This window comes from Polyodon spathula, chromosome 8 (genome assembly GCF_017654505.1).
Source record: "Polyodon spathula isolate WHYD16114869_AA chromosome 8, ASM1765450v1, whole genome shotgun sequence".
In the NCBI taxonomy this organism is placed as follows: domain Eukaryota; kingdom Metazoa; phylum Chordata; class Actinopteri; order Acipenseriformes; family Polyodontidae; genus Polyodon; species Polyodon spathula.
Genome location: NC_054541.1, coordinates 35443020 through 35500333, shown reverse-complemented (window position 1 = coordinate 35500333; position 57314 = coordinate 35443020). Strand labels below are relative to the sequence as shown.

The 57314-nt window shown below is 34.8% G+C and overlaps 1 protein-coding gene and 1 long non-coding RNA gene across 4 annotated transcripts; one reads left to right on the top strand and one right to left on the bottom strand.

The window, feature by feature from the left end:
• Positions 1-20923: 20923 nt before the first annotated feature.
• LOC121319861 (protein kinase C theta type-like) lies at positions 20924-41071 on the bottom strand. Of its 2 annotated transcripts, none has more exons than XM_041257759.1 (19): positions 40462-41071; positions 36080-36213; positions 35831-35973; positions 32444-32643; positions 31937-31997; positions 30605-30767; positions 30091-30122; positions 29925-30010; positions 29325-29454; positions 29093-29202; positions 27602-27722; positions 26785-26936; positions 25763-25936; positions 25309-25400; positions 24692-24754; positions 24325-24463; positions 23963-24151; positions 23262-23390; positions 20924-21275 (listed from the first exon to the last, which is right to left on the bottom strand). In XM_041257759.1, the coding sequence occupies exons 3-19, from the start codon at positions 35946-35948 to the stop codon at positions 21096-21098; spliced, it is 2139 nt and encodes a 712-aa protein (XP_041113693.1). In that variant the 5' UTR covers positions 35949-35973; positions 36080-36213; positions 40462-41071; the 3' UTR covers positions 20924-21095. The 2 variants fall into 2 exon arrangements, with proteins under 2 accessions (XP_041113693.1, XP_041113692.1); XM_041257758.1 differs by lacking the exon at positions 40462-41071 and adding an exon at positions 38938-39352.
• LOC121319862 lies at positions 35942-42753 on the top strand. 2 transcript variants are annotated; one of them, XR_005950757.1, is made up of 5 exons: positions 35942-35995; positions 37912-37943; positions 38868-38963; positions 39397-39538; positions 41092-42753. It is a non-coding gene; the product is annotated as an uncharacterized LOC121319862 (long non-coding RNA). The 2 variants fall into 2 exon arrangements; XR_005950756.1 differs by having other exon boundaries at positions 35960-35995; positions 38842-38963.
• Positions 42754-57314: the final 14561 nt, after the last annotated feature.

Here is a 57314-nt window from a genome sequence, read left to right as displayed (position 1 = left end):
GGATTTACATTGCCCACTAACCTAATTACAGTGAGTGTATTTCAGAATGTTAATAACCAACAGGTGAATACTGACCTCAAGAGATTTGAGAGGTTTGCAGATAAGGTTTTGTAAAAGTCTGAAAATGTAATTGATTAGTCTTTTTTTAGTTTTGAACTGAACTAGACCCATTGTTGCTATTAAAAAAATAATAATTAGGTTTTATTTCAGGCTGTTCCCTTAGCCTACTGATTATGGTTTTATATTAGCTGTGGCTAAACTGTGACTGTGCCCAAACAGACACCCTGTGCTACTTGGTAATGAAACAGAAATGTTTGTTTCCACACAACCCAAATTTCCCAGCTGTGTTTGATGTCTGAGTCAGTGGTTTCAGTGTTGGTTTTGACTAAGGCTCTGAAATGTGCCTATGTGACCAAACTCAGGTCCTCCAAAGCTGCTCTTCACTAGTGTCACATGACTTCCTGCTCCAATTCCAGCAGCAGCAGCACACTGCTGCTCACAGACTCAGCGGGAGACCCTGTCACTCAGATGATGTCACAGCTAGGATGTGAGACAAGGAAAGTTCAAACAAGGTAAACCAGCTACCAGGCAAAGTGCCAGAGAAACTTTTCAGACTAAATCTTTGATTTTGGGCCCTATTCAGTACATTGCAACTCACAAGTTATCAAAATTATGTTTTTTAAAGTCTGTGTTTGCATAAATAAAATAAGACTGTCATAGAAAACTGCTGCTTTAACAATGTCATTTGACAGTTTTATTAACATCATACTTTACTTGATACATCAAACAGGTCTTTTCATATTTTTATTATCTGTTTCCTTTCAGGGATATTTGATTCACTTCAATGGAACTGCATAAATCTTGTCTAAGAAAGAGATTCCCTGCCATAGATCATTTAGCTGAGGACAAGCATTAGCCCTCGCAGTGTTTGTGAACTTACCGTAAGGTTATATATTATTTCAATAAAAAGTTTAACCTCTAAGGCCTGCAGGCATTTGATGCATGCATAGTGGCAGTATTTCTGTGCAGCTGTCCTGCACACACCATTTGCATATGCTAAACTATTTACCTTTCAAATACTTTAACATGACATGACAGAACAAGGAGTTGTATAAAGCTACATGTTCTAAAGAACACTGCATATAAATAATTGCAGTCCTACTCATACACTGTCATATTCATAAAACTTTAATTTGCACTTCATTCATTTTTTCTAAAGCTTGTTTTGGTTAAATAAATACATTGTTTTAAATATATTCAAATCTTGTCAATTGTTTCTGAAGAGGTTTTCAAGTTCTGCACTTGATTTGAATTTGACTGAGGGCACAAGTGAAATGAATTTGTCTGGCAAGTATAAAGGGGTTTCAGTGTAATATTTTTACATATAAGCTAAGACAAAGAAAGGATAAGTTGGCATAGGATTCATTGGAAAAAGCTGATGAAAGCAGTGTCATTTTCATATAATCTTTCCTCCTCCCTTACAGTTGCTTAAAAATATATTATGAAATCAAGAACATCACACTTATCTCGGGGCATGTGAATGATACTCATGAAAACCAAACATTTGTGCAGCTTGGATATTTTTGGCAAGGTCACAGGATTTGTGATAATGTCCCTGAAAGGAAGTGTAGACATTCAAATCACTTCCAGGAACCTCACAAAAGTGGAGTGGAACAAAAGGTAAGGTTAATCACAAACTGTGTTTGCATTTCACCTGAATACGTAGATTAGAATAAAGGTCACATTACTGTGATCAATAACTATTATTACCTGTGACGTCTGTGCTGAGTTAAACTCATTAGGTAATGTTTTTTTAATCTTTATAAGGGAAATGACATTCAGCCAATGGGGGTGAGTAAATCATGCATCTACAAACATCTAGAAATGATATCCCCACTGTAATGTAATTTTAAACTGTTTTCCTTAGCCACACCATACAGTATGTATCTCCTATTCCGTACTGCTGCTTAAAAGTGAAAGCAAAGCTTAATATATAAACTGCAATACATTTGCTCCATATGCATTAGGATGGAATAATGAATAGCTAATTCTTATGTAATATTTTGAAGTTATCAAATGCAGTACTGGCAACAGCACCCCACACACAAGGGTTCAACCACAATGTTTTCTTTATTGGTCTCAGCCTCACAGTACACACTTTAGTAGAGCGTTCCCCTCAGTAAAATGTCCCACTGTCACAAACAGTGTCCTGAACAGCTCCACTATTATATCAAATTGATATTAACATATTCTATAATACTGAACATTTCAATCACTACTCAATACAAAAACGCTGGTAACACTTTACATTAAATGTGTCCTACTTACATATAATTACAGTCATTATAGTACTGTGTAGTAACAATGCAACTGCATGTGTAACAATCAATTTCACACATATTTTTTTACAGTTGCTGAGGTATTTTGTAATTACAATGTATTTAAACATGCATATTTAAAAAAGTAATTACTATGTAAGTAGAATTACAATAAAATTAAAGCATAGCATAGAAGCGGTAACAAAATAAGTGTTACTAGAAACAGTTTTAAATAGTTGACGAGTAAGAGGATTGGGATATGTAGTCCTTCAATATTGTGTCCGTTGGTGGTCGTGTGAAATAAGTTCTCAGTATATTTCTACTAAACTATTATCCATTATCTTTGAAGACATTCAGGTGTACTGTATGGTTTCACTAGTTTCCCCCAGAATTATAAAAATACCTACAATGCAGGAATATGAGACAGCCAGCAATTTGGAGCCAGCATTGCTGACTGATGTGTCCCCTTAGCCAAGATTAATTTGCGATTAACCGACACATTGTGCAGCGACCAGAGGTTGGACAGCTGAATGTTCATTACATGCCTGCCTCTGCTGAATGAGACAAGGGGATTTAGTAGATATCCAGCGTTTATACACTTTGTTTCACACTAGATTAACTCACTGTAACAGTGTGGCATGGGTGAAAAAGCCTTGGGCTGTCATGTGCAGTAAATCAGTAAGGTGAATGGGGTTACAGTTACAGTTGACGTGTCTCTTTTTGGTATCTTGTTTTCTTTTCCCATTTCTTTCCAGGTAATTTGTTTTGCATTAGTTGGAGTACATTGGAAACATTTGCATTGCCACAACACGTATTGCTAATCAGAAAACTTTGGACTGTCATCTGACAATCAGGAAACTTCATACAGCATAGATGATCCTACAACACTCAGATAGACGCTTTAAACAAATGCATTTCCCCTATCATGGTTCTATTGCTTAAATCAAAGATTTCCAAATTGTAAGGGAGACTGGATCTGTGTGCAGAATGTGTTTCATTCTGTACATGGTAAAAGACACAAAAGAGCTGCACACTCCTAGTGGTCATTAATAAGTCGGCTCACTTAACTTCTTAAGTAGCTGAAATAGAACAAAGCAGTGATTGTTACTCAAAGGGAAGCCAATGCTTCAGGATTATGGGAGTGTGAGTTCTTTTAAAGAAAACATTTAAAATATTGAGCTGTTGTTTCTTTAAATTACATAGTTTTTTTGACTAAGATAAATTACGAAATATTTGTTTTTCCTACAAAGACTCAAACTCCAAGAGGAACTCCCAGGTGTCAGATGTGTTCCTTCAAGGGGAAGTACAGCACGGAAAAGAGCGTGAAAGACAGTCAACGGTTTTAGTGTTTACAAATGCTGTGAAAACAAAAAATACCATAAAAAAATAAAAAAAAATAATCAAACACACGTTTAACATGTGCATCTTTCATTTAGGAAAATGTGGTAATACACATAACAATTACTGGTATTATTTTGTTAGCACTGTGTACTTTAATATCTCTTTAATTTTGAGGGAAAGAAGAAGCCTGACCCCTGGTGGTGAGATGAGATGAAAAGCTTTAGATTACATTATTTGAACAAAATGGGTGTCTATTGCTCAGTTTCAAGGTGAGTTGCCTATCAACAGTTTATTTTAGCACGAAATGTAATCTATGCTCTTGTATTGATACACACTGGAAACATGCTCTTACTCTCCTCCTATCCTCCATGTCACCTTTAGACACTTTTACATTTCATATCTTTCTCTCCAGCCAACAAACAAGACACCCCACTGGTTGACTCTGCATTAAACTGTTTAGTGTTTCTTACATAACAGCTTTAGTCTCTGGCATTTTTTGCAAATGTATTACTGAAGCTCTTTATAATTCCCATCAATAGCTCACCTGGATAAAAAAGGGAAAGAAAAACTTAAAACTGTAAATGCATCACCCTGTCCTGCAAACAGACTGTACCAGCTGGTCAGCTGAGGATTCCTACACCACGGAATACACTGTGGACTCAATGTAAATTAAAATCAGAAGCATGCATGCTTTAGTGCTCCTGCGATTGGCTCTTTTTTGTAGTATTGCATATAAACGAATGTTATTCAAAGGGTGATTTGTTCTTTAAAATAAATGTGAAGTTTCAACCTCTGTAATATGGGTTCCTTACAACCATCCTACTGAAAAGTTTTGCCTGGGGATAGGTACAGTACTGAGGTACAATGGGATAGATATAGTACTGAAGTACAATGGGATAGGTACAGTATTGAGGTACAATAGGATAGGTACAGTACTGAGGTACAATGGGATAGATATAGTACTGAAGTACAATAGGATAGGTACAGTACTGAGGTACAATGGGATAGATATAGTACTGAAGTACAATAGGATAGGTACAGTACTGAAGTACAATGGGATAGGTACAGTACTGAGGTACAATGGGATAGGTACAGTACTGAAGTACAATGGGATAGGTACAGTACTGAGGTACAGTGGGATTGATACAGTACTGAAGTACAATGGGATAGGTACAGTACTGAGGTACAATGGGATAGATACTGTACTGAAGTAGGTTTCACTCCTATCCATTTCACTACTATCATTATAAATGAATATTTCTTTACTTTTGAAATCCTCACAGAGACATACAGGTTATCGTTGCTATTTAAATTTGTGTATGTATAGAGTATAGAAATATAACACAATACCAGAATATAAAACATTCTGTAAAAAGTGCAAAATAAAAAAAAATGTAAATAAATATTATTTATATTTTTAAATTATTTATCTATCTATCTATCACAAGAAATACAAATATTAATAAAACTGTATGAAAGAATACAAAACAACACTGAAGGGTTTTCTATGCTAGTTTTGCAACACTGGAAATTGAAATTGTTGCAGTGCTTTCGTAATTACTGCTGCATTGGTTAAAAGGTGAATCCTCCATTTAGACTGTGCTCTTACTCACGTTGTATTTATGCATTGCCTAAAGGGAGGGGGCTGGCTGAAGTTTCTGCAGCAGCAGGCAAGCATTCTAAGTCACTAAGTACTCCCAGACCCGACGTGCACTGTTCAGACTCCATTATTGATTATGGAATGTGGAGCACCAGTGTTGCCATGGGAGCCTGTCCTGGACCACGTGCATAGTGGCTCTGTCTATTCAATGACTTCACGCAGTGCAGTTTGATTTATTTTTTTAATCTGAACCGTGCAATGGGGTTTGTGCACTTCTTAAACAGATGTATATTTCAGTGGGTTTTACTCATATTTGGATAGGATTAACAGGGAGAGCTCAGAGCCCAGGTGATGCAGTTAATACGTTATGATTATGGGGCTTGTTAAGTCTGTCTCCCTTTTATAAAAAAACAAAACAAAACAAAAAACCAATAGTAATAATTATAATAACAGTAATAATAATAATAATAATAATAATAATAATAATAATAATAATAATAATAACAAACATAGAGGCTTTAACCCTGTTCTTTAATGTAAAACATGTTAAATCAATGTCTATCAAATGCCTACAATCCTTCATTGCAACTGCAGATTTATAAATGGCTGTACTAGTTAGTGTTGTATTAGTTAGCTATGTTTTTTTATTGATCATTTGTTTTTAATTCTCTTGTGGATGTGTATGATGTACCTTTTTTCTCTGAAACTTAATGACACTGAACTGATTAATATTTTTTTTATGAGGCTTATGAAGACTTCTTAAGAACAGGCCTATATTATACAGTATGGCAGTATTGTTTTCACCTTTTAGTAAATAGAACCTTAGCCAGAATATTGTACCATGTTTTCAATTTAGATCTGACATGTAGTTATATTATATAGAATTGGAACATCACATTGTAAGACAAATTAACACAGAAACCAGAAGCCGTCCCTTATTAAAGTTTCCCACAGCAAAGGCGTGGCAAAGTGTAATAAAGCATAGGGAAAGCATGGTAAAGCCCAGAGGTATGGTAGAACATACTAAAAAAAAAAAAAAGCACAGCAAAACCATAATAAACTATGGTAAGTGCATAGTATAGCTTACCTTGAGAAAAGCATAGGAAAACTTTTATAAGGGATTGTACATTATAAACTATGAATTCACCAAATGTACATGCATATTTGAATGCTGCACTGATAAGTTATTTATTCTAATATGTGTTTGTCTGCTTGCGTGTTAAAAGATGCAAATGATGAAAGCACCTGTATCTGTGATACTTGTTTTATTGAACCACTGCTACAGTATATCATGATTGTGTTATAGTGCTACAGTATGACATCATGATTGTATTTCTGTGATAATCTTAGTGCTGGCTTGTGCATTCAATTGTATAGAATACTGCCTTCTTTTATTGCACCTTTTTATTTCCTTTTTGCAAGGTGTAATCCTTAGTAATCCTTTTGTGACACAAGATAAAACACAACTGAACAGAAGACAAATTATTAAAGATCTTTTAAATTGATACAAAACGTAGAAGTAATTAATTAAACATGTAAACACTGGTCATTCATTTTTATAACAAGGAAGTCATCTTGCTCTACGAAGTCAAGTGACCTAGCTTTTAAAAGATAAACTGCTATCCAACTGTTACACACATCAGTGCTCGTGCCAGTTCCTGCCACTCACCAGACTACCAGTTTTGCTCTGAAAGAGAATTTTTAGGTGTACGTGAGTTTCCTCACATTGCAATTGAAGGTTCTCGGTGTCAAGCTCAGATGATGCTGGAGCAGATTAATTCCCCTTCCCTTAAAGGCACAGTAGCTCTCTGCTTTCCTGCATCGTCACTGTGGGATTCTCACAAGGGGAGCATTGATAGGAAGTAGCAGGAAACTTTAGCTTGTATTCCACTGCCCAGCTCGTGCTGGTGGCAATCTGCCTTTGTGGGTGATTTCAGCAGGTTTAGTGTGTCATTGACCAGATCACCCACTGTGCATGTTAACATAAGTCAAAGTCATATCCTGGGACATAATTGACTTAGAGACCTGCTGTGAAAAATAGAATATAAAGTAATCTTTTTGGTTTTTGTTTTTTTTTCCCCCCACAGGGCTTTGTTGTGTACTAGCACATGTCTAGGTGTAAGAAACAGTGGATAGCATAAAAGAGATTCAGGAAATACAATTCTGGTTAAAAAGATAGTGGGATAACATGGGACAAGTACAGTGAATATGAATCAACAAATACATTCCTTTATGAAGTAATTATACCAGGCTTTGTTATATAAAGATAACATGTTATGAATAGATAGATACCATTACATATCTTTTATTGGATATATAAGGTATAACCACGACAGGCCGTCCGGTTCCCATGATATATATCACATTCTACGTGTATCATCAGAACACAGCTATCTGTCATTTGGTTGGATGAAAAATAATTAAAACACATTTTAAATTAAGACAAAACCAGGAACTTTTATTGTGTATATATCCACAGTGTAATATAGTATCATACTGAATTGAATTGAATTTATTGTTTGCTTATTAAAAATAAATTGCACATGTCTGTCTATTGGAAATTTTTGGATTAAAAGTGGCATCTCACTAGAAATTAGGACTGTCTTTACCTGATTTTCTGAAAGTTTTCATGACTGACAGGAATATATTCTTATTGGTTTTAAACTCGCTGTCAGCAGAGATGTTACAACTTCTACTGTTAAAATGTTAAGATTTTTTTTTTTTTTTACTTATTTCCTTAAAATGAATTTCAATATTTTTCTTTAAACCAGACTTTAAGTACATTAACAGTCCATGCTGTAGTTTTTGTTTTTTTTTTGTGTTTTTTCACGTACACCTTTGATTTTACAATGACCTTTATTCACTTAACTGTTTAAAAATGCTACATTGTTAGTGAAGACTTATAACAATCCGACATGAGTCGTACCCTTGTCAACGACCACGTGAATACAATAACATATCTTTTCAGGTGGAACTTTTGTCCATTAGCCTACTCACTCAGAATTGGTGTTGTACACAAAGTGGTCAATAGATATTTTTCGTCCACAGTCCTTAGATATACTGGAAATAGGAGGAATGTCACAAATTTTTTGGCAGTGGTTTTTGTAACCACACCAAAAATTGTGTACAGCTTTCGTCATGGAAATTTAAATGCAGTGGTGTCATATCGATTTATTTAGTGTGAAGCTTCTCATATTAATCATGCAAGCCATGGTATACCTTTAAGGGAAGGGGAATTAATCTGCTCCAGCATCATCTGAGCTTGACACCGAGAACCTTCAATTGCAATGTGAGGAAACTCACGTACACCTAAAAATTCTCTTTCAGAGCAAAACTGGTAGTCTGGTGAGTGGCAGGAACTGGCACGAGCACTGATGTGTGTAACAGTTGGATAGCAGTTTATCTTTTAAAAGCTAGGTCACTTGACTTCGTAGAGCAAGATGACTTCCTTGTTATAAAAATGAATGACCAGTGTTTACATGTTTAATTAATTACTTCTACGTTTTGTATCAATTTAAAAGATCTTTAATAATTTGTCTTCTGTTCAGTTGTGTTTTATCTTGTGTCACAAAAGGATTACTAAGGATTACACCTTGCAAAAAGGAAATAAAAAGGTGCAATAAAAGAAGGCAGTATTCTATACAATTGAATGCACAAGCCAGCACTAAGATTATCACAGAAATACAATCATGATGTCATACTGTAGCACTATAACACAATCATGATATACTGTAGCAGTGGTTCAATAAAACAAGTATCACAGATACAGTGTGCTGAGGTAGATCATATATATACAGTGGCTTGCAAAAGTTAATTCAAACCCCTGACCAGTTTTCTCATTTTATTGAATTACAAATTTTGCTCCATCCTGATCATTGAATTTTCAAGATCCCACATTCTGTTCGATATTTTATTTTAAAACACATTCCACTCAGGGATTTTAATTTTTGAAACTCAATTATTGTAAAGTGACATTGGTTTTATGTTGGGAAATATTTTTAAGAAAAATAAAAAACTGAAATATCTTGCTTGCATAAGTATTCAACCCCCACACATTAATATTTGGTAGAGCCACCTTTCTGCAATAACAGCTTTAAGTCTTTTGGTGTAAGTATGTACCAGCTTTGCACACAGTGTCGGAGTGATTTTGGCCCCTTCTTCTTGGCAGATTTGCTCCAGGTTGTTCAGGTTGGTGGTTGGACGACGCTTGTGGACCGCAATTTCCAAATAGTGCCACAGATTCTCAATGGGATTGAGATCAGGACTTTTTTGGGCCACTGTAGGACATTCACGAGTTTTTTATTTGTGTGAGCACTCCAGTTGTTGCTTTGGCCTTGTGCTTGGGATCATTGTCCTGTGAAAGGTTCCATTTCCTGATTATTGATCCAGTTGTTTCACTGGGATGCAGGATTCTCTTGCAGTATATTTTGCTCCATCCATTCTTCCTTCAATTAACAAGATGCCTTTGGTCCCTGCTGTTATCCCCTAGCATGAAACCACCATACTTCACCAGGGAATGTGTGACTTGAGGCATGGGCAGTGTTAGGTTTGCGCCACACATAGCGCTTTGAGTTTTGGCCAAAAAGCTCCTATCTTGGTCTCATCTGACCACAAAACCTTTTCCCACATCGCAGCTGGGTCACTCATGCTTTCTGGCAAACTCCAGATTTTTCAGTTATTGTACAGGCTTCTTTCTTGCTCCTCAGGTGCAAGAATGACTGGTGAAAGCCAGTAACTCGGATATCTCTGTGGTTACCCTCAGATACACTGAGCGGTGTGATGCAGCTTCGTGTTTTATCCAACTGTGCTCTTGATATTAAGAATAAAATGCATTTGTATTACATTACTCCAATAGAATGAATTTTCCTTCGTAGCTCCTTACCAAGTGACAGGCTAGTGCGGTTTTTCCCATGATGTGATACCACGTTTGAGCGTGGGGTGGTGATAAGGCCCGAGGCGTCTCATGGTGTAAACTGGGAGCTTCCACTTCCAGTGGTTATATATGCTCACTGGGATATTCAAACACTTTTTTATTATTTTGTTTTTTAATCTACCAACATAAAACCATGTATCACCTTACTCTAACTGATGTAGAGTGGTTTTTAAAATCAGATATAACTTACCAATGATCCTTCAACAGTACCTGACCTGGTCATTTGGAGGCCCAATGGTAAGATAAAAATAATATTACAAATAATTAAACACACACACACAAACAAGGGGGACAATACAGCACCAGATTCTGTTTAACCAATCAGAGGTTATTTTTCCAAGCTGTGTTACAACCAGTATGCAGGTGAATAGAACAATTGATCTGTTACTTAAACCATGAACCAGGTTTGACTTTACCAAATACTCTTGTCAATATGAAATATGAAGCTAATCATTTCTAGTTATTGTAGCTCCTCAGGTAAGAATGAGAAAGCCAGTAATCGGATATCCGTTCAGATTTATTGTGTTTTTCTGCATCGTAAAGTAATATCATCTCACATCACACAACCCACTAGAGGTGGTGATAAGCCCGACTTTATGTACTACAGAATTCTGGATCTTACATATCCCAATAAAAAGGCCCGCTTTCACAATGTTGGTCAATACTTCCACATGACAGTACCCTTCTTTTTATTACTCGAAGAAAATAATTTGGTACTTGGTCCAAACTGGATTGCAATGGTTTATGAGAACAGTATATAGACGGCCTTATACTTGATTAGTAAAGATTAATAACATGCAGAGTCCATTTACCCCATTTAATTTAATTTATTGATGAATCGCGTATTAAAAATAAATTGCACATGTTCATTTATTGTGAATTTCTGCATCGAAAGTGTCATCTCACTAGAAACTAGAGGGCTGAGCACAAACTGGATGGATGATGGGCTGAGTTTCAAATTACACTAAGTAAGGAGAGCAGCTGTGATAGGGACTGAAGCCGGATCTTGAAGTGAGTTTGTTAACTCGTTATATGCAAGCATGTACTGTAAAGTTTAAACATACGCTTTCATTCTTATGAATCTCAAAATGTGTTTTGGTTATTTGTCAGACACCCTCGCGTCCAAGTCGTGCCAGATTAAGCTGACGATAGAACCAGACTTTACGTGTCCACAGTCGTCTCTTTTGGCAAGTGATATTTTCAGAATCATATCGTTCTGAATTAAAATACTTCTTCTGTTGAAAATATAATACTGTACCAACAAAACCAACTATAGTACATCTAAATGACAGACTACTTATTTTAAAACACAGTTATTTCAGCTATATATTTTTGACATTTTATTATTTTTGTGTTCCCTGAAAAAACAAGGATTGGAACAGGCAAAATGAAATAATCAGATATGCGTCACATTTACTTAACCGTCACTGAAGTCCTAAATCTATAAGGTTGGATATGTGAGAGCTGACTTGTACATCTTAAATTGCTGCTATCTTAAAGCTTTTAATCATGCTGTTACATTTCAAGTACAGTAACTAATTAAAAAAAAAGTTTGTTTTTTTTTTAGTAAAAAGTCTGGAATCAATGTTTTTAGCAAACCAGAAATAAACAACTCAGACATTTAATCTGGAATAAATAGATTTCTTCTAATTTGTTTAATTGTATTACACAATCTTACTATATATTTTTAATGTTTAATGAATATGTATTGCTTGTCAAAAGGTGAACGTTACCTTACGCACACATCTTTCGCAAAAACATTGCAATATTTACACGCAGTACAGCACAGCACTTACTAGATCCTACTTTCTGTGCTGTGCTTTAAATATATCCCAGCACAGTACAAAATACTTACTTAGTCTTTGAGACTAAGTCATTGACACCTAAAAATATCGGTTAAACCCAGATTACATTCTAATTTATCAAACCGCTCTTACAAAATCCTCCACAGAGTCAGCATGGAATTTACCTAGTCATCGGAGTTCTCTTTCATACTGTATTGTATTGCATAAAAAAGCAGGATATGTAATAACCGGGGCAGCTTACAGTATATACAACATATATGGTAATATGTATATATTATGTATCTATATATTGTCGTAAGTAATCTAACAAGAAACAAATGAATGTGGACAATGCCAAGCAGTTTGTACCTACCAAATCATTTCAGAAAGAATTATGGTATGCTTACATTTTAATATTATAGAAAGTATTGCATATGCATTTGCACAACATGGATTTTAAATAGAATGTGTTTAATAAATCAGTGTTTATGATTGGTTTTATTTTGTGTTTTACTTCACTTGGATTGAAATAATGTATCATATACAATTTTGTTTTGCAGGTACAGTATTTGCATCCAATTGCTGTTTATCTGTATGACTGAAAATATGCCATTAATATGAAAATATGAATATGAAAAATGACAGTATTCTATATGGCAATACTGTATATGACAATAATATATCGCTGCATCGTGAGAATCAATCAAAACACATTACCTACCGTAATGGTGAGGGTTCGTTGGCATGGCCCGCATTGTGTTTTACAGTGCTCTGTGCTCGATTGTAAATTCACATTCCAAGTTCTTTAGCAACTGGTGGTGCTTGCAGGATAACAGTTAAAATTAGAAAGGTAATACAAGGCTGTTATAGCACTCAAAACATGTAGGTCAAGATGACAGGGATCAAAAATAATCATTTTGCTTTCAAATCAGACTGAACATATTGGGCCCTATTCACAAAAGCAATTCTTTGTTAAGGTTCTGTATTTCAAAGCCCGTTTTGATTAATTTGATCAAGTTTGCAGTTCATGAAACCTGTGAGTGAGTGAGTGAGTTTTCCATATGCAATACATAAATAAATAATCCAAAGCACATTTTTAATTAAAACACACACACAGGTCTCTTCAGCGGTGATGTTTGCTTTATTACAGTTACGTAATCCAAAGCAAGACCTCGTGGTTTCCACCATTTACCAGGAAATGTCGTCATGATTATAACACACAGGCCATGGAAGCAGCTGACATCTTTCCTAGTGAAATCAGTAGTAATAAAGTTCACTAGTGCAAACCCTGTGTGGAAATACTGTAACAGTACACTTACAGTAAACTTCCCCTATTGGACTAGTTCTCCATTAGTACCACTCTCTTGCTGGTCCTTTCATTTTGAAGACAATCTGACCATTATGCAGACCATGCAGTCCCTTAGATAAGAAATAATGAAACCGATAAAACAATGTTAGTTTGTCGACTATATAAGTTTATTGGTACAGCATAGAATAGACAATTGTATTGAACAGAGTATCGTCACTGGGCTGCAGTGTGATTGACAGAACTGAGCACCAGAGAATGCATTCACTACAGTTTTGTAGATTCCAAAACACACCCTTTTAATGATGTCATTGATGACCCCTACTCACTATACCTGTGTACCTGGCAAGTTTCCAAGCGTCACAAACATTCCTTTACTCCAACACCACAGGCAGGCAAGCAATTCCTTTGCATCTGTTATCTCTGAGATTCTCCTGTCCCACCAAGCAGAGAGAGCAGAGGATCCTTATCTCCTTACATTCCTGAGCTCAAAAACCCCAAATACCACTCTCAGCTTCCTTGATACATTTGTAACAGAAAATAACATATTATAAAAGAATAACACTATGTAACACTATTTTTGTTCCTGGGTAGTAAGTGTTATTTCCTAATTGCTTATGCCTCAAAAGTATAGAAAATGGCTATTATTCCCCACAAACTTTGCTTTTGTGACCAGGACAGTGATATTTCAAAATATCACTATTTCCATTGGGAAAACGGGCAAATGTGTGTCTTTTCGTTCACATAAAGTCAGAAAAAAACAACATATGAATCCAAATTAACATGTATTTATACTAAAGTAATACAAAAATGACTACAAAAGATTTAGAAGTGAGTAGTTTTTCAAGATTTACGATTATACTGTAAATTTACAGTATAATCTTAAATCTCGAAAAATAGTAATGGGAGAGTTCCACTGTACACTGGTTCCCCTCCCCCACCCCCTACAAAATAAGCATTGTAAACATTGATTTAGAAAGGTATGTGTGTTCCCAGGGAAGAGTTGCCAGGGGGCATTCAATTACAGCACTGTGGCCAGAACCAACTGCTATTTATTCTACAGTTATTGGTAAAAAAAAATAACCATATCTTTGTTAGTTTTGCTTAAATGCATTAATTCAAGTGTTTAAAATCAGGAAACAAGTCTAAGTAATCCTTTTGCAGCTAAAAGTCATACAATTAACAGCTGACAACTTAATTGCTGTAGTTTTAATGTTGTATTTTTTAAAATTAAAATTACAGAAAATAATCCTGCTGACAGCAAGTTTATGGACATATGAATCCCCAAGAAGTTTGTTTGGGCTATAAATTTCTTACTTATGTCATGCAGACTTCCAAAGAAATGAATGTTTCCAAATTGAGCAATTGTGGAATTTCTTAATTCAACACCATTGCTTACATAAGGTTTTGTCCTGGAACAGTTTTTTTTTTTAATGGCCCAGCTTAACCCAGCTCAGATATATTTTGTCCCCAGTGGTTCCTTCTGCCTACTTAAAATAGTTATTTTAGGATACTGCTCCCACAGCACACAAATCAGTTGCCTTCCTTAGTAAGTGGTGTTTGTTTTGCTCTAAGTCAAGGGTATTTTCAGGACAGGGCTCAGATACGCTAGCAGGGTGTGGGAGATTCAGGGTTTATGCTCAGTTTCATTCCACCTAAAACTTTCACTTCTTTATTCTGATAAAGTCCAGAAAAGGATGACATTGGGGGGGGGAAAAAAAAAAAAAAAACCCAATATTGTAAAAAATATATATATATATATATATATATATTATATATATATATATATATATATATATATATATATATATATATAATATGCTTATGCAATCATCCTCAGAGGTTTACCAACACCTTTGTACTGTACTAAAGTATCAGGGACGCTTGTCCAGCATCCTAAATTCAAACCTAAGTATTTATGACAATGTAATGAACTGCTCTTCACTTGATATGCATTATTTCGTTGATCCCATGCAAGGGGAAAACATTGATGAGTCATCATCTCAATTACAATCTGCCAGGAAAGAGCTCCCTCTTGTGGTTAAAGTCTGTAAATCCGATTGAGCAGGGTTTACCATCTTTAGTAGCCCATTCAGTCCTCTGTGTGGAACAAATTCATTAGAATGCTAATCCACTTAGCTCCTTCCTGCGGTGTCATTCACAAGGTTAGAATGAACCAGTCATCACATGAAAGGATGCAGACGGTTCCGGGGCTTAAAATGGGATTATCAGCATGAATAATAATTATTACTATTTACACATTTACAATAGACTCTTGCAATGTGTATGCTAATACAAACCAAGCAAACAATCATAATTGTGTAAAACATTTAAAGCAATCTCACTATTTGTTATTCAAAGGTTTATTACACATTTTTGATGAAATGTATCAGGAATATAAAGAAAAACTAGACCATACATTTTTGGTATGGCACAGATTAGGATCAATACTCTGAAAAAATCAATAATTTATGGCAATTTGGGATTTCAGGCATAATCCACTGCCCTTGTCCAATGCTGACGTTGGATGATACATGGTCTGCATCATTTTACGAAATGCATCAAGAAAACGTGTATCTCCAGTGACCGATTCATGTACATAAAGCTGAATTATTGCATTATAAATAGGTTGACAGAATAGCCATTGTTTTTATTTTTTTTGTTTATTTTATTTATTTATTTATTTTTTTTATAAATTACCGTCCAATATAGCTGTTGATGATTTAACTAAGAGTACATGCTGAACAGTAACTACTATGAAAAAGGTTCTCCAAGATAATTTCATCCATGAGATTCAGTCCAGAAGACACACAGATTTGTAAATGAAACAATACATTCTAAAGATGTTTAAGCCCAAAATGGCAGTTTTTGCCATTTGTGGGTAAGAATAAATCCTGCATGACAACTACAATTGTGCAGGTACTATATCGGTTTCAATTAGTTCTCAACAAAGTTTCTAATTCAATGCAAACTTGAGGCAATGTATCATACAATGTGAACATTGGACTGAGGCAATTATCCACTGTCAGCATTAGATGCTGCCCCAAGTCCCAAGACATTAAGACAGCTTTGTACAGGGAGCTATCCAGTGCTGACAGTAAACTTCAACCAATATCAGCATTGGATGGCTATCCATCAATATCTCAAATGTGTGAATGTAATTATGTTCACAAGCACAGTCATGTGTACTTGGAGAATGTGCAAATCCTAAATGAGAAAAGGTTACTGTGTGTAATCTTCACACAACAAACCATTTTATAACTGTAATCCTAGACTGTGATGAAAAACAATATGCTACCTACCATGGTGGAACCGATTACTGGTGGTGTGCTGCAGCTACAAAGAAACCGTTTCCATGGCAACAACAACCCAGACTTCAAGAATGATCCTTTTTCTCTGAGCTATCCTAACATCACCAAAAGTGGAAAAATTCAATTTTGGAAAAAAGCTGTATTTTTATCCTGCACAATTCTGAAAATAGTAAAATTCAAAGCATTTATGTTCTAGTGCCCTTCTGAAAATGATGTAATACATTGTACTTCACCAACAGTCCCCTACGTTTTTTGCATATAAAGTTTATTGTACTGAAAACTGGGATGACTGCCTCAAATGTACATGTAACACATCAATCAAGGTGCAGTAAAAAAATAAACAGTTTGAAGAATTTAAGGATAATGAAGATGCAAGATACAATTTAATATTGAACTGAAATAACCCTGTATGTTTAGTATAGCTAGTAACCACTTGGGGGCACTAGAATGTAGGAAATGGTAACAGACTACAGTGTTATAACTAACATTTTAATTAGCGTCAATACAATTCCCTGATGTTATTTTATAACTGTATCCAAAAAGTTATTAAAGCCTTTGAAAAATGTAGTTCGTTGACACATGTTATAGATCATTGTACTTTTGTAGTAATGTTTAAAAGATTATACAAATATGTAATGACTATCCTCCCTTCATAATGTTAATGACAATAGGCCTGCATACACAATGTGTCTTTAAGAGACCAATCATTTGGCATAACTTGTCTTTTTAACACATTAGTGAACATTTTTAGTTAAAATGCACTACTACTAATTGTATATGTCATTTCCAGAAAACCTTACTGTGTGATTTTCATTTTGGCTACTACTTTTAACAATACCTTTGAAGGCAGAAGAGGCATGTGTGTAAGAGACAGCAGTCCACTCTACTTAGAGATCCCTAAACAACATTCAGTAACTGTTTGGGAACTAACGCAAGTTATTTTGCGAGGCAGCAAAGTAAAGGTAGTGGAAAATAATAATTGTGTCATATTATGTAGCACCACCTGTATTTTTAACTCATTTCCAGCCTCTCCCCTTGATAAGGGGTTTACCACAGGAAAAGCAGTTCACGCTTATGACATCACATCCAGTATACCACAAGAGGCTCTTGTGACCAAGGTAACCTTCATTTGAGAAAGTAATCTGAGTGATGCTTCCTTAAACAATAATACCCAAAGATAGAAAATCAAGAAGTATGTGTTATTTCCCTTTTGAAATATATAAATACAGTATTAGTTTATTTTTTTAATTCAGTTACTGATATTCAAATGAGAGTTGGAATCAAGAATTATGTCTTCTCTGAAATATGAACACTGAGTCTAAGAGAACAGCCTTGTGTGGATAAAATGTATGGTGCATCTGCTTTTTATGTCATTAAGGCATGTTTATAGTTCAGAGGCAGCATTTATCAAAGATGCAGAATTACCAGGCTCAAAGCAGCAGCATTCAAATGTTAGGCCCAAAGTAGTAGACCCAAAATAGAGCCCCAGAGAACATGAGAGGAAATCAGTGTTAGTGGTAGATAAGCAGCCTCCAAAAAGAATAAACTGAGACCTCTGATAGAGGTATTATGTAAAATTTAGAGGGCAACATACATCTCCAGTCGTTTCTGCAGGATGCTGTGGTCAATAGTGTTGACAGTTTAAACAGCATCTTAGAGCACACACACAACCAGCTATTCGTATATCCTCCTTAATTTGGTGAGTGTATAATATATTCAGCAATCTATTCACCTGACCAGTCTGAACATGGAATTCAATGATGGGGTTTTAACTCCATCCCTGCCAAACCTATTTCCATTTTCATTTGCAGGGGGGCTGCACTGTCACAAACAGCATCAGAAAGTAGGCAGCGTTATCTTTGTACTGTGGCATGGTTTAAACCCAGGCCAACTCTTTGCTAGCAACTTCCTCTAGCTCATGTGCCTTTATAGTAAAGGCAGTTAAGATAGAGCTCTAGTCTTTAGATATCTTATCCTAGAGTGGGATGATCTTTTAGTGATGAGAGGAGCACAGCCAGTTGATAAGGAGTTGCTGAGGATCTCAGTTTATGTGCATTGCAGTTGAATTGACCTACGATCAGGACAATTATATTACCTACGATCATAATTATCATTACTGCCATCAGAATAAACTGTTCTTTGCGGTTCATGGACGCATCCTGGCTTCAATATTCTCAACTTTGTTTTAAGAAAAACATTTAGTTCTGCAGGTATAGCATATTATGAATTCTTTCCATTATCTCTCATTTTTTGTTTTGTTTTAGCAATCTTGGGAAATGAATATAGGACTTATAGGATTTATATCTTTATAACTAAACAATGAATCTCAACCTATATTTATTTGCTGTATTGTTTGGATAATTGAAGTGTACGTTGAACCTGGATATTCATTACTCTTCCCTGCTCTTAAAAATGTGTCCTTATTGAAAAGAAATTCTGAAGCGTGACTAAAAATGTATGTGTACCAAAGAGGTAAACATTCTTTATAAATGCAGTCCTACAGCATGGTAATAACCCAAGAACATGTTTTACAATATAGACACGTGATACATTTAGTTTATATTTTGTGAGAACACGTAAGACATGACTGGTGGGACTGGTAGTACCAATTAGACTGAGGGGTGTTACATATACCATGTACAAAGCTGCTAAATATATACTAGTACAACAAAACTACATTAATATTCCATTCCATACAAATAATGTTTTTAATGATCTGTGTTTCTAGTTTATCATTAACAGCATCAGCAATGAAAGAGGACTAGTTTCATGAGAATATTTTTAAGATTCAAGAAAATGAAAAACAGTGCTGAACGTTTAAACTTTTGTGGGACAGTTCAGTGATAAATTAGATTGAAGATAAAGACTAGTTACCATAGTGATGCCATAAAAACAGCTCCTTTGTCTTTGAGTTTAGCCTGTATGATCTTTGTTTAATTTTTCAAGTGATAGAAAAAAGATTCAGTATTTGATGTTTACCACACGTTTGAGGATGACCTGACATAAAAAACAAAACAAACAAAAAAAAAAAACCTGTCACTTGTGTGTTATTAGGCCATCGTCACTGCTATCACAAACCAAACCACATATTACCTGAAACTGTAAATATATCCATTCTTAATCCATAAACTATAAACAGGTTTCAGTGTTACCCCACGTGCCTCAAAATGAAGGAAGTATAGTGTATAGAAATTCTGTAAGAGGTTAGATTTACAGGAGAATGTCAATAATATATAATGTGCCTTTCACATGCATTACAGTTTCAGCTTCATATATTATAAATATGCATTTTTTTTCAGTTTTCCACACAGAAATAATGGCATAACTATGACTTAAAACGCTTGCAGAATCTCAGTTATTATTTTGTTTGTCATTCATTTGGATTCAGCAGCATTAAGACAACTGTTGTTGATATTGTTATTATATATGAAGGATTTGATATTGTCAAACTGCATGTAGCATTGCCTTTTGAAGACAGTAGAATGCTTTATGATATTTGGTATTTTACTAACGACACATATTACATATTATGATGTCACAATGTATTCAGTTACAATGCAAATAAAAACTAGTAACTACTGCATTATCTTTTAACACAATGGACATCATTTTAAAAACATTTCAGGTGTAGATGGTGTGGGGTTTTCCTTCTTGTTTACCATTGGAAGGCTCCTTATCCTTTTCAAGGCTACAACAGAGAGCAACCTACAAAAAAATAAGTGTGGTCTCTTTAAGAAAAAAAAAAACACAACTAAATGCCTAAAACAATATGTGTCAAATCATCTTTTTTACAATGTCATTTGTTATATACAAGTGTACAGGCGATTGGTATTTGACAGCGCTGTTTCTAAAACTGCCAACACACGCAGGTATTAACTCCTCAGCTGCTACAGATATCTCATTTCCCGTCCAAATCTATACATGTTGTAATTGAGTGCTTTCTCTCGATGTTGTGTGTTTGTAAAATGTTCTAACAAAGATTTTAATAGAACCATGTAAAAGTGCAATCTCTACTGCGACACGGCAGGGACATAAAAATTCTATCTACAGTGTTTGTTCATTTCAGGATATTCCCTTTCCTGGAATAAGATTCTCAAGCAGTTCTCTACTTAACAATGATGTATTCTTCAACTGTTGAGCTGTAAACATCAAGCAACCTCACTTAAGCAAAATAGCTCCCTGTCCAGATATGGCCTTGCGATATATGGGTTCTCAGCAAACACAACATACTTAATTAGCAAGGCAATATATTATGAAATACAAAGTATGCTCAGTCCATCACAATGCCAAATAAGAATGATTTAAACATATCATTCAGCCCCCCCCCCCCCCCCCCCCCCCCCTTTTATTTTTACCACAATGACAAATAGTTTATGTTACATAATGGCATATACATATAACACTCTGCAATGGTAAAATGAAAAAAAAAAAGAAGTCTAAAGCTGTACCCTTTTATTCCATCTCAGTAAGTATCAAATATTGCATCTGCGGTCAGAAATGTCTTATTCTGATGATCCAGGGATACACTGAACCTTAAGCCTATCCATCCTGGGGTTTACAAAGGAGAAGTTGCTGAACATGGTTTGATCCACACTGTTGATGAGGGTTCTATCTGCACAAGAGAGCTTCGGCTTCTCATTTAAGAATTCTGTATCAAAATTACTGCAGTCATCTGGGGATCTCTGAAAACCAAGCGCAACAAGAGTCAGCAATCTCAGCCAATCCACACAAACCTCTGGCGCCTCTATGCCATGTGGAATCTGCATATCAAACACGTTCTCAGCTACATGTTAAACAAAATCTACAGCATGACCCAGATTCAATGTAGATTTGTTTTAGTATTTTTTAGTGATCACCTGCATGTCCCCTACACCTTTAAAGAATTAAGATGTCACCCCCCCCTAAAAAAAAAAAAAAAAAAAAAAAAAAGATTGTAATCTTTGGATTACAGAAATGTGACCCTAGGTTGTGACTATGTGTGTCTATTTGTAATGTGCGGATAGGGGTGATAATTGTTAAACAAAATCCCAAATTGTTAGTTCACAGATTACAGTTCTCAACTGAATGTTGCATTTAAATAAATGGGATTTTACGCTTGAGAAAACAAAGCATGCAACTATCTACAATTCTGCAGGATCTGAAAATGTGAGTGAACACTCATTAACATGACGTGCTGTGCCTTGCCTGTGTTTTTCTTTTCTTAGAGTTCTAAATATAATTGCTTCAGATTTTAAACTATTCCAAGCATCTAGAACTCTTGTCGGTGCATGGTATCTACATTTTGTACTACATTTTTTTTTTCTAGGCTGAAGAGAGTCATGTCTCAGTAAAATAAGAATAAAATGAAAATAAATAAAACACAAGCACTTGCCACACTCCTTGATATTTTGTAGAGAAACAATTTTCAGACAGTAACTGGGCAGAAGCCAAAGATGTTCTACAAGGCAATACAAGTGGTGAAGAAGTGAAATTATATATTGACCCAGGAAAAGGGAATACCAGTTACAAAACAAGCAAGAAAACCAAAACTAAAATGCCAGTGGTACAAAAAAACTGTGGGGCAGCTTTTTTTTTCTCACCACTCACCACCCTATGTGTTAGTGAAGATTCTAAAAGTTATACTGTACACAGACAGGGCTGAAATATCTGACCACCTGTTCTAGAGGAAAATTCATTACCTGCTGAGAAAGCACCTCTTTACAGAAGTAAATAATTAATTCAATGCACACTGAACATAGTCTATGTCCTGCTGGGTCTGCAATGAGCTTATCCTGATAAATGTCACAGACTGCTTTTAAAGACCAGGGTTTTAAATATAAATGGTGTTCAGGCAAACCCTTTTGATTATAACACAGACACCTACCAGAGTACATTAATGTCCATTTTCACATGACCACACAAACATCTAGCATGCATTATAGAGCCCTATTCATAGAACTTTAAGTGTTTTTTTTTAAGCTGAGTTTCACTAAATAAATCAAGCTTGCAGTTTATGTGGCATTTTCAAATGTTTTGTTTTAGTTTTATTTTCAGAAAATTGTACGATAAATAATCTTACAATATCTCTGTATGCTATTGAGCTAATCAGCCTTAACCAGCCCAGGGTCTGCTTGTGGTGCTTGGGAGTGGGACACCTCTGCTTGTTGACTAATAATCACGGTATCCCTGAATAGATAAATCATGTTAATGAATGTTCACTCACGTTTTCAGATACTGTAGAACTAAAGACACCAAACTGATTACATGAGCTCCTGTACTGACTTTGGCAAAAGTATTCATTTGATATTTTACTTCAGAGACCTGGGTACCCTATTGATGACAAATGTAAACACAGGATCTGGCCTTTCCTAAACTGTAAGCCATATTGGTTGACACACCTTGGGCCTTATTTTCAAAATGTTTCCTCCATTCTTTAATTAACTCCTATTCTTTTGGAAAGGAGAACACATGTTACAAAAAGGTGATACAAAACACACTGAGAGTGCTTAAGAGAACTGGAAATACATAACATTGTTGTTTGGGTTTAGTTTTATAGGAGTTAATTAAAGCATGGTGGAAATGCATTGGAGATATGTGTAGCCCTTGTTTCTCATGAGTTGTACCATGCATACTGCTAAATCAGAAACAATTAATTTTTGTAATGTTTGTGGAAATATTTAGAAGCTTACCACTCTGGGTTTGAAAAGAGGTTTGATTTCCCTGTTTTCAAGTGCTTGCCAGTTGATTTCTTTGAAAAACGCATGCTGGCGAATGGATCCCTTCACACCCAGTCTCTGCTCAGGCTCTCTCACAAATAACTGCAAACAGGGAGAGTTTGTCAATGTGTCTTCATTATGCAAATACAACACAGCAGACAAATTACAATATGACTGAATACAAAATAAGGGTGGGCAAGTACATTTATTATTATTTTTTTAGTAAATCTGCTCAAGGACACTGTTTTAGATTATTAATATTAATCTTTATATAGAGCCTTTCATAGTGGTCCACTATCACAAAGTGCTTCACAAGAAACAAGACTACAGTGTGTGAACTATGCATCAGCTGCAGAGTCACTTACAACAACATCCCACCTGAAAGACAGAACACAAGGAGGGTCACACCAGTGGCTGAGATAGGATTTGAACTGGGCACCTCCTGGTTACAACTCTGTTTCTTTAACCACTGGACCACACAGCCTCCTTGGCTAAAAGTTAATAGCTAGCTCACTAACATGTTAATCTTATTGGTTAAGATATGGCAAATTAATTCTAAAACAAATGAGACCAAGTTTTATTTCAATATACCTTTGTATTCATTTATAAATATGTTACTATATATTAATTAACCAGTAACACAACAAAACACTTGGTATCCCCTCATTTTGTACCTTGATTAGAATCTCTCTGGCATCCTTAGGGAGCCATCGTGGGTAGAAAGGGTTGTCAGTGCGGATTGACTGAAACAGTTCTTCCTCATCGTTGCCATGGAAAGGTGACTGACCAATCAACATTTCATACAGCAGGACTCCAAATGACCACCAGTCTACTGAGCTCCCATATTTCTGTCCTAAAAGAATCTACACGAAACAGGCAAAACACAACAAGCAAAGCACAAAAGTGTTATACAATGTCTTTGACAGACATACATACAAACAAAAAATCTAAACTTAGAGAATCAAACAGTAAGTCCACTTGTTTCATGACTACCACAAACCATGACTGGCCTGGTAGTCACCCTGTAAAGTTTTACCTCAGGGGCAATGTAGTCTGGGGTTCCACAGAAGGTGCAGGTCCGTGCTTCTTCATACATGTTTTCTTTACACATCCCGAAGTCAGCTATCTTTATGTGTCCATCCTTGTCTAAAAGCACATTGTCTAACTTCAGGTCCCTGAATAACAGCGAGAAGGAGTATTTTATGACAGCCATCACCGAAGCACATTGAAGCGCTAGGTACCTTTAATGACTGCGGTGCTACAGTGCTACCCTTAAATCTGCAAGTCGTAACTATATGTGTACCACACTGAATCATATACTTACCGTTTTCCAATTCGATAGTTGCCTATACTCTGCTTTCAGAGTCAAAGAATGCAAGTTGTATACAAATAGACTACTGTACCTGTATACTATGCCTTTCGAATGGAGAAATTGGAGACCACAAACAATTTCTGCAGCATAAAATCTGAAAAATAAGGTAAAATGTTAGGACAGAAATGAGAAAGCCAGAAACTCAGATAAACAATGTTGCCCACAGTGGCTGCCTCCTGTGTTCAACAAGTTATTTTTTACAATTTTCAATTATCTGGGCGATTACTCATGAAGTAGTTCCCACACAAAACTATTGTGTTTTCCGCCAGCACGCTTGTGTCTAACCCTAGAACTTTTGGTTGAAGCACCTTATTTAGAGAGAAACAAATGTGATATTTAAATAAAACCTGTAGATTTTCTCTGGAAGCAGTAAAGTAGTGAAACTAAGTCAGCAGCAATATTCCAGTTGATTAGTGAACCAGGACTAAACTGCAGCGGATCTTTATACAATTTAAATCATTGAAGCTTTTTCTTCAGTTTTTTCTTTTTAAATGTTTAACAGACATAATCTAACAAACTTACACTCTTTAATTTTTAAAGACAAGTGATATTTCGATCCTCTGCCATTTAGACTAATTGAACATACTTGACTCTATTAAACAGAAGATGAATAATACAATGTAAATTAAAAACATATGAGTGCCTTACCTAGCTCTTGGTATCTCAAATTTATGACAGTTCTGTATGTGGAACATGAGGTCCCCACCATTCAAATACTCCATCACAAAGAAAAGGTTTTCCTGTTACAGGAAGAAATTGTCTAGCTGTTTAACATTTAATTACTGTACACTAAATACTGCAGCATCAATAGCCTCAAAAAATAATGAAATGTTTCAATCCCATCTTGCATACCAATTACAGCAATTAAGAAAGAACACAGTAGAATATTTAAAGTAAATGCAAATTAATGTTAAATTGGCAACAAGCTAACAAAATATTTAATCTAATCTATTACATATTGCCATCAATTCAGAAGTCTCAGAGCAGACTACATATGTCTTTACTAACTTCTTTTGCTGTCTATATGGAGGGCTGGAGTTAGTAGCACACTATTAACTCAATGAATAAGCTGCTGAAAGGGCATTTCTATCAGAGAACCAACCTTGGTTTGGAATGTGCAGTGCAGGTGTGTCAGAAAGGGATGTTCCCATGCCAGAGAGAGAACCCTCTTCTCCACCATGGTACATTCCACATCATCGTCCATCAGCACGACGTCTTTCTTCAGCGCTTTCACTGCAAAGAATTGATTTTTCGACTTCAGTTCTGCAAGAAACACCTGTGATGTTAAATAAGAAGCAGTTAAGACTTTATCTCAAGTTCTGCGACACACACATTGGGACCTCACACTTACACTTACCTCACAAAAATGACCAGGCAATGGTGTCAACACACTGTTCAAAAGCAGGAGTATCATTTGCCTCACAAAGAGCACTACCAATATAAGTCAGCTTCTTTAGTTCATAGAGTGTGTGTTGGTTTTCACATTGTGTTGATTTAAGTAGGCTACTTGTATCTGTTCTTCCATTTACTTTCATCCTGACCTTGGTGTCAGTATAACAGTTTTTTTTTTTTCCCAGTGTTTCTTTGGATCATGCAACTAACAGTGAGCTAGCGTCACACTTAACTGGATATTACTGGGGGACAAACGTTTTGTCTCATATCAGAAAGTATGGCATAATAGTGTCTGTATCAGCAAGGGACTACACTGTATGAATTATTGTTGTTATTTTATATTTCTCATTTATTAAAAACACCTCCTACGTTGTTTGGGTAGTTTCAAACTATGCCTGTATACTTAGTCATCTATTTTCTATTTTCAAATGCAGCAGACATGAAACTACCCAAACAACACAGGAGTTTTATTTCTTTTGAAAAATGGAATGATGATCAAATGCATTTCCCACTAAATATTAATTATGCCACAACTTTGTTGGATAGTTTGGCTGAATGGAGACCCTGTTTAGCTGTGCAATTAAAAGGTTAATAAGTAAAAGCATGTGTGTTAATTCAGAATTTGCATATTAAACACTTGTTTTCCTTTACATGAAGATTAATACACACTGCCTTGTAGGTGTTACTAAAAGAAGAGCTCTGACAAGACTCTGACAGTGCTTAAGTAATTACCTTTCCAAAGCTGCCCTTTCCTAGCATCTTGTGTAGGGTAAAATCGTCAATGGTATATTTATGCATCTCTTTCCTTGGCACTGCGTATGTTGGACACTCTGGTTCAGGCATTTTTTTTTGTAAGGGACATTCCCATGCAATCCCCTGGACTTCTGGAAGAAGAAAAAACAAACAGCAGGGTAAAAAAAAAGACTAAACCCACCAAAATCATGTGAATAAATCTGAGCAGCTTGAATCATTTGATGATAGCATTCAACAGAGAAATGTCTTGGCTGAAAACTACAATTAGTTCTATGAAAGAGGTCACTGGAGGCAGACAGCTCTTTATACAAGAAATCTTTAATAGAGATTTGCAAAAGTCAAAACATATTTGGACCAGAGCTTTACAATTTTTTTGGATCTATAGTAGGAGGAATATCACTCTTAAAGGGTAGATAAGGACCTTTTTATTTTATTGTGTTACATGTTCCCTTGTGTTGCTACAACTGTTTACGTAATGTGTGTGTATTGTTGTAATTTTTTTTTACATTTTGACCACTTTGTAAAATTTCTAAATTGCATTCCCTGCCTCAAGATGGCTTCCCATGTACTCGCATGGACCTATCAGAAATACATTTCCCATCATCCTCCTGCTCACATATGTAACTGAGATGGATTTACCAGTGAGCAGGAGGATGATGGGAAATGTAGTTATAGCAACACATGGGAACATGTAACACAATAAAATAAGCAGCTGTGTTGCTGTAAAACTTGGGCCAGAACTTCACCATCTATATGAAGCTACAACAGTTGTAGGTATGTATTTGTGCAGTATTACCTTTTTTTATAGACTCATGGGGTGCTTGCAAAACACCCGACGGCCCTCTGAGGATACCTGGTAGGTTGATGTCAATAGGCCCCTCCCTGGTGATATACTCGCTGTCACGCTGACACCTGGCCTTGATAAAAAAAGAAAAATCACTTTTTAATTTATACCAAGGCAGTGTTGTTGAAAACTAAGATCAAGCCTAGTTGTTGCACTAGACACTTCCTTGTCTAGGGCACTGGTACTTAATTAGTCAGGCTGTGTGGAACTGGAACTGAAATACATTCAGTTCTGTACAGCTGGCACATTTGCCTGTTGCATTCACAAACATGCTGCAGTGCATTGAGATGCTTCAGTGCATCAACAGTGCTACTGCACATAAAGAACAATTTTAATTATGATACAACTCTGATAAAGATACAGTTCTAATAATGATACCACTCTAACAATGATACAATTCTAATAATGATATGACTCTAATAATGATACAATTCTAATAATGATACGACTCTAATAATGATAAATTTTTAAAATAATGATACTAATCTCATAATGATACAATTCTAATAATGTTCTCTCATGTAATTGCATACATTTCCTGAACAGTGTATATTACGGGTCACATTCATTGTTAGCCTGTGTCTGCATTTCCACCTTGTTGATCAGACTGAAACTGAATAGGATAGTAAATGCAGCTATAACATTTGCTACATTTGTTTCTTGTCTGTCCTAGTGGTTCTGACACAAATGGATACGTGATATCATTAACATGACCTTAATCTCTGTACTGCTCAGCATCTCTTTAACGATGGTGAATAGCAAAGCACATTCTTATATCTCAGTGCATCATCAGCAGTACATTGACAGCCAGCTGGAGAATCTACAGAGGCTTATCTAGGTTCAAAAAGTTTGTGATGCGGCAAGTTTACAAAAAGGTACAAGTGGTCTTGAATACTATTGTACATTATAGAACAGAGATATCCCAGGAAAACATTAATGACTTTTAATAACGCGTCAGTCACAACAGTAACTAGTACACAACCAATCTGGCGTCTCTTGTCAAAACCCCATTTAGATATTACTCTACTAAACAGAATAGCCTTAGATTAAATATCACAGTCTTTCAATAGACTAACAGCTGCTCTTGCAACACAGACTTGCTTCACTGAGGGAGCAGTTATTTCAAAGACTTAGCTTGGAGATCTATAAAAGCTTTAGTTTCCAGCTGATCAAGTTTAAGTTCAAGTTTAAGTTCAAAAGCAGGAGTATTATTGTCATTAGCCTCTCAAAGACTACTGCCAATATAAGACAACTTCTCTAGTTCATACAGCATGTGATGGTTTTCACATTGTATCTGTAAATTACTATATTGCTCATTAAAATGGTACACCATTGCTTTGTGTTTAATTTATTATTAAAACGTATATGAAACTGAGTCAAATACACTTCTGGCTAGTGTCCTCATCAGTGTAAGATACAGAGCAGTTTGGGCTCAATGCATACCTGCTGTGCACTCTCAATCACAGCTAGTGCTTCTGCCATAAGCTTCTGATTGACTCCACACAGGTTTGCCACTTTCTTCTGACACTTGTGGTGAATGTTCATTCCACATTCTATAAAGCACAAAGGAAGGGGGTGTTATCTAGCTGCATGTCTGTTCCCTGGTAAATAAGAAACCAATGGCAGAATACTGATAAAATGTGTCAAACACGCGCTGGAAAAAGGAAACATTCACCTTCACACTTCAGCCCTTGTTTTGCAAGCCCCCACAAAAGCGTTCCACAGTGTTCACAAAATGTCGGGCTCTTGTAGTTATAGATTTTAAACCTATGAGGCATGTCGATTTTAAACCTCTCTTTGTGCATCTGAGAAAAAAAAAAGAAGCAAAAATGTAAAATATTCAGACTAGCACACACACAGCAATAAAATGCATTCACAAATGTAAAGGATTCAGTACAAAATATAACTTTACGGTTGATTTTTAAAAAGAAAAACAACCAAGGAAAGACATTTTTGTTTGCCTCAGTCAATGCAATGGCATACATGAAAAACACCATTTAAAAACACATTTCACATTTGTAAGGCATATTCCAGTAATTTCAGTCCCTACATGTGCAGGAGGGGAAGTATTCAGTATAGAAATTACTGTTGTGCTAGAATCTTGGGAAGCATGCGGCTAATTTCACAACCAGAAGAAAACAGAGATCCATTTTGGCAATATATAAGTAGGCCACAAACCCGTCCACAATGAAACAGAATTCACTCTCTCTGTGGATCTTTTAGAACCCCCCCCACACACACAGAGACACATATAAATGAGATGAATGATTCATACCTTTGTTTCTTTGCTGTCGACTGCAGTCCCTGTGCATCTGGCTATCACTTTGTCTTTGCATTTTTTATGAATAGCAGCATGGCACTCTGTAATAAAAAAAATACAGTTACTTAAACAGTGTTTTTTATGTTAACAAATATATATTAAGTTAAAATAATCTACTCACGTCTGCACTGGTAGCCTTGTTTGTTTAGACCCCTGAAAAAAACAATACCTACACATTATTACACATATCTGAGTTTATCATTGGCTGTTTACTTCTTTCATTCAGAATCATACAGTTTTATTTAGAAACACATGAACAAATGAACGCAGGCTTGCAATCACCATTGTCACAAACAGCAGCTTATCTTTTTGTTAATTAATTTGCAAGGACATCTCATAATTTATGTGCTGTAGGTGGGAAGCAGTAATGATATGGCACCTCAGAATCTGTGCCCTATCATATATAACCTGACTTTATCTAATTTATCATTTGTACTACACACAGTGGTGACTTATGTAAATGAATTTTTATTAAGATGACTTTGATTTCAGGAAATAATAGCAGTCCACATGTGAATATAAACCATGGCTTTCAAAGTTATTTTTTTCTGTCTTACATTGATATAATAGCGCTCGAGGTGATGTATGTATTAATTTGTATTTACTTGAAAATGTTAAAAGGTATGGTACGTTACCAAACAAACTCGTGGCAAACGGAGCAGAATGTAGGTTGAGGAAAGAAGGTGGCGATGAACTCGTGAAACCTGATTTTGTGCACCTTGGCCTGCTTGATGGCCCCCCTGCGCTGGTGCAATGTGAAGAATCTCTCGCTCTCAGTCTCAGACTGACCTTTAGCATCTAGGAAAGCAAAAACATAATGAGGTGAAATGCTAAACACAGGGCTGCCTTGGACAGCCTGAAGAACAACCACGCTGGTAAAATACATCCTGACAAACATGGTTTAGGATTTCAACAGCCCCATTTAATAGACAATGCATATAACATGCACACAACAAGCTTCTGGGTGAGCGTAAAATGAAATAACTTTAAGCATTTTACTATGGTAAAAAAAAAAAAAAAAAAAAAAAAAAAAAAATGAATATATATATATATATATATATATATATATATATATATATATATATATATATATATATATGATATATTATATATATATATTATTAGTATATGTATATACATGTTGATATACAATGTTATAATCACGCATGCTGTGATTCTTTATGTTACGTTGCGTAACATACAGGGTCTCAAATTGTATGGTTTTCAAGCTATTTTTTTCCAGATCAACTAAAGTCGTTCAATGTATTTTTAGAAGTGTAAACTACAAATATTGCAGTTGATCTGTTTCCAGAAGAGGCTGTCCCAGACAAGTCACTGACCAGTGGTGTACAGTTCAGCCCACACACATTCCACAACATACTTCCCCTTGTGTTTGTTACTCAGCACTGCTGATGTAGCTTCTTGCTTAAGTCCAATAGCACAGGGGAGCAGTAAAAGGAATGACTGACTAGCAGTTCTTCAAATGCCTCTCAGACAGCTGCAATAGCTACATAGCTGTGATATGATTAATGTTACTGTATTTCTTCAGCATCTGTGGAGAGTGGTAGTAGTGGTGGTGGTGGTGGGGGGGGGGGGGGGGGGCATTAATGGACTACAGAAAGCTTCCAATATCCAGACAAACTGAAGATACAAATAAAAATACAATTTATGGATGACCGTTAAAATGTGCTCTAATACAATGAAACAGACTATATAGCTGCTTCTAACCCCAAATACAGTTTTTTTTTTATGTCTATTTTACACCTCAGGATTTGCTGGTGAACATAGGACAGCTAATTATATTTATATTAAATATATTTCACTCTAAAAACATATCTGCTTCATTAAACTGGAAAGAAATACAATATGCTGTCAACATGCAGGGCATTTACTAGTTGAATACATTGACTGTATTGACATTCACCCTTATCAGAATCAAATGAAAAACAATACCTTTTGTAACTTACCACTCTGTTCCAGAAAGTACCTGGCATTCATCAACATTCGTCCATATGGTGTTAGCTCAAGCTAGATTTAAAAACAAAAGACAGGGCTAAGCGATGCATACTTTACATATCTTATTAAATACTGAATGATATTCACAAAAATGGATGAGAAATCATCCCATACATGACTGTTTAATTTATGTAAAATAAAGTATTCTGTTATATATGACAGTTGAATCTTCATGCAGCAAGATAGTTCATGATGGTTAGAAGAGCAGATCTGAAACACTTTGGTAAAGGACTGATAGCATAACCAAGGCTGTGCATATTACTGATGTTTCATAAAGATGTCTCAAAAGTGATATGTTAAAAGTAAGCAATCAAACCCCGATTTAAATGAATTCCATCACTACTTCTCAAAAAAAGCCTTGGAGATTTGAAGTATAAAACTGAAAAGCGCAATGTACACCCAAGTGGTCTTTCTCTTTGCAATCAACGCAACTATAGAACCTCAACACACACTCTCACCATGGCCTCCACCTTCCCATTCTTCTGCATGCACCTTGCTGCCATGCTGTTCAGCTCCACTGTGGTCTCCGCATGCAGTTCCATGGTTTTGTCTTTCACCACGATGTGCATAATCCGACCTTCATTAATGTGCGCATCAAAGGTAGTGTCCCAGGGAGGGTACATCGTTGGCTTCTGTTGCTTATAGATCTGTCCTTTCTCTGTTATAGACAAAGAAGACACCCAAAATATCAGTTTAAAATGCAGTCCAGTTTTCACAACTTAAAACAAACTGCACAATAGCTGCTTATGAGAGGAGAAAAAGCCAAGATCAGCAACTTAGCGTGACCAGGATTCAAACCAGAAAGTTCCAGACCAGTGCTGACTGTACTAGGTGAGCCACTGATGTGCCAATAGGGAACCCACAAACCTCTTTTATGCAATCAGGTGGAATACATTGCATTTCTGGTAATGGAAACTACAGTGACAGATGTTTGTGTTGTCTTGTGTAAACAAAGCCATATAACTCACATCTTCAGTAAGAACCAATGTACTGTAACTGACTTTTCCAATTCTAAACAGCACAACATAACTGTTAGTGGTCTGGTCACGAGACAAGACTATTTCTTTAGATATGTCCTATTGATTGTAAGTCATGTGGTTAATGTTGCATGCCATATGAATAACAGAAAGAATGCATGCTAGCACACAAAAATGAAAATACGATCTTACTATTGGCACTATGGTATCTAAAACCACCAATTACATGTTCAGCGCTCGGGACATAATGCAATGCAAGAATGCAAGATAAAAATGGAAACTCATCGATTTCCAGACAGTTAAACTGCAAACATAATCTTACTCATCCATGCCCAGTTTATTTTACAACTGCTCTTTTCTGTAATATGGTACTCTGTAATGTGATATTTTGTAATGTGATACTTTGTACTGTGATATTTTGTAACAATTGCAAATCGCCGTAGTTAAGGGTGTCTGCTAAGAAATTAATAATAATAATAAATAATAATAATATAATAATAATAATAATAATAATAATAATAATAACTTATGAACCCATCATCTGTGAACTTACAGTACAATAAAATATAAGACAATATACTGTAATGTAGTAGTCTACGGCTAAGAGAACACTCCTCAGGAAGCAAGTGAAGTATTCTCTTAGCCAAAGTGTTCTCTAAGACGAAGTTGACCGAAGTTGACCAGACACAACTTGATTCAGTCAATAAATACATATTTATTACTTGTCATGACACACAGGCATCAACTTATGAAATGAACAGAATAAGTAAGAGGAAAGCAATAGCGTATGTTAAATTATAATAATAAAGTAAGTAAAGGTCTCCACACACCAGACGCGATGCGATTTTTAAATTGGTGACCAAACATTTCTGCAGCGACATGACCATAAACACCAGAAGAGACACAGAGTTGATGATGAAACTAGATCTAGCCAGATCTATACAACTTTTCAAAATTGCAATTGATAAAACTATGATCAAGACTGGTACATATTCGTCAACATGATGTGGAAATTATGAGTGTCTTCTCTGACAGTACTTCAACAAATACAGCAATAAATCATACATACCAGGCTTATCCAGTTCCTTCAAAATGGAGTCCCATATATGATCTTTCAAATCTCTATCTTTATAAATGCAATGGCCTTTGTCATAAAGCTCTGGATATTTCCATTATTGTTTTCTCCCTGCCTAACCATTGAAGCTCTTCTCTGATTGCTCAATGTCCTAGTTGATGTGCGTCAAACCGCAAAAAATAGGATTCAAGCCAATTTATTTTGCGCCACCCTGGTGCCACTTCTGCGTCGCCCGTCACATCGCCTCTGGTGTGAAAGATACTCTGGTGTGAAAGTATAGGTTCTAGTCCTTTTGACGCATCGCTGCACAGTTCCTCGTGCCGCATTACTTCTGGTGTGCAGCAGCCTTAACTGTCAAACTAAATTAACACAGCACCCCTACATACCAAATTGCTCAGTGACTTGTGTCTGATTCAGCGATGAGGTTCACTGGTGGAAATCAGAATTCTAAACTAGCCAATGAAACAAGTGTGCCTCAAGACACGCTGGCGATGACAAGTCACTTTTGAAAAGATTGTATTTGATGAAGATGAGTTATCAGGTTTACAAAACAGTACTGTATCAGTTGTGAATGAATCGCTATCGGCGCCAAAGAGGTGTTCTTTTAAGCGAAGTTCCTGTTCCTTTAGCTGGAGCATTTACAATGGGAAAAATCAATTTCACCACAAGGTTGTTCTCTTAGCCAAAGTGTTATCTGTTCCAATATACAGACACTACTGTACACATTTTGGCCAAGGCATCCAAGAGTGTATTAAAATAAAGAAGATCCAATCAGATCACTAACAAACTTGTGACTATAATCAATAAGAACACTAAAACTAATATGGTTTCAATCTCAATTTAAAATATTCATTTGTGTTGACTTCCCTGATTTCAACTGGGTTTCCATAAGATGAGAGATAACAACTAAAAGCTCTTGCCACAGCTGATTTTAGATGACTCTTCAGAATCACCAATAGATCAGCATTTTGTGATCCCAAAGATCAGCTGGGAAGATAGGAAATCTTGAAGAGAACAACATTGAAGACTACTAAGGGTCTTATAGGAAATAAACATAACATTAAACTAAATTCTAAACTCAAAGGTGCAAGGATTTGAGGTACAATAATAATATATTCAAGAAGTAATAAACACCAACGTCTTTTCCAACTTATTTTGGAATGCCTCAAATGATAAAAAGGGATATTTTGTCTCAGAGATAACGTGAGAATTAAAACACAGATCAGGTCCATAACAAGCCTCAATATTCTCACACTTTGTAAGAACCCACCAATAGCGGCTTTTTTGAGTTTATTTTTAGACAGTTTGCATTCATTTATGCCTCACTAATACTAAGACACCATATCTGCCTTTCATCTCATATCATCTGCATAGTAGTGAAAGATTACACTTAATAATAATTATTCTAGTTCAAGAAACTTAAGCAGAGGCATCCATACCGCCACCATCAGAACACTTAAATTAACCGATGCACAAAGCTGACTGGACTAGGCTAGTCAAGGTTAAACCCAGTACAAAGCTTTTTCAAGCCCACACTCCTGATTTGACAACAGAATATCTGTGAGAAAATGTGAGGAGATACAAAATCCAACGTCGCCCTAAAACAAACTAAAGGTCTCCAGTGAATGATGTAAAATGACTTCAAGTCCTTGTGATCACAACAGTTTCTCCTTAGATTGTAAAATGTGTTTTCAGTTGTTTTCATTTAGGGGTCTCCAGTGAATAATTCATACCAAAGCCTAATAAAAAACACCTTAGCCACATGCAGTAGCCTTGCTCCTCCAACGTCCTACCTGTTTTAACAGCTTCTTTCATGTAAACAGCACAGTAAGGCTGAAACTCCTCCCGCTGGGTCACTTCGAGGGGTCCTCCCTCGAAGTTTGAGAAGCCAATTCGAAGAAAGGGAGACATCTCTGTAGCTTCAAGCCTCAACACCCTGCATGCAAGTCAGAAGCACTGTGAGTATACACTTGGAAATACTTATTTTTATAACTTACATCTTATCTTTAACTGACAGTAAACATTTGGAAAAAAACACTCACCGGCATAGACAGTGACAGGCGGTTTCGCTTTTTATGAGCCAGCCAATGGTGGGTGTAGCTTGCTGAAAAGTGAGAGTTGTGATTTTCTAACTGACGGAGGCGAAGGCAGTCCTGTTAACAGGGCACAGCTGTCTCTAAGGAAGTAAGGTCACCAGACACGTGAGAAGGTAATTCAGCACCCATTCTAATGACAAGTGCAGGCAAAATCATGTTCTTGAAATTATTCAAGAATTAGAATATAGCACTTTTATAAAAAGAAAATAGAAGCATTAAATCTCTCTCAAATGTTTCTTACTATTTAAAAGAGACTGGGGTTATTTAAAGCAAAATTGCATGCAAGAAATTGAACTTGACACTGAGTAATAATTACAAAGACCTATTTATAGGTTGTAATGCTAAACTGCACTCAGGACTGGTATGTGTGTATCTTTAACTCTAGCTTCCCTGTAGCCATGTTTTCTTAGCTTCCAACTACTTCATATGTATTTACATTGCATGCTTTTTTTTGTTATGTTTTCTGCTACAGATAATATTTTTTATAGCACACCTAATTTATTGAAAGAAGAGACACGGTACAACAACTGTATTATTTAGTATGTAAGATTACATTTTGGTGGAAACTGTCTTAGTTTTGGTTTTACGTTCATACCTGTTTTGTTTTTATGCTATTTAAATTAAGTCTGCTAGATAAATATTAGGATGTTTCATTGGTATGCTCTCAGTTTTCAACCACTTTTTTTTTAGTGTTACCGGTTGTGAGAACCACTTGCTTACTGGCAATGTTTTATTTATGATCCCATTTTAAGAACAATGTTCATATAAAGACATTTAATGGCTAATGGTATTGCATATCACTTTGCTGGCACATTTTTTGTGTAGCCTCACATAACTAACAACAGCACTGCAGCTCCATAGCAACTGCCATCTGTTCTCTATTCCTCCAGTCCAAACCCACCTTGCACCATCTTTAGACAATTCATTTAAAATTAAATTTGTAACATAACAGTTAGAACAGTGAAAATGGAACTTGGCATGCAATTCACAGATGTTCTGTTAAATTCCAAAACATCTTGGCATGTTTAAAGAAACACAACTAAAACACATACTTTGTTGGTTAGCATAAACTTTGTTGCTAGATAGGACAGGTTATTTTTTAAAATGTATTATTATTATTTTTGTTTTCCTGCCCAAGGGTAGAAGTTACCAGTCTGGGGAAGATATGCACTGCTTAATGTTGAGCTTTGAAAAGTCACGAAAGTCATAACTCAGCCTCTTCAGTGGAAACTCATTTGCATGTTTTCTGGTAGTGGAAACTTTTAGGCTTTCTGAAACTCTAATGTGAAGACAAGTCTATACATAAACAGAGGGCTTCTTGAGCCCTGGGGCTTTTCTTGACTAGTATATGGACAGGTGTTGAGGTATTGTACAGTATGTTAAATAAGTCAAAGGACAGGGGAGCCATAAAATGTCTTATAAAACACTTAGTACACTGTTTCTACTGTAGGTAAAAATAGTATAACTCACCTGCAACATCTCCCATGAACACACTGCTTTTGTGTTAGGGACGACTCAATAATAAGGCCTTGTTTTTTGGCATACTGAGCAATTGGCTTGAAAAATTACATTTCTGGATAAAACTAAAGGTTTTCATGTCAAATGATAGCTACCAACATGCCCTTCATATACATACATTATGGATTTTAAGGCTGTATTGCATCATATACCATCTATGTTGTTATTGTGATAACTTGTACATTAACCCAGCACTTCCTGTAGGCTCTGAATGCTAGTATGCTAACCACATTTCCTGTTCTTTGTTTACTTTTAAAAAGCAAACAGGTGGGCTCTCCTCTATGAACTTACAGTAAGTTACACAACGTTGACCTGGATCAGAAGACGAAAATCCGCATTTCTGTCTTTAGCTTAGATTTCTTAAACATAATGTGGTCTAGTCAATTGATCTAAACAGTGTCAGATGTAAATAATGTTATTTAAGTAATTAAACTAATAACTTTCCAGATAGTTTTTTGTACAGACAGTTAAATTGGTTGATCTAGCTAATACACCCACTATGAAATATTATTACTCTGTTAAAAAAAAATAAAAAAAAATTAATGTTTACCAAAAATGAGGTTACCCCCAGTCCTGTTAAAGCTGATATTTCCTCATATAATAGTTTAAAGAAACATGTAATTTATCTAGGGCTAGTAAACATATTTCCAGTTACCTGGGTGACATTAATTTTCCTGTAAACCCTGTAAACTGCACTTTCTCTATGCTAGAAAATTATTTGAATTACAGTACCTGGATAACCTGCACTTCATTCGAGCATAGGGAATGTTTCCCTTACCGGAGTGAAATATTCCATACATTTTTTGAGGTAGATACTGTATAGCTTTGAAATTATACAGAGCTTTTAAATAGGAAAAAGCAAAAATGGGGTTTGCATGTGAATGTATTAGACAAACAATAGCAGCACATGTGCTAATACGGTTTTGTAAGACACTACCCATTTTAGTCTTATTTATTTATACTTGCTTCTACAATATTCAGCAAATTGTTTTTATTAAACTGTTGTATATTAAAAACAATTACAATCACATCGCTTTTTTTATATATATTCACTTTTTAAAAAAATGCCATTAAAAAAAGGGCTTTATTCTTCAGTCATCTTTTTGACTGCGTATTTATTCCAGTGATTATGAGAAAGGTTTACAAGTTGTTCTTCAGGATTGTACTTGTTTTATGGTTTTTGTTTAAAGGTACAGTATACTATGTCTTCCAAAAGGATAGGAGGAGCTATGGCACAAGAATGGAATGCCTCTAGCACTGGATGAGAAACACACACCACAACTTACCTTTGATCCCTATCAACCTGATAAAGGTGACTATTGAACTTCGAAGAATGACAGAACTCCCTACATAATGTTTTCCACGAAACGGAACTGTGTTATAAAAACCAATCCAAACAGCCAGTAGTGACTATAAAAAAAAAAACATGCAGTGATAAGATTATTCCAATGCATTAAAACTAGAAATAGGATTTGTTTGTGAATATAAAAGCATCCCTGGAGGCATATTCTAAGAAGAAGGTCATATTAGGCTGAATTCTTTGTAAACATAAAGTAAAATGGATATGTGAACAGGATCTGTATCACTGATCTGTAATGGAGCTTTACTGCAGGAATCATAGAATACAAATTGTAAAGACACTGGACGTGACAGCCATATGATGTCAATATCATGGTCACAAATACAACTAAGATACAGTGTTAATATAACCCTGTATGGAACTGTTACCTCATATCGTTTTTCAGGTATGAGACAAACTCATTATGTTGTTTTACGATCGAACTTGATCAAGCCACATATGAAGTAACGTATGAAGCCACAATTAGAGGTTTTAATGATGTTTCAATGAAGAACCCACGCAAAAGAAATATTACTGTACTCTAAAAGGTGAGTGATGCATAGTATTACAGTATTGTATGATGCACAGTATTACAGTATTGTATTGTGCACAGTATTACAGCATTGTATGATGCATGCAATTACAGTATTGTATGATGCACAGTATTACAGTATTGTATTGTGCACAGTATTACAGCATTGTATGATGCATGCAATTACAGTATTGTATGATGCACAGTATTACAGTATTGTATTGTGCACAGTATTACAGCATTGTATGATGCATGCAATTACAGTATTGTATGATGCACAGTATTACAGTATTGTATTGTGCACAGTATTACAGCATTGTATGATGCATGCAATTACAGTATTGTATGATGCAGAGTATTTCAGGTATTACATGTATTACATAAATAACCTCGAATAACTATGAGCAGTGGTAGAGTAAATCTAAATGTAAGGCTGATGTGAACATGTTTGTAGGTTTCCAGGTATACCCTCTAATTCAAGGATTGCATAATTTAGATTGTACTTTCTCCATTATGCAAACAAGGGTTTTATTGAAGATGTGGCATAGTCATATTATGTTGTGATACCAACAATCATTCTTCAAAAATACAAAGTAAAATACATAAATAAATAAAATAAATAATAATAATAATAATAATAATAATAATAATAATAATAATAATAATAATAATAAATAAAAGTAAAAATTTAGTAAAAAAAAAAGGACTAGTTTCAAAAATCATATATGACAAGAAAATCAGTATATACGGTTCAAAGTTCAAAGTTTAAAATGTTTTTTTACAAAAAATAATAATCAGAATAATAATAATAATTATAATAATATAATAATATAATTATTCGTTTGGCTTATTATATTTATCAGCAACCGAAACGCGCAATAAATTAACCAACACACTTTTTAAAGTAAGCCGTGTAGAGAATAGAGCAAAAATTCTTACCTTTGGATCCGATGCTTATCTAATAAATAGAACGCTATTCTATCTTATCACAAATAAATGGATCACCCTTACGAATGTCGTTGCAATGTTTTTATTTTGTTTAAATGCTCAAGACATAAACAGGCAGCATCAGCTCAGAATTTTACCATCCCTGTACTTGCTCTATGAACTTCCCGCCCACCATATTTGAATATAATCACGCCTCTCTATTTAATTGGAGCTTTAGCTGTGGGGAGAATACTGTTTGCCTGTTTTTGTCAGAAATGTCAATCGACTGGACACAGAATGTTTGTTTAGCTAATTATTAAATTACACTGTTTAGAAAACACAGCAGTTTGGTCCAGTGTACTATTTGACAATCTATGTGCCAATCTGTTTCCCAGGCCAGTTCAGTTTGTCCATCTCAATAGGAAGGAAACGGTAATTTTTTTTTACACACCAAAGCAATGCTATACAAGAGATAACAGAGATATACAGCTATGACCAAAAGTATTGCACCATGCTTGGTTCATAAAGTAACCTAAAACAATACCAAAAAAAAATGATGTGTGAGAAAATAACAGTACCTGCTTTAATGAATGGTGAAAGGTGATATTCCCAATAACATTTTTTGTGTTTTCTCTTTTCTAGAACCCTGCTATTTAACATCAACAGCCCTGAAGGAAACCCCAGAGGATTCTCTGTGTGTTTTTTTGTTTTAGATTTTACATTCTGGTTCCATACTCAGGGCTGGCACCAAGATAAACACGCAGCCCTCACTAGAGTTGGTGTAAGTAGTGATGTGTGGGTGTTTCACAGTATCGTGCAGTAACAGTATTTATTTATTTATTTATTTATTTATTTATCTGTGGTCATAGTGAAGTTTAACACGTAGTAGCGCACACTGCCTCTGGGCCAGGCCATACTGATCCCTGTTTTTAAATCTCAGCTAAAAGGAAAACGACATGTTTTGTGCTTTACCATTGTGGTAGTATACTATGTGTGAAACGGTCCTATCTTAACTACATTTTGGAACTGAATTCATCCAGTTTTGTGAATCCCATGTTCACCAAAACATTATTTTGGCCTTGATCCAATCCCTTTTTTCTTAGGCAGTTTTTATATTACTGTGTTTTACAATCAAAGATGACCAACAAAGCAGGGTATTTTTTTTAAACCCAATAGCAAAACTATATAAACTGTACTTAAAAATAAAGAAATAAACAGGAGACGTTTTATCAATTTTTACTTTGAATATTAAGCAGGCATGCGACATGCCAGCAGCAGAATGGAACTCTTGTACATTTCCCCATGACATGCTGTTAACCCTAATATTTACATTATTTACACTGCCTACCACAGCTTGGTAATATGATAATATTTATAATGTTGAAACAAGTTTATATGTAAAATACAACAGAAGTCAAGTATAATAAACATATTTTGTTTTGTATTTTTTCTTACGAATGGAAGATTCTGTTAGTTCAATGTTTATATGAGGCCAACACTGAAAGTTGAACGGGTGATATGACACCTAAACGGTTTTAGGGTTCCTATTACAGTTAGCTCATATTAAGATGGAAGTGACACAGTGGATGGTGAGGTGTGGAAAAAAGTCTTTATATAGCTTTCAGTCTGCCTCTTTTGGAAAATATTGCTTCAGTTTATCCTATTTTCTTTCCTGTGTGTGATCTCTGATGACCACCCACACAGAAAACTAAAAGAAATGCACACTGATTAAGCTCTTTAATGTAGAAACATCAGAGGATCTGCTTCTCAGGATATTTTAATTACTTTTAAAGCCTACATCTAAGTTTTGTTAAAAAATCACTCTTATCACTATACATATCACTACTTGCTTTCTAGCTTCCAGAAACTATAAGTAATGATGCTGCACTTATTGGAGTCTGCAGTTTCTTTATCTGTAAAATAATGCTTTGTTTGCCAAAGTGCACACCAATATTTAGATCACGCTAGTAAAAGACAAAAGTTATTGGTGTTGAAACTGTAAAACACATTTGTTCTCTTAACTGTTTAGAGTGAAAATTTGAATGAAGCAACAATTTGCTGTGCTTCTTTTGAAAATGAATCAATATGCTTGGTTCATTTCTTTGTATATATTTACAGAGTGATTAGAAAGTAAGTTTACCACATCAACGCACCATATCATTGGTGTAGTAAACTTACGTTCTAATCACCTTGTATATTTGCATTTCATTTTAACATTCATAGATCTTCCATACGTTCCATAATCCTCTCAAAAGCATTTGGAGAGTGGGATTTTTTAGACAGCCCAGTCAGTGTTTATATGCATCACAGCGTGGTTATTGACTTGTTAAAACAGCATTGATCAGTTTGGAATACTAATAGGTTTGTTTTTGCCAGACAAGAGTAAAACAAAAATGTATGACTATGTATAATATATATATATATATATTATATATATATATAATATATACTATATATTATAGATAAGACTATAGTTACTAATATTAGATCTATGAAACCACACACACACACAACACATGTGTGTCTACCACACCATATATATATATATATATATATATATCTATATATATATAATATCTATATATATATATATATATAATTTTAAATTACATCTGAATGAAGGTAACGTTAATACCACAGATACTTTGATTTTTTGATATAACAAATTTTATCATAGGATTTCTACTATTTAATAAATTCTTTACTTAGCCAATTTATTAATCTGGTTAGCACTTTATTGACTATTTTAACCATTCTAGTTAGTTATTTAGTTTTCATTTATGCAAAATGTTTGGTAGTTTACAGCCTGTTTGAAAGGTTAAATCACTTTAAATCACTGAGGCTTTACTGATGACTTTACTTTGTAAAATGTAGTATAAAAAAGTGGACTTACTTGCAAGGTGTCTTATATCAAGGTTTTTCTCTATATGTATATATTTGTATAAATCATGTATATATTGCATCACTGTGAATATATAGGCCTTTACCAAAGTAAGTCTGGCAGCTCTTTTGTACATTGTATTCAGCCTGCTTAGAAGGGAAGAATTGGTGTGCAAAAATAAAAAAGGTCTGAATAATCAAGAAAAACAGTTCCTAATCTGTTATTAATTATACAAGATACATGTTCCAAGTGTGACTCATAATCAGAACTTGCATTTTGCATTTAAATCTTTTTAGGATCTTTTTACTATACACACCCATGCCTTTATTGTATGGTGGTCTGTTTGTTGCTTGGGTTCATTTCACTACTGATGAAATTTACCAAGTGGTTCTCTGTATAAATAAAAAATAAAAAATGTATCTATAAGTATGAAACACACTTTAGTTAGTACACACTTTAAATATTTAGAACACATTCTAATTTTAATTTAGTATGTGATCTAATTTGAATTATTAGGCATATTAATTTGGCCAGTCAGATCTCTGAAAATGAAATAAGAGCAATGGAATTGAAAGAAAATAGTAAGTGTAATACATTATCCAATTGAAAATCGCCTTACATTTGTTTTGCCATTTCTGACCAGTTTGTGGCGATATATGAATACAACTGGAAATAATAATAATTCAATAAGAAAAATGTCTGGGTACCTTGTCTATACAAACTGAAAGGCGCCATGGTTAACATTGTCTTGTCAAGAGGTTGACACGGGGTCACCAGAGTGAAAAACCGGGACACACATTTTATTATTCAATTCACTGACTCCGTAGCAACTCTGAAGCAGTTAAAACAACTGTATAATAATAACCTACCTAATTTAAAAGTTAAACAGCGGGTGCAATTATTGCGGATCACAACAATTCATTGGTATAGTTTTGTACAGTACTTCTTAAAAATAAAGTGAGTACAAAGAGCACAAAAAACCAATCAGGTCTGAAAACTGGGGCAATCTCAGTTTTCCTGGGACGCCTGGTAACTCTAAACGGGCAGCACTCAACAAATCTTTATTTGCACCATAGTAGAAAATCTTTTGTTGCCATATTTGCAATGTTTTTAAGTGTGTTTCATGTCTGAATAGATGTTATTGATTAGGTGATTAGCTACTCTTGTAATTACGCTGTGAATACAAAGTTCTTACTAGTGTCTACATTGGCATGACTAGGTACTACTGTAAAATGACCAGACCACGACATAGAAAATACGTAGGTCATTTACATTTATTTAGAACACATGCTATTTTATGTATTCTGATTGGTCCAAATCAATATGTGTTCTAAATAATTGAAATATGTATAATATGAAATATGTACTAAATTACACTTTCAGGACACTCTCATCCATGGGACATTGCCTCTGTTGCGCTTGTAAGAGACAGAAGATGGCACTGACATTACCATGTGCAGGGAAGCCACATTCTCATGAAAATGTCAAATTCATATGGAACCTTTTTGAGTATTGTAAGATTTTCCAGTGTCTTTCAGGCTACCTGTATGTAAGTGTTTATAACAGAAAGATTTATCATCAAGCATTTTGTCTGTTTTATAGTCTGCATCTAACGGCATATCGGTCTACACATGCCAACTGTTTTCTATTCCGATTTCACAATGAAATCCAGCAGTATTGCGTGACAAGCACAATTTTTCAATCTAGCTATATTTTTTGTTTGGTTTAAAATAAGCTTTTTTGTACAGTGTATGACAAACAGATTTTAGACATTATTATTGAATGTATATGAATTAATTGTGCACACATTTGCAAAATGTGATAGTACAGTTACAAACAAAAACACATTTCCCGCCTTTAATAATTGATTGTATTTTGATTTAATTGTGTGATATTGTCTTTCTGTACCATTTGTCATTCAAACAATCACCCTTGACACTGATATTGCTAACAGCATTGGATCAGAAAGGACCCTGATATGCCCAAGAAAAGTTTTAACCTTTTTGAAAATAACCAGAGCTTGCTGATGCTCCATTGCCTTCTATGTAGGCTAACATAACAAGATCCTTTTTCTTACCCAAAATTAAAAAAAAAAATCATGTGAGAAAAATTACATTTCTGGTGGCTACAGTTCATTTGCAGGAAGGTGTGTGAATATTTCGAGCTATATAAAAACATAACACTGTGTAACAAAATTATTATTTTTTTTGTTCCTGGGTAGTAAGTGTTATTTCCTAATAGCTTATGCATCAAAAGTATAGAACATGCTATTATGAAGTTAGAAAGGCCAAGAGAGAAATAGAAATGAACATTGCTAAGGGAGCTAAAACCAATTCCAAAATGTTTTTCCAATATTACAACAGCAAGCGAACATTCAAAGAGGAGATTAAATGTTTAATCATAGATGAAGAAAAAAAAATAGTAAATATATTAAATGATTACTTTTCACAAGTTTTTACAAAGGAAGATACTGACAACATGCTCCACATGTCATCCAGTTCCTATCCAGTTTTAAATAACTTTAGCATAACTGAGGCAGAAGTGTTAAAGGGACTAGGAGCTCTTAAAATAAACAAATCCCCTGGGCCGCATGAGATCCTCCCAGTAGTACTCAAAGAAATGAAAGAAGTAATTTACAAACCGCTAACCAAGATCATGCAGCAGTCTCTTGACACAGGGGTGGTACCGACAGACTGGAAAATTGCAAACGTAATACTGATCCACAAAAAGGGAAACAAAACTGAACCAGGTAACTACAGACCAGTAAGCCTGACTTCTATTATATGCAAACTTATGGAAACTATAATAAGATCCAAAATGGAAAATTACCTATATGGTAACAGGGTCCTGGGAGACAGTCAACATGGTTTTAGGAAAGGGAGATCGTGTCTAACTAACTTGCTTGATTTTTTTGAGGATGCAACATCGATAATGGATAATTGCAAAGCATACGACATGGTTTATTTAGATTTCCAGAAAGCTTTTGACAAAGTCCCTCACAAAAGATTAATTCTCAAACTGAACGCAGTTGGGATTCAAGGAAACACATGTACATGGATTAGGGAGTGGTTAACATGTAGAAAACAGAAAGTACTTATTAGAGGAAAAACCTCAGAATGGAGTGTGGTAACCAGTGGTGTACCACAGGGATCAGTATTAGGTCCTCTGCTATTCCTAATCTACATTAATGATTTAGATTCTGGTATAGTAAGCAAACTTGTTAAATTTGCAGACGACACAAAAGTAGGAGGAGTGGCAAACACTGTTGCAGCAGCAAAGGTCATTCAACATGATCTAGACAAGATTCAGAACTGGGCAGACACATGGCAAATGACATTTAATAGAGAAAAGTGTAAGGTACTGCACGCAGGAAATAAAAATGTACATTATAAATATCATATGGGAGATACTGAAATTGGAGAAGGAATCTATGAAAAAGACCTAGGAGTTTTTGTTGACTCAGAAATGTCTTTATCTAGACAATGTGGGGAAGCTATAAAAAAGGCTAACAAGATGCTCGGATACATTGTGAAAAGTGTCGAATTTAAATCAAGGGAAGTAATGTTAAAACTGTACAATGCACTAGTAAGACCTCATCTTGAATATTGTGTGCAGTTCTGGTCACCTTGCTATAAAAAAGATATTGCTGCTCTAGAAAGAGTGCAAAGAAGAGCAACCAGGATTATTCCGGGCTTAAAAGGCAAAGAATTGAATCTGTTCAGTCTTGAACAAAGAAGACTACGTGGCGACCTAATTCAAGCATTCAAAATTCTAAAAGGTATTGACAGTGTCGACCCAAGGGACTTTTTCAGCCTGAAAAAAGAAACAAGGACCAGGGGTCACAAATGGAGATTAGACAAAGGGGCATTCAGAACAGAAAATAGGAGGCATTTTTTTACAGAGAGAATTGTGAGGGTCTGGAATCAACTCCCCAGTAATGTGATTGAAGCTGACACCCTGGGATCCTTCAAGAAGCTGCTTGATGAGATTCTGGGATCAATAAGCTACTAACAACCAAACGAGCAAGATGGGCCGAATGGCCTCCTCTCGTTTGTAAACTTTCTTATGTTCTTATATTCTTATTCCCCACAAACTTTGCTTTTGTGACCAGGACAGTGATATTTCAAAATATCACTATTTCCAATGGGAAAATGGGCAAATGTGTGTCTTTTCGTTCACATAAAGTCAGAAAAAAACAACATATGAATCCAAATTAACATGTATTTATACTAAAGTAATACAAAGATGACTACAAAAGATTTAGAAGTGAGTAGTTTTTCGAGATTTACAATTATACTACAGTATAATTGTAAATCTCGAAAAACTACTCACTTCTAAATCTTTTGTAGTCATCTTTGTATTACTTTAGTATAAATGCATGTTAATTTGGATTCATATGTTGTTTTTTTCTGACTTATGGGAACGAAAAGACACACATTTGCCCATTTTCCCATTGGAAATAATGATATTTTGAAATATAATTGTCCTGGTCACAAAAGCAAAGTGTGTGGGGAATAATAGCCATTTGCTATACTTTTGAGGCATAAGCAATTAGGAAATAACACTTACTACCCAGGAACAAAAATTGTGTTACATAGTGTAATCATTTTGAATGCTTTGTACGTTTTCTGAAAATGTCGATGATTTTGGACAGACTTGTTGAAAGCTTCTGTTCTATAAGTCAGTTTGATACAGGGGGTTGTAGGTGGTCCCTGATAAGGCAGATTAAAGTTTCCAGAAAGCTAATTTTAGTTAGGATGTATTATAAAAGTGGAAAAAAGTGACTTGTAACCACATCAATCGGACAGTTAACTTCAAGATAAATACAAACCACATTTATGTTTAAAACACTAACCAAACCATCTATAAAGTCAAAACAAATGTAGTATTTGAACAACTGAAAAAAAAAAAAAAAAAAAACTGCTCAAAATTAAAACTCAGTTATCCAAGGCGCATGCTTGAAGCACAGTGCATTGTGGGGGCTGTAGTTTTTTTAGACTCATTAGAAAATGACTGATACGTTCTTTTATGCAAAACAAGACCAGACTGTTTAATAATGGACCCACATGCCATTAGTCAGTATACGACTGACAATCTATACAAACACCAACTAGGGATAAGTGATTCAGACTAGTGAGTAGATATAATATGTATTTTTGAACCCATACAGACTTTCTCTTTATTGGAAGTTGAGTTAATAACATATTTATTCAAGAAGGAATGAGCTAGGTTTTGTTAACAGGCAATAAGCATGATTTGTAAGTTTGGGGATTTAAAATAGGTTATTCTTCAGACAAGACATCTTTCACCTGGGTTATCAATAAATAATGCCTAGGAATCTAAATGTATTTACCTATACTTTAAATGTTTTCAGGGTGAAATTTTGGGGGACTACGAATACCGCAAAAGATATGTTGATAGTAAACTTTATGTCTAGAATTATTGCAGCCATGACTACAATACTGCTGTACCACGGATTAAACTGGTTTTGTTTTATCCAGACATTGTTCATTTAGAAGAGACCTGAGCCTGAAGGGTTGACCTTTTTAAGCCTGACTTTATTGTACTTTATTTACTTTGTGACTTGTATTGGCTATGAATGGGTGAGTTGTATTGATGGAGCTTATAGTCTCATCTTGACCAGACCACTCTTGGACATAAGATAGCAATCTCAATGTTTTTTTTTTATTTTAATAAATAAAAGTTAAAACAAATACTGATTCATGTTGTATTATTATTTTTTTTTTGTAAATATTATCAATATGGAGTTGTCAACTGGAAAAACCCCAAGCACTTCCTATAAAAACAAATAAATACATTTTAATAAATAAATAAAAACATACACATACATACATACATATGTCTCAATCCAAATCTATCACATACTTTTTAGTACAGAATTGTGTGGCTTGTGGTTATACTGTATGTGTATATACACAGTTGGACCATGTTGTCATTTAATTGTACATATACAGCACTGTACTGTAATTTAATGTATAAGGTTCTCTGACAGAGCAGAGGCTCTGCATACATGTACGTGTGAGCTAGAGAGAGTTTGGTGGCCATCTTGGTGAAGGAGTCTGGATGGTCACCCTTGCACAGCCACATGGCATCGTTTGATTGTTTGATTAACTGTCATTGAAGTTTGAAAGGAAAAGTGTGGAATGTGGCCTGGTGGTGATTGGATGATTAAACAAATCAATCAAGCCACTGGCCACATGGTATTAAAAGGAGAGATCATAAAGGCGAAAAAGAGAAGAAAAAGGAAGAAAGAAACCCCAGGATAGCAGTAGCTTGGTGTTGATTTTGGGGTTTGGTTGTTTTGAAGAGTGTAGAGTTTTTGTTCAACTTTTTGTTTTATCCCTCTGTGTTTTGTTTAAACTGCAGTTAAAGCACACTGGCACACTTTTAATAATCACAAATAACAAAACAAACAAAACACAGGGTTGAACAAAAACCCTGCAAAATCTTCAACCCCCCCAAAAAAACAAATTATGGAAAAATTTAGCATTGTAACCATACTATTATGCAATTTTTTTTTAAACAGTGAAAGTCAGACAGTGAAAAAACAACAGAGCACTGTTTTTGTAAATGATTTCTTGTGAGGAGATGGAGATGTCACAATGAACTGTGTTTACACAACACTGACAGAGGGGTGGGTGCAATGCCTTCATGTGCCTTAGCTGCCACCTTGTGGCCAGATCATTGCTTTAAACAAACTTGCTTGTAATGATATGGTATATTTAAAGGGGTTATAGCTAATTATGTAATTCAATAAATCATACTACTGAGATTTTCAAAGAAGCAGAAGTTATAGAACCAGGAGAGTGAAATTCTGTCCCTTGTCTTCATTTCCTGTCATTAAGCAACCAGCTGCTTACTTCTAATGACTGTCATACTGACACAGCTTAGTGACATTCTTTTACCCCTATGAACATGTTGAGGTAAAAGACATACGAAGTACAACTGTAACTGACTACCTGAAAGTAAAAATATTTACTCATATAACAAAAATGCAGTTTTACGTCATTAACAAAAATGCAGACACCTTAAAAAGAAAGTCTGTCGAGACCTAAATTTTACACTGTGTTTGAATATATATATATATATATAATATTATATATATTATATATAGATATATATATATATATATATATATATATATATTATAAATTCAAGTTCTGTTGCCCTTTATATCAACCCAACAAAAACAAAGGAGACTTGTGCATAGGCAGGCATCTTAATTTGTATTTCTACTTCTAAATAGAACAATTCATAATGAAGTAAAAATTAAAATAGTCTTTTTAGGGTTATAATTTACTATGACGATAAACGGACACACAGATGTGTTTGAATGTGGAAACAGATTATAGCGTGGTAGTAAAACTTTTTTTTTTTTAACAGAATCTTAAAAAAAAAAAAAAAACTGTAATGGAAAACAAATCCAGTACAGCAGCACAACTAAACTGCATTTCAATGATTCACAGTATACACAAACAATAGAGTGGTATTAGAACCTTGCCCTTTTACTAATAAAATAAGTAAATACAGTGCTAAAAAAACCTTCCTAGATCAATAGACCACCCTAATTACATACCATAAAACCAGTGTACTAGAAAACAGGTCTGGCATTGTGAATGCAAACACACTTGGTGTTTAAATGTATGTACACTGTAGTCATGTAATTAGAATTATGTTTGAGTTTTCTTGCAATTATCATTTTGTGGACTTTGATGTGATAAAAATTGAATCCTGTGGTCACAATAATTTCTGTTTCAATTTGCACATATACTGTATTACCAGTACCCATGGGATCTCAGTAACACATATTGGCAGCTCTAGAGCTACAGTGGGGAAATCTCAAACCTGTGGTCAATTGCTTGTAAGTGGTAGAACAGTTTCAGCTATTGATATAGACACATTAACAAGGTTTAAAATGGAAAATAAACCATGAAAGATTTGATAGACACATGTTGGCTTAAGTAATCAATAATTAATCATAACATCACATGTAGGGTTTACTGCCAGATGTATATCAATTATATGTGCTTGTTTGTTTGTCATATCCTACAGCATTATGCCAACATTGAAATGTAGGTTGTACAATATAGTGCTAATGGGAATTGCTAATTAGTTCAACTGCCCCCTTGTGACCAAATATTTAATTGTCTAATGCTGGTTGTGCCCTAACAGTTTACTCTGTTGAAGTATACTATGTGATTAAGTTATGCTTGTATGTATTACATTTACTGGAAACTTCATTAAAAAGCTAATGTAAAAATCTAAAAGTAGTCCTGTATATATTTTGTTCACTGTTATAAAGTTTACATTTAAGTGTTTGTTCAATGTTTTTTTTTTTTTTTACTTTGGATCATTGAACCAATCCTGACCTGAACCTCATTCTCAGAGCAGTCCATCCATCCTGGGCCTCTCTCAAGACTGCTGATTCTGATGTATTATTTGTGTGGTAAAATAATGCCCAACAGAGAACAAGAACACCAAACTAATTTCACTTGTGAACTGAGTCACCTTTGAAAGAGGCCAGTGAATTAGTCTGCTGCACCAAAAGATGTTTTGAGCAGTTTGAAATACAACAGCAGCCATAAAGGTACAGTAAACTATTCATTTATAAACCATCGTATTGGCTTGGTTTACATGCAATAATTAAAAGAAGTCACTAGTGTGGTAGGACTTTTTGGACAAATTGGTCTTACATGTTGTTTTCTTTGGTCAAATGACCTAATTAATATAACAATATGGGAGGGTACATTTACAGTAAGTATTTCTGTCAGTGTTCCCGTTTGGCCTTGCGTGACAATTGATATTGTTCTGCCTTCTTAAACTGTGTTTACAAGAAGTTTTTAGATTGTGCAAGTGCTGCCTGTCTCATTTGGCCATTAAAAAAACAATGTTACACAAATACTTAAGGTGGAAAACGCTGACGAGATGTTCTGCACATCGCCTAAAAACAATAATAATAAAAAAAAACACCATTTTGTATGAAAGTGCTTTTCTATTCATTATTTGCTAAACATTTTTTGAATGCATATATATTTATATGCGTCTTATACATATATAATATACAAGGCTCCCTACAGAAATCTTCTTCCTCAGTTCTGATCCTTATGGTAGTCTAATAACAGAGCTAAAATCCAGCACTACCTTAATGATATAAAATAATATCCAGTCAAAATGTTTCGTACAGTATATTTTTAAAATACTGTTAGTACATCTACAATACCCTAGCTGTGCAAAAAAAAAAAAAAAAAAAAAAAAAAAAAAGTTTTTAGTCAATTTGCGTTACTTTTTAGCATGAGAAGGCGATTTACCTATTCTTTTTATCCATACAATGTTTTGCCCGGAACTTTCTTTAGCATGAGGAATGTATGTGTTATGTGTGTGTTATGTCACATTCTCATGACAATGGAGAGATAATTTGGAGTTTCTTAACTGCATGTAAATCAAGCCATTGAAAGCTGTGACTGCTCAATATGTATTTTTTCTCTGGAAACACGTGTGTAAGGAAAATAAAATATCTTCCAATAAAGCGAGCAGTATGTGTCATTCATGGTGTGAATTTAATTTTCCCAAAATATTATTGAATATGGCCCTCTAAGTTAAAAAATGTGCACTGCTTAAAACAGCCCTCATTCTGGTTTTGAAGTTATTGTATTTCTTGTAATTCCTTGGGTATCTCCAGATGCTAAACATGTCAGGGAGGGTTAGCACCATGATGCACACTTGTTATTGGTGCTGTACTTTGTATAATCATGTGGTTTCACAAGTTGTCATCAATACTCTTATGTATTGCGTGTTTTAACCACAGAACTGTAAACATAGTTTATACTGTTAGATTTACTGTTAGTCCCCCCCAGAAATCACCATCACATATAAACCAATGAGTAAAAACTCTAAAACAGATTAATATGCATCTAAAGATAAAGCTTCTCCTTTCAGGATTTGAGCTGACACATATTTAAATGAACCAGCTGGATAACAAAATAAATTTGATTTACATTGACCAAATAACCAAAACACTGATACATCTCAACCACACATTCATCTGAATGACAGAATATAGCCTAACCTTATATTTTATTATTATTATTATTATTATTATTATTATTATTATTATTATTATTATTATTATTATTATTATAATAATAATAATAATAATAATAATAATAATAATAATAATAATCTCTGGTTAGCAGCTCTGTTATAATCCATCAGCAGCTGTTGTCAACGCAACACAGGCCTGCCGTTTCTGAAGTCCAATACTGGGGTGGACACTGGGGAGAATATTTATTTTTGCAGAATTATTTTAGCCTCTATTATCCAGGTTTACTTTATAGTCAACCTGTGAATTGAGTATGTTTTTGTGTTGTATTGATTGTAGGGTTATAATATGTTATGTGCTGTAAAAGTCAATTATTAAAACATACATCTAAAATATAGAATATGTTAATTTTACAGGTATAGTGAAATGCATTGACTTTAATATATCTGATAATAAACTATAACTCATAGTATTTATAAATAGGGTATATTTTAAATGTTAAAAACAGGCCATTTTGAAGTATTTAACACATAATAATAAATGTTTGATTTACCCACAGTTAAAAAAAAAAAAAAAAAAAAAAACTCCTTTGTCATTTAGACATTGCCAGAGACTTTCAGGCAATAAAGAAAACTGAGAGATGTTTAGTTTAGTTCAGAGGTGGATGCTGCATCACCTGTCTTCACCTGATCTGCAGATTGCCTAAGGGCTTATAAAATAGGTAAGTGGGCCTTGGGGTTATTTGTTAGAAACTGAAGTATTGTAATATAATAAATATCAGAGACTTTATCAACAGTGTCTATTGCTCTGTCTGAAAGAATATGTTTTAGGAGCTAAAATGCATGTTGCCTTGGTGATAATAAGCCCTGATTTCAATAAGATATTTCCTGGTGGCAGTAGAGCTGTAAAACTGGTGTTTGCTACCCAATTAGCAAATTCCACCTCTGAGTATAACAATGAGAAAACATATATTTTAACAGGCAATGTTTACAGAGGTGAGATTTAATAGCAAGCAGCAGAGGTTACAGCTACAATTAGATTTAGATACAGATTTTTAAAATATTTGTTTGCTGTTTTAAATGTAAGGTTTAAAAGAAACTTGGTTATGACAAACATATAATGAGTTAACCTAATATCCAGTCCTTACTAATAGTCTGATGCAGTTGTATCTATTCAGCACACTTCAAATGTCCCATATAATCAAATACTCTTACTTGACTGGATGAAATACAGTATCAACTGACCTGAATACTATTTTTTCTTTCTTCTTTTGTTTTATTTAACCAGGAATAAACCATTGAGGCAATTATGTTATGTACAATGGGTGACATAAACTACTGTTTCAAATTATGGATGATCTAATAAAAATGCTTCAACAACTCTACTAACAAAATGGCTGTCCTTTCAATCTGTCCAGGCAACTCCATCTACCCATTATTCATAGGCGATAGAGATTCAATTTTGACAAGAAATTCCAAAATGAAAACTGACAATGAAGTCATCAAATGGAAGTCCCATAAATTTCAATCCTTCTGTTTCAGGAGATTTTGATGTCACTGAAGTAATTTTCTACATAATTTTGTTGAAAGAAAAATTCTCAGGGAAATCCTGCATTTGGGTCTGTCAAGGGGGATTTTCTGTCCTTTTTTGTATCCTACATTTCAAATGTCTAATTTTAACATCACTAGATAAACTACAAAACAGGAAGAAGTTTTCTCCCTTCCCACTCCCACTCCCTCACAACCCTGCCAGAATCCGAGTGGCTTTGCAAAACAAACTGGAAACTCTGTTGATTATATAAATGCAACGTTGTTTTATTTTCTTTTAATAAACTGTGTTTGAATATAATTGTATTCTGGGTCTACTGCAGTCAGATTCTTTTTAATTTCAATTTCAATTTCGATTTTCTTTACTATTATAACTAATGCTTTATTTTTTGCCATTTCTAATCTTATTTTTCCACCCCACCATTGCCTCTTCACACCCTGGTGTACTGTACTTAAAGTTCCCCCTCCAGGCACACATGCATTTTATAATTATGGGTCCTATTTGGGGCTTGACACAAAAAACAATGTTTAAAAACACTGTCATGAAAATTGTATAAACTCAAAACACTGATGAAGACAGGAGCTGAAATGATTGCCTTGATGACGAAGGCGATTAACTTCTGAAATGAACATTTAATCAAATTTTACAACATTTTAATCGATAAACATATGTCGGTAATGTCTACAGTGTGTATATTGCAGTATGTCATGTGTTATATTCATTTTGTTTTAGCGACCCAGCTGTTAAAAAAAGTATTACACTTTTGCAAAAGTTGCGTATTACAGAAAACAAAAATCAAATAAAGTTCAGCTGTTGTTGTTTCTTAGCATTTAGTAACATTATCGAGTATTTTTGTGTTCTCCTTTCAGAGAAAAAAAATGTGTCAGTTGTTTTAAAAATAAGCATACAAATCAAAGCACATAGCCACAAATAGAACAAATACAACACAGTACAACTACAAGTTCATTACCTTTATAACACCTGTAGCTGTGCTTTGTTGCAATGGCTTTTTGCTCCACCAGTTGGCATCAGTGCATAAGAAATAAATGTCATCGTCTTCAAATGTTTTTGTAACACAGAAATATACCATTTTGAAACCCCTTTAGAGTAGAAAGGTTTGAAAAACAGCACAGCCTATACCTTCACAAAAAGTGTATTTGGCACAATGTATACAACTGATCTAATAATATGCAGTTCAGTTCAATATTCTGAATATTTGAATGCTTGAGTGCTAGGTTACAATGTGCTGTAGTTCCAATAAAGACTGCACATGGGTGTGGTTATCTGTTTACCAAGCCTAGAGATATTAGCTTACATATGAAATCCAAACTGTTTCTAAATAAAAAAAAAAGGCTTGATTTTACTGTTGCGCAAACTGTTCTTGACTGTTGCAACTTCAATGGTTTTGTAAACTTATCTTTATTCTCCTGTTGTCAATTGCCTCATTCTTACTTCCTCATCATTTTTTCCAGTGGGTGATCTGAACAGTAGTGTGAAACTGCTAAACCCTAGCATGGCCACATGTGTGCACAGTCATTAATAACATGCTGCAGGGTATCCTTGCAGCCCCTGTGGGACTGCTCCTATGTGCGCGCCAAATGAAAAATGACTGCAATTCAAATTAGTGCTGTACTACATTGTAAGTGCAATTGATGTTCACTTTTATTACATTATTAGACGTGCTTTAGACATATGGTACTGCTATAACATTAGCAGTTTATCATTAAATAGATACAGGGGCACTTAAGTTGCACTGTTGTAATGTGTTTTTGTAGTTAAAAAAAAAAAAAAAAAAAAAAAAAAAAACTTTTACTATTATATAGCATTCCTTAAAAATATAATATGTTATCCTATCCTAAGCAAATATTAAAATTATAGTGTTTGTGGATGGTACTATAATATTTTTTTATTCTTATGGGAACATCGTTTTATTGTGAGGTTTAATTAATTGTTAATTGTCAAAATATCCAGAATTTTAGCCTTGGAGCAAAATCTGAGAATATAAAGATCAATTCTTTTATTTGAGCCCCAGTGGGTTTACTTATATATGTACCAATTAGAAATGTTCTCCAAACATATACCTACTTCAATTTTATTACATTTCAATGCACTTAACAAGAGCCTGTGGTCAACAAACAAACACCTAATAATAACTACAGCCTGTGTGAGTAATGGAAACATTAAAAACCATGCTGTCCCACACTTGCTTAGTGTGAAGATATGGCTTCTCTCTCTGTCTCGGCGCACCATTATTATTATTAATTTTTAATACACATTTTAAGCATTTTTCCAGGACATAATCTTTTTTTTTTTTGTATAATGTTATATACATTTAAAAAGCTTATAGTAAATTAAGAGGATGGGTTAATCTGCTGT

Bases quoted from the DNA above. Each gene is read 5' to 3' on its own strand.
- LOC121319861 (XM_041257759.1), bottom strand. From the start codon at position 35,948: ATGTCTCCCTTTCTTCGAATTGGCTTCTCAAACTTCGAGGGAGGACCC. The intron at 25,401-25,762 runs GTTGGTTCTCTG...TTCCTGTAACAG, and splicing joins ACTGCACATTCCAAACCAAG to GAAAACCTTTTCTTTGTGAT. The intron at 23,391-23,962 runs GTACAAAATGAG...CCCTGTTTGCAG, and splicing joins CCAGAGAGATTCTAATCAAG to TTATTTGTGAGAGAGCCTGA.